We start from the raw sequence: 69,512 nt of genomic DNA, 5'->3' as shown, positions 1-69,512 counted from the left end.
CATTTAGCAAAAAGAGTTTAAAGTAAAACCAGGAGGGGGCTAACTCACTGATCCTTTTTAATTTGTATGTATATAGAAAAGCTTACTAGTGTTTATGCAAAATAGCTAGTTTTTGTAGTTATTATAAGGGGTCATGGTACCTTACTTAAACATAGCTGCTTCATTTTTTGTTGTCTCGAGACAATAGGGAGCAATGTTTACATAAAAGAAAGAAAGAATAGAATCATATGTATTTGATATGTATTTGATCTAGTGCCAATGCATTTTCTATACTGTTTAAATGCAAACCGAACATAATTTTGCTAGTTAGGTTTCTTACAGTGGAACATGTCAAGCCCTTGATTCGATATATATGTTCACATTTTTTTACATTTATCCAAAATTAATGCCTTTATGCTTTTCTAGTGGTAGACGGCATACCCGTTGATAGCGATGCATCAATGTTGACTTCGTCAATCTAAAGATCTGTCGGAATACACTTATAAGGATAGAGTTTGCGTGCGTGTATTTATAGAAGTGAGCGTGCGTGCCTATTTGTAGGCGTCTGTATTGTGATTATTAAAAAAAATATGGAATTGTTCAAACGTTACAAGATGTAGGAACCTTATTAGCGTTAAAATGTCACATATAAATAAATCTATTTGGTGGACCTGAGCCTCCACAATTATTTGGGCCATGAATTAGCCACAGGAAGTCGATGCACTAAATAAAATTAGCTAGCGTAGTTATTTCGACATAAAAGGAAACAATGTCCTTAATTTTACCTAGGATTCCGCAAAATTACCGGCTTAACCGTGGCTGAACGAAGGCTAAATTCCGGGTTAGATTCATTGGACGCACGTAGGCGTGTGCGATTCCACGGTGGGCGTAGCAGGGGCTCTTAGCCCTGTCCCCGGGCCCCACCGTTTCTGTCGCAGGGATAAATCCCATCATGTCCCCGTCCTCCATCCTCCGCTTGTCCCTCTCGCTTCCTACTCAGTTCCAAGAACCCGTGAAGTGAATTGGAGAAGGTGGGAGAGGAACTCCGGCGAGATGATCGCCCGCGGCCTCTTCAGATCCAATGCCGCCGCCTCGCAGGTGATGGTCTCTCGATCACGGTCGCGGATACCGGAACTACGCTGCTTTCTCCTCGGTCATATTTGATTTTTTTTTTGTTTTTGTTTTTCGAGGAACTTAGCAGCAGTTCATTTTATTTCTTCGAAAATTCGATTGGTGCCATAAGTGTAGGTGTAGATGAGATTTTTTAGTTCGGTTAAGGGGAGCAAAATGATTTTTTTTTCTTCGAGCAGTTCTCGAGTAGCAATACAGCAGAGTTCGGCCGCTTTAGAGGAACCATGGAAGAGCAGCCTCTTGAGCTCTGTTCCTTTGTGAACCAATAAATTTTCCCGTTTGTACTCGGTTCAGATTCATTGCCTGTTGACACAATTAATCTTCATTCTCCGTATTGTTGCGGAAACTAGAACTACAATTGCTTTGTTCAAGAAAATCACTTCCTCTCATTCTCAGACAGTTTTGACACTGCACCTCTAGTAGTTCAGGACAGAGGAAATGATTTTTTAATTTCAGTTAATGTTCTTTTTCTGTAGTTAATTTGTTTAACCCACTCTCATTTTTCTTTCACCCACTTTCCTCGTGCAGTTTAGCAGGCTGGTGAAATATGTAGCTAGTGCTGGAAGCTTGCAAGGAACACACAATTTTGCAGAGATACCTGCCAGATACTACAGCTCTGAACCTTCACTTAAGGAAACAGAGGAAAATGGGTGTGTAAAATTTCCAACTGCACAATTGTGACAGTTTACTCTGAGCTAGGTTGTGTGAAAACATGATTGTTTTAGAATTTGTTCCACCTATGCTAAAACATTTTTGTATGTCAGGTTTAAGGGGCATAGCATGCTGGCTCCATTCACAGCTGGTTGGCAGAGCACCGATTTGCACCCGCTGGTTATAGAGAGATCTGAGGTTCTTCACTCTGCCATGTGGCTACTTTTTTTTTCTTTTCCTTGCTACAATGCAGTACAAGATTTTGGAAAATGGATATTAGTATGTTGATTTCTTGTTGCATCTTAGTGATTGTCAGTTTTACCTTACAGCATTTAGTCTATATTGCAGGGTTCTTATGTTTATGACATCAATGGGAAGAAGTATATAGATGCTCTTGCAGGACTGTGGTGTACAGCTTTAGGTATGTGCAATCTGTCATCTGTGATGTCAGATTTGATGGTATAACTGCAGATTGACGCATTATCTGGAGAACTCAATGCTTCATTTCAAAAATATTTGCCATGTACTGGAGTAAAAAATAGACATCATATCTGTTGTGTTGATCATCTTTCGTTGAAAGGACTAGAACAAAGTACTCCCAAAACTGAATATAATTGTGCTCTGATGAGAATCGAAGTAAAAACCATGAAGAACTCCCCTTGCTAACTACTCACACTTGAGCAAGCTCTGTTCAAAAGATAATGAATAATTGAGAAGTCAATTGCTGACTGCTCACTCTTATTATACTGACCCGGTTGCACACAAACTGCCTTTTGGTAATTATAACACATTCACAATACTACTTGGGCATGGGTGCAAGTGTCAAACTCTACTCAATGTGGTTGTCAACTAGGAAAAAATATTAAGAACATTACCAAGAACATACCCATCTGCTACATTACATATTGCTTTAGACATAATATTGAAACTTTGTTTTTCATTAGTACACTTTTGCATTGTTTCCAGGTGGTAATGAGCCTCGATTAATCAAAGCTGCAACTGAGCAGCTAAACAAATTACCCTTCTACCATTCCTTTTGGAACCGTACGACCAAGCCGTCATTGGTAATGTACTTTAATATATCTTTCATTGTCCTTCTCCGGACAGCATTGTTTTGTTGATTATTTTCTGTTTCAAACTTTTTCCTTGTCTTATGTGACTGTTTCATTCATATCTTCATCTTCTTTGAAATAAAATAATTATGGATATTACTGTAAACCATAGCACCTCTACACATTTTTTACTATATGTTGAAAAACAGTTAAATTTCCAAGCCTTGATGATTGGAACTGTCTTTCCAATATCATTACAGGATCTCGCAAATGAAATTCTCAGCATGTTCACTGCAAGGGAAATGGGCAAAGTATTCTTCACAAATAGTGGTTCAGAAGCAAATGACTCTCAGGTAAGATCATTCATAAAAGAAAACTAAATGTTTATCACCTAACGGAGTTTATGCCAGTACTATTTTAACCATGGTCGTTTCTCTCTTCTCTAATGTGAATAGTTGAGGATCTTAAACATGCTAGTACTGTGAATTTATATTCTACTTTACTGAAACATTAACAGTATGATGGTTCCAAATCATAAGTGCACACTTTGTTTCATCCTTTTGAGGAAGTGCATCTTTGCTGCAGCATGGCCTTTTTGTGCTTTTTCAGTTACTTATTCTAGTTAACTATTGTTGTTTCCTCCATTCCTGCTTTATGGCATTGTTTTCCATAACAGGTTAAACTAGTGTGGTATTACAACAATGCACTAGGGAGGCCAAACAAGAAGAAATTTATTGCTCGGTCGAAATCGTGAGATAACATTTCCTTTCTCAATCCATTTCCTTTCAATAATTAAATTTTAATTGTTATCCATCTGTATTCATGTGTTATCTCAGCACTAATATTGCAACATTCTGGAAGATTTCAATTTTTATTTCAACAAGTATTTTGAATGGCCTTACAAACTTTCCTCTAATTTTTTCTTGTAGATACCATGGTTCAACATTAATAGCGGCTAGTCTATCAGGGTGACCTAACTGTCCCACACGTTGTGTTTTCATTTGAGTCAGATCACATGTAGTTTCCTCTAATTTCTTCTTATCTGCAGTCTGCCTGCACTTCATCAGAAGTTTGATCTACCGGCACCTTTTGTTCTGCACACAGACTGCCCTCACTATTGGCGCTTCCGTCTTTCTGGTATCCTTATGTCACTGTCTTCACGTACAGTTACACAAGGATATGATGCCAACTAAATGATTTTTCTGTAATATAGATGAGACAGAAGAAGAGTTTTCAACTAGACTTGCCAACAATTTGGAGAATCTTATCCTCAAAGAAGGACCTGACACAGTAAAATCCTCTTTTCCTCCTTTCTTTTTGATAATAATATAATATAAGAACAGTTCGTATATGTTGGCATTTGGTTCAATAATTATTTTTTCTTTCTAGATTGCTGCTTTCATTGCAGAACCTGTGATGGGTGCCGGTGGTGTGATCCTTCCTCCAAAGACCTATTTTGAGAAGGTGCCCTACCACATTACATAACAGATTTTTGTCATGACTCCTAAATAAACAAAAAGGAGGGGGTATTAGTAACCACAATAAATTATAAAAGTAATCTTTTATTTTGTTTCAAACATCACAAACGTATTTGAATTGTAAGCATTCATCGAATATACTATTGTGGGACTGTTTCTTTCATCCCCTTAAGAATTACATTAAAAAATAAATCATAAAATGCACTACATGCTTATCAAAGGTGCATCTAGGATATAGTTATGATGTTGCTGGAAATTGGTAGTGTTCCTTCTCTCCAGGGTTTCAGAAAAGAAGTTAGTTCTGGACACTTCTGATGACTGTTAAAATAATGTAAAAATTTATTGTTTGCAATTTATCAACTGTTTTTTTTCTCCCATGGTCCTCTTTTGACATTTTGAAATTTTATTCACTGGTAACAGATTCAAGCAGTTCTCAAGAAGTATGACATTTTACTAATCGCAGATGAGGTAACATATGCCTCCAGCAAATCAGACTGACAGTATTTTCTTTAAAAGTTACTAAGATCAATATCTTGTTTTAGGTCATTACTGCATTCGGAAGATTAGGGACCATGTTTGGATGTGATATGTACAACATTAAACCAGATCTTGTTTCCATTGCCAAGGTTGGTTCTGTTAGCTCATAGTTTAATTACTGTAGCACTTTCTTTATGAAGTGATAAGGGGGGGGACTTAATACTGATTTTTTTCCTAACAGGCTCTCTCTTCTGCCTATTTGCCAATTGGAGCAATCCTTGTTAGCCCAGAAATAACGGATGTAATTTACTCACAGAGCAATAAGCTTGGTAAAGCTAATCCCACAGTATGAACATTTTTCTATTGCTACTCCATTGACAAGGGCCATAATTTCCTTTGTTTTCCTCCTTTTTGCTAAAGGTTCTTTTGCTCATGGCTTTACATACTCGGGACATCCAGTTTCTTGTGCTGTTGCCATAGAAACGTTGAAGATATATAAGTAAACTACACTTTATGTAATTATAAATAAACTCCTATTATATCAATGCATATATCTGACTAACCCTTCATCTAATTGCTGTTAGAGAAAGGAACATTGTTGAACATGTTAACAAAATTGCTCCAAGGTTCCAGGAGGGAATCAAGGCCTTCTCAGGAAGCCCAATTGTTGGGGAGGTAAATGTCTATATCAGTGATACAATTTCAAAAGATTCTTTCTTGTTTATGCTTATACATTTGGTGCTCCTCAACACAGATACGTGGTCAGGGACTGATACTTGGAACTGAATTTGTCGACAACAAATCGCCAAATGATCCTTTCCCAGCTGAATGGGGTTTGTATCTTTCTTGATTCCACGTTCCATTTTCAGAGAATTTACTATGCTAAAAGAAAATTCCGGGCTACCAAAAAAGTTTTCTAAAGGCAGCCTTAGTGCTTATGAATTTATTGTAGCATATTGAAGCAAAGTTCATCATAATGCCAGGGTCAAAGGAAGCCCTGCCGAGTGATTTGCATTGCAGTAGTAAAATCGATTTCATTATGGTTGGTAATTTCAGGTGTGGGTGCAATCTTTGGCGCTGAGTGTGAGAAGCGTGGGATGCTCATCAGGGTGGCTGGAGATAGCATCATGCTGTCACCCCCTCTGATAATGACTCCTGGAGAAGTTGAAGAAGTAAGACCACATATTTTACATTGTCCAATCTTTTTGTGTTACCAATTTGATCATTTAACCAACATGAAGCTAACTAAATCCTGGCCAACCTTTTAGATCATAAGCAAATTCGGCCATGCCCTGAAGGCCACTGAGGAAAGGATCTCAGAGCTCAAATCCAAGAAGATTTAGCCAGTGCTATTGGTTGTAAAGACGGTGAGGGATGATGATGACAATGTACATAATAATTTCATACTTGATTTCAATAAAACGCTGGAACCGCGTACCTTTTTTTTTTTTTTGCGAAACTGGAACCTCGTACTTGTGCAGCATGGCAATTGTTCCTTGCTACAGGAACTAATACAGCCGTTGTTCTCATTCAGAGAGTAGTATAGCCTCAGACTTTTTTCAGTCTCCTTGTTGAATTGCTGTGCTGCTAAAATTTTAAGCTTGGTATAATGAGAGGCACGATTTTATTGAAAACAAACTATCACCCCGGTGCAGCCAAATTATCTGCTAAGAAATTAGAGACTCTTTCTTCATCAAAATTTGTATCAGGCCCTGGTGCGATGGCCAAAATCATGCGAATCACATGCTGGCACAAGAGATGTGATTTATAGTAGACTGTAGATATGCAAAGGCAGTACATGTAAATTATGTTTGGGATCTTCTGATGATTTATTCCATATAGCTATACATTAAGGTTAGAATCAATATTTGTTGACATCATCGACTTGACTACTACTGATTGTTGTGAAACATGTATTATATTATGGTTGAGAAGGACCATATATTCTCAAAGGCTATGAACCTTGCTTGTGATGGTTTTGGTTGGTCTAGTGTTGGATTTGGTTTGGAGTTTTGGACCTTTGCTGCGTTAGGTGGCTTGTTTGTTTTTGTTATTTTTCTAGGTTGGAATCGGTCCATATGGGCTACAAATACACGTCGAATTAGTGTTCAAATGCGCCAGTTTGCCACGCTCTTCTAGAATACTGAGTTGATTTCCTTTTGACATAGAATGTTCCTCTGACTGACCGTCAAATGGTTTCATCTAAAATGTTGGGTTGGGACTTGGGGTGTAGGCACCTTGTCACGTTGGTGAAAAGAATCAGGTGAACTCTGACAGGCTGATAACCTAAAACTGCAGAGATACTCAACTTGATCGTATTGCTCAGAATACTTCATCCAAATCTTGCACACAGCACAAGTCCTAAACTTTCATCAAAGGTATTCAGATTCTCTACGAAATTTATGATTGAATACAATAAAATTATAGATTCGGGAAATATCATCAGATATAGTTAAGAAAAATGGATCAACAACTACTAAAGCAAATATGGCGCGATGACTTGAAGGCCACAGAAGAAAGGACGGCAGAGCTTAAATCCAAGAAGAATTAGTGTGAGCTGCTCGTTGTAATGATGATCAATGATGGTGATTATGATGGTGATGTTCACAAGCTCAATGCACATTGTAACTTGACAGCAATAATAAAGCGCTGGGGCCTTCGTTCTTCATGCACAGAATGATAGTTGCTGTTTTTACCAAGCAAAGCCCTATATCCTTTGTGGTACCATTGAATTGTTGTGCTGCTACAATTCGTTTCTACAAATAATGTGGTACTACTCTGTTTGAAACATTTACAAGCCAATTAACAGGAAACAATATAATAGAGGAACCCCATTCCTTATGTGTACTACCTCCATTGCCAGAACAATGCTGTCATCATATTCAGAAACTGCTGTAAGTAGTTGCGGTACGTTACCATCTCATTCAGGTTATTGCAGTCAACCTGGTCACTTCTTCTGATGGCTGATAAACAAACAGGATCATGGAAGAGACGATGAGTGTTTGTCTCATTGTTTGTAGTGGGTTTGGTTTGGATCATTGGTGGGTTAGGTGCGGTGGTTTGCTCTCGTACGGTCCAGATAGGCTGCACTGCAGATATTTGTTCTTCAGGAGCATATGGGCAGGTTTGGTAGCGTGCCATGAATATTATATTCTCCTGAATTGACCACGACCAATCATTTTTAATTATTTTTTCGCAAATAGACAAAGAATAAATACGTAGGTACTCCCTCCGTATATGAAAAGAAAGTCGTTTTGGACAAGGTTTGGGTCAAACATTGGGAATATAAATCATGAATAACTTTTAAGTTGTTGAGTTTGGAAAGGTGAAAGCCATATAAATAGATTTGTCTTGAAAAATACTTTCATAAAAATATACATATATCACTTTTTGATAAATATTTTTATAAAAACAAGGAGTCAAAGTAATACTTTGGAGACCGTGTCGCTGTCCAAAACGACTTCCTTTTCCTATACGGAGGGAGTAATTATTTTTTAAAAAATAATCTTTCGCTCCTTGCGCAAATTACATTTTTTATTATCCCATTTCAAATTAGGTTGGAAAGTGTGCTAAAATCAAAGGGAATAGCCCAATCCGTGTCATGAGACGAATTATATTCAGCGCTGCCAGAGAAGAAGTAAATAATGTAAACTCGAATATGAATAACAGGCACCAACAGGAACATTTATGTATAACACATCGCCATCATAAAAGAGAAAATGGCTACGAATTCATACTCCACACGGGTACAAGTACTACGATCGAACCACACGAACGAAGACTAACTCTATCAATATGGATGAAATAATGTAACAAAAGCAGAGCAGCTGGATCGATCAGCAAGCCCCGGCCATGGCGACGGATCACCGCCCCGTCGTCCTCATCAGAAGCACATGTCGAGGACGCAGCAGCAGCAGATGGCGGCGCAGCTGCGACGGGGCAGACATTGATGAACGAAGCAAAGTCAGATGAGCTTGACAAAGATCAAGATGAGCATGGAGAGAATATAGGTAATTAGTAAAGAAGCTCACCATCCTTTCCAGAAGCCGTCGCCGCCGCGGCTGGTGGTCTGGTGCTGCTGCTGCTGGCCGTACGCGCCGGCGTCCTGGGACGGCGGGTACGCCGGCGGCGGCGCGACGTAGGCCTGCTGCTGGCCCGGCGGAGGGTACGCGGCGGTGCCCGGCGGCGGGTAGCCTGCCTGGTAGCTCATGATCGACGATGGATGGAGCAATTAAGCACGCAAGAACAGGTAGAGGAAGGTGGGTGGAAGGATGGGTGATCGTAGTTCCGGTATATATAAAGCTAGAGCCGGCGGCGCGCATCGACCATGGCCTTTGCTTAGACGCGTCGTCGTCCTCCTCCCGCTGACCAAAAGAGAAGAAGAGCTTAAAGGGTTGTTACTCGATTGGAGAAACGGCAGCTGGTGCGGCGGCTTTGTCACCTCGCCATTGGACGCGCTTTTTTTTTGTAAAAAAGAATAATTAAAAAAAATACTAGTACACGTTTTCTCTCTCGGTCTCTTGAAGCCACGTGGAGGTTGCTGGAGCGGTGGATGCTGCCATGGTGGCCGGCGGTTCAACTGCAGGCTTGACCGGGCAGGGGCCATGTAGGGAAGACAGGATGCCAGCCGGTTGCCACCTCCTAGCCTGCTTTAAGCGATGGATGACGATGGCCCCATCCTCAGATAAAATTTCTTCCAGAGATAGAGAGGGATTGGAAATAAAAAGAAATTAACTTTCGATACTCGTGTTTTGAACATTTATTAATTTTAGGGGCCAAACGAATATTGAAAAATTATCATTAAAAATGGAAATGATACAAAAATACGGAAGTGAAAACGGCTAGCTAGGTCCATCTTTGGTATGCATCACTACTCTGTTACTTGATCCTTTAAGCTACCCGACTTAGAAGAACCATAAGAAAACTTCTCCATATGAATTTTCATGGAAAGCAAGGGTAACATTCCCAATTGATCACACAACTAAGAGCAAGCCGAGAGAGTGCATTCCAGATCAGAAGAGATCAGTTCATTAATCAACAACCTGAAACATCATCGGCAAGAATGACGATTTCAACCTTCGCTAACGTACCAAGGACAGTCTCTTCGGACTGTGTATTGGGTATCGCAAGGATGATGGAGTTTGCTGGTGTGGCGGGCTTGTTTTCTCCGTCCATAATCCTTGCATAGAAATTAGACAGGCAGCTAATTAATATCCATCGGCCGGCCGAGCCCCTACCACATTTTGTTAGTCTTACTATTGATTTGGCCAAACCGCAACGTTATTTAATTTTCTCGATTTTTAATTAGACGTGTTCGCCAAATTCAGTAGATGAAGGGAGTGGCAAAAGCACACATGTTCATGAGATCTATTTTTTTAAAAAAAATAAAGAAGTTTCACCTGTAGAGAAACGACCTTCCATCCAGCTACAAAGGTCTCGATCATTTTTGGACCCCGGACTAAAGGAGCTTTACTCGTGGATCTAAATTTTGTAGTTTGTCGGAGCTCTTTTAATCCCGGTTGGTGGCTCCAACCAGGACTAAATATTTTCACGCGCCCCCCTCTCTTTCCATCTTATCTTCTCTCCTCCTCTCCCGTTCTCCCTTATCTCTTCTCCTATCTCCAGGCACAGGTAGCAACCTTTCTCTTCTTCCTTATCTTCTCTCCTCTCCCTTTCTTCCAGGCGGAGCGGCGGGGGGCACGAGCGGCCGACCTGCTAGGGGCGGCGGGAGCGATGTGCGGCTTGGCCTTCGGCGGGGGCGCGGCTCCTCGCGGCCGGCGCGGCTCGACGTGGTGCGGGCGGGCGAGCGGGCGCGACCCGACGTGGCGCCGGCTGGTGAGGGCCTGGTGTGGCGCAGCGTAGGCAGTCCGCGTGCGACGCGGGCAGGCGAGCTGGTGCGGCACGGAGCTGCCAGGCGAGCCACGGCGTGACGTGGGCGGGTGAGATGGCGAGCGGTGAATAATTTGTTTGTGATTTTTCTGGTGAATCCACCGCGTGTTGCGAATGAAATCGAACTCATGTGTTATGAATCAGATTCTTATACGAATTGATTGGTTGTGTGTTCTTACTTGTGTGATGATCATGTGATATGAACTTTCTTGCTTCATTTTGTGAAGTGTCAATTGTTTCTTTGTCTATGTGGTGGAGTTGGAGCTCGAAGAGGTGGTATGGTGGTCGAGGTGGAGCTGCAAGGGGCAGTGGCGGGAGCAGGCAGGACGGGGGTGGCCTATTTTTTTTGAACTTTTTAGTTCTGCTTGATAGTACTAACCGGGACTAAAGGAAGTCTTTAGTCTCGGGTGAGATACCGGGGATTAAAGAGGGAGACCTTTAGTCTCGAAAGATTAGTCCCTGTTGGATTTTTAAGACTTATACATCTCTCCAACCGGAACTAATGCTCACTTTTTCCACCGTATTTGTACACAGGTGGGCTATAGAGCCAAGCAGGTAGGTTGGAGACGGGAAAAATAGTACCACCTCTGTCCTAAATTATAGATTTTGTAATCTTTTTAAGGTTTATATATTTTACTATAGAATATCTAAAATTTATAAATGTAGAAAAATTAAAAACAACTTATAATTTTGGACGAAGGGAAGGGAGTAGTCATCATAAAATAAATAGAACAGCAACTACCGATGCCCGTACAACCACACGACAAGGCTATCAGCTATCATTATGGATGACTGGACGCCATGATCATTGGATAGCAACACAACATGCATCTCGTCGATGGTCATACTTTCCCGGGGAAAATCAAAGGAGAAATGCAACGAATGATGGTGACGAGAGAGCAGCTAGCTGGGTGTCGCCAATCGTCGTCCTCATGTATCAGAAACACATGTCCAGGAGGCAGCAGCAGCAGATGGCGGCGCAGCTGAGAAGACACACAGCAGCAACAGGAGCAGATTGCCAGAGAGTTAGCGAAGAGACACACACACACACACAAAGATGTCAGCCATATCCCGCTGAACCAACCAACATAGTATACACTGAGCATCAGCAAGAAGAAATAAAGCTCACCATCCTTTCCAGAAGCCGTCGCCGCCGCGGCTGGTGGTCTCCTGCTGCTGCTGCTGCTGGTACCCGCCGTCCTGCGTCGTCGGCGGGTACGTGGGCGGTGGCGCGGCGTAGGCCGGCGGCGGGGGCGCGCCGCCGTAGGCCTGCTGGCCGGCCGGCGGCGGGTAGCCTGCTTGGTAGCTCATGACAGATCAACTGCTACTACAAGGATGGATGGATGATGCGTGTATCAAGTTAGAAAGTATGATCGTATCGAGCATCTGGTCCCTGATTTGATTGATTATATAGAGCCGCGTACGCGCTATGCCGGTTGCTTAAACGCGTCGTGCCGCTGACGGGAGAAGAGCGGCAAAGAAGGGAACAACAAAAGAAAGAAACCAAAAAAGGTTGTGCGCTCGAGAACGGAGGGTCGCTGTCAGCGGCCGGGCGGCGGCTGCCTGCCCCGTCGTCGTCTCCCGATTGGAGACGCGCGCGCTTGCTTTTTCAATTCCGCTACGCTAGAATTAATTTATAGTGGTAGTGAAAATTAACGTGCGCACACATGCAATTGGCCGGCACAAAGAATGATCAGATTAGCGGGGAGCACCCGCCAGCAGAGTGCTCCCCGTATTTATGCTGGCGGGCGGTTATGTGACCTGCCAACACAGTGAAATGAAATGAGTTTGTTTTTTTAATAAACTATAGGGGATATAGCCCAAATGGTAGGACGCTTATCTAGCATGCAAGAGGTTTGAGGATCGATACCCCACATCTTCTTCATTGCACGAGAAACCCGGTGTTGTTTGCAGGATTACGACGAAATTCTTGAGGGGTAGATTTGGAAGTTCGGGCATGATCCTTTGTTTTTGTTTGCTTGCTCGTGCTGGACTCCTGGTGCAGTCAAACTTGAGACGCAGCTATGGAACTAACCAGTTAACTCCCGTGTCGCGTCAAACCGCATGCATGTATAGTTAAACAACAGATTTTTTCCCCCTAGCTTAATTAAACCGCAAGGTTATAACTGTTGAATTTAGGCTCATGTGTGACCCAATCTAAAAATTCCAAATCATACACAACTTTTAGTACCATACTGCTAAGTCATGGAGAGGTTGCCTTGCTTACATACGGAAGTCTCCTTTGTATGCAAAATAGGTGCGTATGAGAGATAAGGAAACCGTTGCTACACGCACGCGCAGCCCACACGTATTTTCACGTGAGAAATCGCGTAACTTGTGATGGTTTCTATTTTTTTTCTGCTGAACTTAATGGCATACATTACCTAAGCGTACATTACCACACAACACAGTTTACGTAAGCAAAGAACACAGTTTTGTCATCACAAACATACAAGTTTTGCATTTCATGTTAAGGATCGAAGGATCAAGTTTCAAATATGTATTTTTTGAATACAAATTTTTTCATACGATCTTAGATAAATATGAAATTTATATCAAAGTTATAGTGCTTAACGAGATATAAAATTTTATAGTTGACAAATATTTCATTTAAAATTGTTTACCTGTCCAAAACTACATTATAAGGTTATGAAAGAAACACGTTCCGCCACGTCAGCGATTCGTGTCTTAAAAATCGAGCTATCTCATTGGCCCAAATCTCCTCTCCCTGGATCCCTTCCCTCTTTTCCTTTCCATCTCTCCTTATCCCAGCCTCCCGCGCGCTAGCACTGCCTAGTCCTCCGTCACCAACGCCGTCCTCCAGCCCTGCCACCTCGTCCCCCACCGCCGACGTCGTCCTCCGGTCCCACCGTCCGACGCCATCCTCTGGTCCCGCTACCTCATCTCCTATCACCAGCGAAGTCCTCTGGTCCCGCTGCCTCGTCTCCCATCGCCTTCGCCGTCCTCCCATCCCGCTGCCATCTCCCATCGCCAGCGTCGTCCTCCCGTCCCTATGTCTCCTCCGGCGCCGTCCTCTAGCCCCGTCGCCTCATCCTCCGGCACCATCCTCTAGCTCTGTCGCATCAGTCTCCAGCCCCTCGGTCTCCTCCGACCCCGCCGCATTGGCCTCCTCCGGCCCTGTCCGATCCGCGCCTCTCTTGTCCCCCGCCGTCCCCACCTGGCTCATCCCTTGCCGCCGGCGCCATCCTTCAGCCCCGACCCGTGTCATCCCTGCGTAGCGCGGGCGACGGGCGGCCGCCGAGCAGGCTTTTTCTTTGCAAAAATAGTTGTGCTGGTAGGTGACATAACCACCCGCCCGCACAGAGATCCCACTGTGCGGCGGGTGGCCAGCACAGTGTTCTCTATGCTGTCGGGCGAGCACCCGCCAGCACAGAGAGCCATTTGTGCTGGCTCAAAGTTGCGGGCGGGTGCTCCGCCCGCCAGCACAGAGGCCATTTACCCGTCACTACAAATCGTTTTTGACGTAGTGATCGTTCTCCCGGCGATCATGTCATTGTCCTGTGTTGCTCGCCGAAAACAACGTGGGACAAGTGGGAACGGGACGGGTGGGAAGTGTCACCAAGTTCCTGGCAGGATTGCATCGAGTAGGTACGTCCATACATTTCGACTTCCCGACAGTGTACCTCTCCAGGACGATAGATTTTGAACCATAGCTACGTACCCCTTCGTACTCGTACCTCGTTTGGAACAAAAGTTCCTGGTACAGGGAATGATGGACCATACCACGAACCATGTGACTTAGGATCTACCGGAGAATCGACTGTTAGCAGTACCGGTCAGTAACCCTTCTTGAACTGAGCGTCTGACCAATATCTCGCAAGGCACAAGTCACGTAAATTTCACATGTAATATGTGAAAGCGCGGTCCTTATGATTTGAACTTACGACCTCAAGCCTCGTGCGGATCTTCCTTACCATCTCATCTACACAGTGTCAGCCATATATCTATGGGCCCACCAGAAGACTTGTACGGATCCGGCCAAGGCGAAGTACACTGAAACGTATCAAGTTATGGAGACTACGGTATAGGGTGGCGTAGTCTACATGGATTCCTGAAGACTAGTCGAAGACATGGAAACTATTATTCCGAGTTAGAGTAGAACTCTCTAATCAAATCTGACTACTACTCATGTACGACAACTACCCTATAACCCTGCTCCCACAATATATAAGGGCGGGCAAGGACCCCCTCAAAACAAGTTCAATCCAATACGAGGATACAACATACATGATGTAGGGTATTACGCGATCTAGCAGCCCGAACCTGTCTAAATCGTGTCCCTACGTCACCATCGAGCTCCTAATTTTGGCGACACCCACCAACCAAAACTCTACCTCGGGTACTCCCTTGGTAGTTTGCCAGTTTAAAACACCGACAGCTGGCGCGCCAGGTAGGGAAAGTCACTAGAATTCTCTGTGCAAGTTCGATGGCTCAAGTCATCATCAAGCCTACAATCATGCACAAAATTGGCACGACGTTTGCCTTCAGCTCCTGGGTCAGCATCGCTGACGGCGTTGGAAATTTCCACAGCAGCATTGATGAGGCTCCGGAGAAGAAGCAACTCGACATCATCCTTCGTTGACAAGCCACGGAGGATTTTGTCGAGAAATTTCACAAAATTTTCAATCTAGCAAGCAACAGGTTCGAGTACCCACAATGATTCGGACTGACATCCACGAGAAGGCAACCCAGCCATCGTGCAGACCAAATCAAACTCCAAATCCATTCCTGTTTGGACTCCAAAACGCGGCTTCGATTCATCAAGCAACTCTATCCAAGACATAGTCCGGATTGGAGACGCATGAGGACCGCAATCTCGACTACAACTCAGATTCCATCGAGGAAACTCCTTTATCAGGCCCGCAACAAGGCTTGATAATCACTTCAACTTCTCAAGGCAGATTCGTCTACTGGCTGGGCATGAGGCCATCCTTCCTCGACCAGAACAATGAGTCACAGTTCATTGCCAACCTAGAGATTCTACCATATCAAGAGGGGATGCCATTGTCTCCAATCTATGAAGAAGATGGCTCTACATAAGTCATCACTTCAAGCTCTAGCAGCTACTTACCGGAAAGAGAACTCTTCACCTGCATTATAGATGGACAAGGAGGTGATCAGCACCAACCAGAATGAACCCCTAGACAAGAGCGTCAACCAGATGAAGTCTAACAAGATGAACTATCAGTTAACGCTCCGGAGGATGAAACTAAAAGCCAAAAAAGTCGACGACGAGCACAAAATGCACAGAGAGCATATTGATGTCGAATACTGGCCGCACGGCTCCCCGTCATAAACCTCGACAGAGCATTCAAGGCAGTTCAAACACGAGAACACAGTACGCCACTCACCGCTATTGCTTCTATCAAACTCATCACGTGTACCGTGCCCCACGACAAGTACAATGATCTGATATCACAGTTGGTAGAGCACGCATACTGACTACTCAACAAAAAAACTCCAATTTCATCAGTATCTCGCACCCCGTCCATGCGTAGCGTCAGCAAAGGCCATGGAGGACCTTCAGCTCGAACACGTGATGATGCAAGGCAAAATAGGGATGCATTGGAAGCTCCTAGGCAAAACAGAGATGTACGAGAAGCTCCAAGACGAAACAGAGACGTACTTGAAGGTAGTCGAACAGCATCTGGGGGTGGCCCACACCACCGCAGAGTTGATCCTGAACCCGCGCACAATGGTAGCGATCTCAGAGACAAGATAAACAGCAACTGAGACGTGTGTGATATCATCAACAACCTACATCGCGAGCTTGAAGCAGAAGAAGACTACAGGGGTGATGACAATGACCACTTTCTCACTTTTACAAGATGACTTAGAAACACTACTTTACTAGAGAAGTTCAAACCCCTGAGTATCTCCAAATACGACGGCAAGCAAGACCCAGTTCAATGGCTCCGTAGCTACTCTTTGGCAGTCCAGGCTGTAGGTGGTGGTGATGATACGAAGGTCATCTACTTCCCCGTATGCATGGAACTCGCGTCACTGACCTGGCTCGAATCCCTAAAGCCTGACACCATCAACTCCTGGCAAGACCTGAAGAAAGCCTTCACCAGCAACTACGCAGGAGCAATGCAGTGCCCCAGCAATAGAATCGACTTGGCACAAGTTAAGCAACAAAAGGATGAATTACTGCGCAGTTACCTACGTCACTTTTTTGATAAAAAGGCCACAATCATGGACATCTCAAAACCAGATGTGATAGAGTGTTTCTAGAATGGACTCTATGATCGTTGAATGTTCCAAGACTTCAGTAGGCGCCGCCCCACGGATGTCAAAAAACTCAAGATCATGGCCATGACAACAATAACAATCACGGGAACAACTAAGACCAAGATAGAAACTGCAACGACAGTCACCAAAATAACTACCTAGGCAACTAGAATCGCAAGTGGAAGCCTGACAACACTATTGCTGCAATGACGAATTCAAGCAAGAAAGGGTCCAATAGAAACGAAGACAGGCCCTCATTCAGCGAATTATTGAAAAAGCAGTGCCCATGGCACCCACATAACAAACACGTAGCAATAGACTGCTACACCCTGCGCAAGGTAATCAAACATCAACCTGAACCTCCGAGCAGCAACAACAACAACAAAAACAAGGGAAAAGGCAAAGTAGACGAAGGCAAAAATGGTGAAGACAAGTTTCAGACTCCATCGAAAAACAATAACAACAACAACAACAACAACAATAGACGAAGGCTAGGGCTTCAGTTGTTCTTACGGTGGACGCGCCTCATCGGAGCAGTCGTGCGCTGCGTTGGCTACTTTCACCGCCATCTAGTCAACGTTGGCTTCATGTTGCGTCTGGTGCCGCGCGTGAATGATGCTACGCGCATCGCGATTCAGCCCAACCGCTCGTGCACGGGCTGATGTTGCGGCGCCAGTGTCGACGCAGGGCCAGGCTGAGGCGTGGCTGCAGCACTGTGCCTGGTGCGACAAGGCTATGGAGGCGAGCGGATTGAGCGGTCCGGTTGGTGTGCCCCTACCATCCCAGTTGGGCAGGAGACTGCATGCCGCTGTCTCAACGCGGAGCTCTCCACCTATTGTACGGTAGCAGTTTCCACCAGCGTTTGAAGGTTCCGGTGGATGGCCTGCTCCTTGGGATCAGCAGGCTCAAGTAGGTTGCGCAAAAGCATCGCAGCGGCGGCGATGTTCTGTCCGAACCGAGCGAACTGCGGGGGATCATCCCCTCCGGCCATGATGTTACGCTATACCTGACGGGCGCAGCCCTGGGCTCCGCTTCCTGGGTTGCGCGCATGAGGTGCTGAGTGGTGCGACGGTCATGCTGGTGGCGGCGACAGCGGATGTGCCACAGTGCATCATCTTGTGCCTAAGCCCGCGCCTGGGCCTCCATGCAGTGGTCTGGTGGGGTGTGAGTCTCGGCAGACTCTACCGCCTCCGGAACCTGTCATAGGGCATCCACCATAGCATACTCTCGGGATGGTGGAATTTATCTCAAGCTCTCCAGAGACATTATACATAGGCGTCTGATGGGGACGGTAGGCCAAAAGGAAAAATACCGCGTGGTAGGCATGGTGGGGGCAGCAGAGGTCCTCTGGAGAGCTGCTGGAAGGTGTTCACGAGGGCATATGTCATCGTATCCACGCCATTGACTGTGGGGCTGGCGCCCAGCACGTACTCAATGCGGAGCGCAAGGGCTTCCACGTCAAGGTTATCGAGCGGCTCGCAGAAGATGAAGTGGGCCACCTTTGCCGAGGATGCCGGGGGAGCTTCCTCCTTGCGAAGGTGAAGTACGCCGAGTTGATCAGCGACGAAATCCAGGCTTCCAAAGCGGAAGGCCTGGGATGGTGCAAAGACCGGTGGAACCCACGTCCCGCCAAGAGCGGGAGCAGGGAACTCCAGCGAGCCGAAGCGGATCGTGTCACTGGTGTTTGCCATGGTGGCAACGGCGGGAAGATGGGCCATCCGATGACCTGCCAAACGAGAACGCAATGGCGTCTTCCACACAAACGACGCCAACTGTCAGTGCAAAATCTGGTCGACAATAATTATACGTAGTTTTTTCGTGCATTAATCGGATATTGCCTAGCACTCAATGACACAGGATCTATACTGGTTCGGGCAACATGCTCTACGTCTAGTTAGGGGGCCGGTTGTCGACTTTATTCCTAAGTCCAGATGCTCAAAGTTTACAGTGGGGGTACAAACGAGAGAAAGAAGAAGTGGGGTTCCTAAGCCCTAGACTGGCCGGAGCCCTAGCATGCGCTAAGTGTTGAGGGTGGAGTGTGTTGCAAGTGTGTAACGTGTGTGTGCTCATTGTGGATCAGATTGTCTATCTTGGGGAGAGAGGGGCTATCCCGTTTTACATTCCAAGGGGGCAGGCTTACAAGTTGGGAGAAGAAAAAGAAGAGTGGGTATACGGGCGCTGCCTAATCTTGTCGAATCTTTTGCCGGTGGATACAGTATGGCCTCCGTCCTTGGTCCCTGTTATCCTCGTCAAGACACCATAGCATAGTGTCAGGCCATCATGTCATAGCGTTAGGCCATCACGCATCAGGCCATCACGCCGTAGCGGGTAGGTTTAAGGCGCTACTATGCAAACGTTCGCAGGGCGTGTGCAGTAAGGCTCCGCGTACGGACGGCTGACCCGGGGATCGCCTTATTATCCGTTCCACCTGCTTCCCGGACCCACTGCGGACGGTCGTTCCTACTTGGGGGTCGATGCAGGTGGTACGATAGAGACCTGGTCGAGAGAACAGTAGTTCACTACTCATGCCGCTTTTTGTTTTTGCAAAAGGATGCATTGTATCAAATGCAACATACTCTCACAATGTTATCTGAGATGTTCTGAAATGAAATGTTCTTATCCTTTACTAGCTCACAGCCTCATGTCTTTTGAGCCTGCGATGCGTTGATGAATTTACAACATATATCAGCTCAACTGTCCTCCAGCAATTTTAAAGTGTAAATGTGTACAGAACAGAAAATCAGGTGGAACACTCATGCTCAAATTGCATAAAACATGTGGGTAGGGGGAGCCTCAATGAAAAATAAAAAAAATCTATAAAGAATTAGACAATACTGAATGGGTATAAGCAAGCCATGGTGGATTTTATTGAGATACTCCTTGCAATGAGGAGACATGAAGCAGAATGCATAATGAGCTAATTTCCAACCGCTATCATAGAAGTGAGAAGCTAATATGGTAACCTCTAGCTTCCAAGAATCAGAAAAAGGTTCTCTCTGAAATACTATCAGCATAAGCCAAGCTACGCATATGCCTCTCCGTCTTCAAGCATAATGAGGAAGCCGAATCCCATCATAAAGAGAGCCACGAAGGAGAGCGCTACCATTTCGAAGTTGTCCTCCAACTCAGGATCGTGGTATGCATACCGCAATACAAACAAGCAGACCAAAATCCCAATGCCCACAGTAGCTGCAAAACACTACAAAAGAGCACAAGTCAAAGGTTTGAGCACTACGAACGTACGTCAACCAAAAGAAAGCTGCTGTAACTCTAAAAAGAAAAGAAAGCTAGCTAACGACGGTTTGTGATGTTGAGAATTGTGATCCGCCGCAAGCATTGATCCAGAAGAACTGAGTGCAGTTGACCTTAGGTGGATATATTGCCAGGGATGGAAAGGGATCGGAGGAGAGTACCGTGGCGAAGAGCTTGAGGAACTTCCTGGTGGCCTGGCTCGGCCTCGGGGATAGTGGCCCGTAGCCTGGTTCCATATCCACGTACGCGAGGTTCCCCCGCGGCCTGGCGGGTACTAAGAGCGGCATGTGAGGGAAGGCCATCGCGGTCGACGTACGCCGGCCGGACCGGCGGAGACCAGGATCGGAACCTAACAGCAGGCACGGCGAGGGCAGGGTCCCGGCGGCCGGCAGGATGAGGGGGCAACTCGAGGACAAAAGTGATGAGATCGATCCCAAAACGCCTTCAGTTTTATCTGTGTTCGTCGATCGGCGAGTTCGATTACAACTCTAATTTGCCGATCGACCCGATTCGAGTAAACGTGACACAAGTGTACTCGTTGGTCTCGAGCTCGGGCGCGAGATACTCGTTGGTCGCGACGCGGCGCGAGATACGCGGCGCGGCCGATGCGGAGGAGGAGTCGTGCGGGAGACGGACGGAGGTTGGGGATGACTTGCGGGACCCGCCTGTCGGCGACTGGAGCGGAGGAGGTGTGGGATGGGCCGGCGAGTTGGAATGGGCCGAGCGAGCTTGCTGGGCTGGAGCGAGAAAAAGGTGGGCCGCGTGAGCTGCAAGGGAGAAAAGGAAGGGTGCGGCCCAAAAGAGAAGAGAAAGAAGAAAGAAAGAAGAAAGAAAGGGAAAAAGTTTGAAATAAAATCAAAATTTCGAAATTTAAACTTCAATTCAAATTCTAGAACTCAAAAATCTCTGCATGAATGTGATTATCTTCCTGGGTGTATATTAAAAGGCAAAGAATACAATTGAAGCACATGGAACCTGAAACGTATATTGGATAGTGCACCTGGATGCTCAAAGCAAAGTTTGCCTAGTGTCCGATATTGGACACTCGGCAAAGTCATTTTTATTTTACCGAGTATTTTTTTGATAGCATTCGACAACAAGGTTTTTTACCGAGTGCCCGAGGTAAAACACTTCGCAAACGTAAAAACACTCGGCAAAGTACCGGTTTTCGGGTAGTGAAGGGCGATCAAGTTTTTGGGAGCTCACCTGGATTCTCAAAGGTCTCAGGGTGCTTATAAGAAAGGCACTCCTTGCCGGAAGAGCAGGCCTCGAAGCTACACCCTTGCTAGAGATTCTGCACCCGAGGAGTATAAGGGCGATCAAGTTTTTAGGGTGTGCACCTGGATGCTCAAAGGTCTCAGGGTGCCTATAAGAAAGGCGCTCCTTCTTAGTCTTTCGCGCGCTACACACACCACCGAAGCTCCTCCACTGTCGCACTGCGTTTTTGCCGGAAGAGCAAGACTCTGAAACTGCGCCCTTGCCAGAGCCTCTGCACCCGAGGAGTACTAGGGCGATCAAATTTTTGCGGAGCGCTATCTTGCGCGACTGCTCGTTCCTATCATCTACTACTACTTCCCGACGACCCATCTCCACTGCATCAACTCTACACGGCATCAACCTCTGATCGACTACATCGAACAGGCTCGACTAACGATGTCGACTAACGGCGCATTCGGTTCCTCCGGAACTGGCCTTGCCTCGAGGTATTCTCTAACAAATTTTCTAGTTCATTTTGTGTTTTCGGTTATTTCCATCACATGCTCTATGTTTGTTGCTACAAACACAAGTGTTTATGCTATCGTTTATGTCATGTTTTATTCTCTATTTTAGATTAAAATAATTAGTAAAATACAAACACTGGCTTCCTTCGATGTGCTCCATCGTGGTGTGGGCATGGCGCGCCTCCAGATTCTCAGCGTACCAAGCTTTCCAAGAACTCGGCCGTACTACTGTCATGGCCAACTCGCCTCCTCATGTAGACCGTACGGCCATGCACGGTGCCTGAAAAAAAGCACAGGATGTCATGGTGTGAACACACTAAACTTAAAACATGAAAATGTGGAAGTCAATGATGGTTTCAATCGATGGGGATCTAAGCTTATGCATTCAACCTACTGTGGATTCAGAAGAATAGATGGCGAGGGAGTTGCTACATGATCATCTGGGTTTATCAACAGAGGAGGGGAAACGAATTTAGGGCGAGTTTGGGAAGGTTTCTCCGTGCGTGCTCCGCACATGGAGCCGGAGCCGCGGAGCCCCTTTTTCTAACTCCTTCGATCCATGCAGTCCCAAAAGAGCTCCGGCTCCTCCATGAGATGCCCAAAAGCGGCTCCGGCTCCTCCACCGTTTGGTGCGGCTCTGACTTCTCCGTGCCTTGATGATCGTGCGGAGCCGGAGCCCTCCCAAACTCACCCTCGGTACCTCCATGAAGGGTTTGCAGAATTTCCAGGTGACCTCGCTTGGTCTCGGGATTACTAATCGTTGGCTGCATGCCCAGGAGGGCCATCGCGTGGAGCGCGCACGGCCCGGGTTGGCCGGACCGGAGGCCCTGGTTCGAAACCTAGACCCTGTTCGGCTGGACTTATAAGCCGGCTGAAAAGCTGAAACAACTGATTTGTTGTGAGAGAAAAACGCTGATAATCCGACTGATAAGCTGAAGCAAACAGGCAGCTAACCACGGCGAGGGTAGATTCCCAGCGGCACAGGTGACAGGACCGGGGGGGGGGGGGGGGCAAGACAAGGCCTATTGTTATGACACATCGGATCACATAAGCATGCAAATTGCCTAGCGAGCGCGTGTCTGCGTACCGCTCTGCTACTTTGATTTTGAGCGCCTGGGGTCGGAATGGATCGAGCAGGCGATCCCACTGCACACCCGGCGCGCATCGCGTGCACGCAGACCTGCTGATCGCACACGCGCTCCGGCTAGCGTGACCTGGAACAGAATGGCTCGGAGGGCACCCGACGACACGTTGCGGCCTGGAGCCCTGGACTCCGGCTGCTTGGCACGGCCGCACGGTGCAGGCACGTACGCCAATGAGGCCCCAACCGGAGCCCCCTGGCTCAGGCTAATATAAGCTGCCTGACCCGACCGGACCAGCGCTCCCCCTCCCTCTCTCGCCCTCTCCTCTTCCCCGCTGGGCCGCCCGCGCTCTCGCTCTCGGCTCTCCACCTCCTTCCTCGCTCGCCTCCCAAATCCCCCACCGAATCAACAAACCCCAGACGCTACAGGAGGCGGTGCGGAGGAGATGGACGCCGCCACGGCGACCGCCGCGGTGGCCGATTGCGCGGAGTCAACCCTACTGAGCAAGGCCGAGAACCTCTTGCGGCGGGCGGAGGACGCGGTCGTCGAGCTGCGCGGAGCCGCCGAAGAGCTGCGGGGGGCGGCGACCACTCTGAAGGACGCGTGCGATGTGATCCGCCTGGCGACCGCGGTCAGGGCGGTGCGGGCGGGCGCGGAGGAGGAGGCGGCGCGGGCGGGCTCGGAGGAGGACGCGCAGCGGGCGGGCGCGGAGGAGGACGCGCAGCGGGCGGGCGCGGAGGAGGAGGCGGCGCGGCCGAGGGGATGCTGTGGGCGCATTAAGGCGTGGTGGAAGGAGTGGAGGCAGAGCGGCAGGGTACCGGACCTGGAGGCCCCACTCGTCGGCAATGAGGCGACGGTCGCCGACCTTCCTGCTGCCGGTCAGGTATGCTGTCAGAGAGGACCCGTTCTTGCCTTCTTGATGTGTCGCGTCTTGGCTCGACTGGCGACGGCTGCCGCGCTCGGGCTTTGCTTGCGGCCGGTTTCGTGGGGGTGCGCACGCCAGGTGTTCGACCGCGCGCCTGGGGTGCGCACGCCAGGTGTTCGACCGCGCGCCTGGGGTGCGCCTTCGCACGCGCCGGGTTGTTTGTCTGCCAGTTATGCCGTATTGCCGTGGTACCGGCCGTGCGGAAGTGCACGTAGAGTGTTCGATCGAGCACCCGGTGTGCACGGCGCGCCGAGTTGAACACGTAGAGTGTCCCGGTCCTTGCGTGTGCCAATTAGCTTGATGAACTGACGACCGTGGCAACTCCAGCCTTCGGGATTCACGGGCGGGTTAATGCAGCCACCGGTGGCAATCTGGCACAGGTTGACGCCTAGTCTTTGGGGGGCTTGGGGTGGGTCTGCGAGCTTCTGTTTTGGGGGGCTCGAGGGGCAACTGATGGTTCCTAATTGTCAACAGGAAAGCGACAGGCGTAGCGAGAAGACCGCACGCTGTTCAGCTATGCAGAGCTGTGCCCTGTTCGCCTCTCTGACTATGCTTCCTTACATGGGGCCGGGTGGCGTGCTCAAGGAGGACGCCTACTCTTCTTCGTACCGTAAGTCGGCAGGCCTCGCGTTCTCCTGGATTTGGTTTTTGGTCGGTCTTGGTGTGCCCTGCCTATCCGTACGATCCCGGATTCTATATTTTTGTACCCGGCTCGTCAGCCGCATTGGCATGCTAGGTATGAAAATATCTCTTGTTATACAAGTTGCCAGATGGCGTCACTTGTAGGTTGGTAGTTTATTAGTTCTGATGAATAAATTTAATTGAATGCTCCTCCTTGCAGCCGCCACACTTCTTGTGATCTTTTACTGCCACTGGTCGCTCTTCCCACACTCAGCAGTAGCTTTTCGAGCATTGGTCTTTGTTTCAGCCACTCTACACATTTCCATTTTCATATGGGTAAGTGTAGGCCATAGTTATCTTATTTTATTTGTTCCCAACTTTCTATATAAAATTGTCAGCCTTTGACCTTTGTTATGTAGGCTTGCTTAGCCTTTGACCTTTGTTATGTAGGCTTGCTTTGACGGTGATATGTGATTGTGCAATGCGGCGGTACTGAGATGAGTGTGGCATTCCAGAAGTGTAGCTTTGATTAGTTCTTTGACAAAATTGTGCTCAACTGTACATTGGCTTCTCTTGGATTAGTTCTTTTGATCAAGCTGTGAGTAGTCTGTCAACATTATTCTTAGCCCCGGATTGTGTAACAGCGTATGCTGTTCGCTGTTGATGGAATTGTCTGACCAGTAGTTCACTACTCATGCCGTTTTTTGTTTTTGCAAAAGGATGCATTGTATCAAATGCAACATACTCTCACAATGTTATCTGAGATGTTCTGAAATGAAATGTTCTTATCCTTTACTAGCTCACAGCCTCATGTCTTTTGAGCCTGCGATGCGTTGATGAATTTACAACATATATCAGCTCAACTGTCCTCCAGCAATTTCAAAGTGTAAATGTGTACGGAACAGAAAATCAGGTGGAACACTCATGCTCAAATTGCATAAAACATGTGGGTAGGGGGAGCCTCAATGAAAAATAAAAAAAATCTATATAGAATTAGACAATACTGAATGGGTATAAGCAAGCCATGGTGGATTTTATTGAGATACTCCTTGCAATGAGGAGACATGAAGCAGAATGCATAATGAGCTAATTTCCAACCGCTACCATAGAAGTGAGAAGCTAATATGGTAACCTCTAGCTTCCAAGAATCAGAAAAAGGTTCTCTCTGAAATACTACCAGCATAAGCCAAGCTACGCATATGCCTCTCCGTCTTCAAGCGTAATGAGGAAGCCGGATCCCATCAGAAGGAGAGCCACGAAGGAGAGCGCTACCATTCCGAAGTTGTTCTCCAACTCAGGATCGTGGTATGCATACCGCAATACAAACAACCAGACCAACATCCCAATGCCAAGAGTTGCTGCAAAACACTACAAAAGAGCACAAGTCAAAGGTTTGAGCACCACAAACGTACGTCAACCAAAAGAAAGCTGCTGTAACTCTAAAAAGAAAAGAAAGCTAGCTAACGACGGTTTGTGATGTTGAGAATTGTGATCCGCCGCAAGCATTGATCCAGAAGAACTGAGTGCAGTTGACCTTAGGTGGATATATTGCCAGGGATGGAAAGGGATCGGAGGAGAGTACCGTGGCGAAGAGCCTGAGGAACTTCCTGGTGGCCTGGCTCGGCCTCGGTTCCAGATCCACGTACGCGAGGTTCCCCCGCGGCCTGGCGGGTACTAAGAACGGCATGTGAGGGAAGGCCATCGCGGTCGACGTACGCCGGCCGGACCGGCGGAGACCAGGATCGGAACCTAACAGCAGGCACGGCGAGGGCAGGGTCCCGGCGGCCGGCAGGATGAGGGGGCAACTCGAGGACAAAAGTGATGAGATCGATCCCAAAACGCCTTCAGTTTTATCTGTGTTCGTTGATCGGCGAGTTCGATTACAACTCTAATTTGCCGACCCGATTCGAGTAAACGTGACACAAGTGTACTCGTTGGTCTCGAGCTCGGGCGCGAGATACTCGTTGGTCGCGACGCGGCGCGAGATACGCGGCGCGGCCGATGCGGAGGAGGAGTCGTGCGGGAGACGGACGGAGGTTGGGGATGACTTGCGGGACCCGCCTGTCGGCGACTGGAGCGGAGGAGGTGTGGGATGGGCCGGCGAGTTGGAATGGGCCGAGCGAGCTTGCTGGGCTGGAGCGAGAAAAAGGTGGGCCGCCTGAGCTGCAAGGGAGAAAAGGAAGGGTGCGGCCCAAAAGAGAAGAGAAAGAAGAAAGAAATTGAAAAGTTTGAAATAAAATCAAAATTTCGAAATTTAAACTTCAATTCAAATTCAAGAACTCAAAAATCTCTGCATGAATGTGCTTATCTTCCTGGATGTATATTAAAAGGCAAAGAATACAATTGAAGCACATCAGAACCTGAAACGTATGTAACAACAAGATGCCCTACATCCGAAAAAAATAGATAATGGCATTACTTGCATTCTACCATTTACACTCTTAGCAACAAACAGAAAGAAAGCATGTTTGAGTGCTTGAATAATATCAAGGTCCCATCACGCTACTCCTCGAATATAAAGGCATTAATAAATTTGAAATAGAAGAAATGCATAAATCTGAAGGCCCATGACTATCATATCCTCATGACACAACTGCTGCCTGTTGCATTGAGGGTTATTCTTCTAGAGAATGTAAGAATGGCAATCATGAAGCTATGTGCATTTCTCAACATGATTTCAATAAAGGCAATCCATCCAGACAATCTACTAAAGCTACAGAAGGACGTGGTGCAATACCTTGTCAGCTTTGAGATGGTCCTCCCACCTTCCTTCTTTAATGTCATGACTCGCCTTATAGTCCACCTTGTTGAAGAGATTTTATTCTTGGTTTTGTACTTCTACATAATATGTTCCCTTTCGATAGGTTTATGAAAATTCTGAAGAAGTATGTTCGTAACCGTGCCCGTGCGGAAGGAAGCATCGCAAAGGGATATAGAACAGAGGAGGTAATTGAGTTTTGTGTTGACTTTATGGACAACCTAAGTTCGATTGGAGTCCCTGTATCATGCTATGAGGGGATACTGAAGGGAAAGAGCTCACTAGGGAGGAACGCTCGGATGGACATTGATGAGGAAACATTTCGTAGAGCACACTTCACGGTCCTCCAGCAACCATCCCTTGTCGCTCCAAACATTGAGGAGCACATGGTTAATGTACGGTCCTCAAACTAAGGGAAGACTCAGACCTGGATCATCCGGCTCGGGCACGAGATATGCGGCGCGGCCAATGCGGAGGAGTCGTGCGGGAGATGGACGGAGGTTGGGGATGACTTGCGGGACCCGCCTGTCGGCGACGGGAGCGGAGGAGGAGTGGGATGAGCGGAGGAGTGAAAGACCTTGCTGTGTCAGATGCCTTTTCTTTCTCTCTTTTTGTCGTCCCATTACAATTATTCTTGGCTATCCAAATTTAGACTTTTCGGAACTCCTAAGCAGCAATTAATCTCCTGTATCTCACACGAGATGTAGTCATTGTTGGTAACTTGGGGATGTTCTATCAGACCTTGCGGCCGTTACACCACCCCGTTCACCTCCAGTACATGCCCTAACGTACATATCTCCACCGGGCTACCGTATCTTCCTCCACGTTGTGTGACCTCCTAACCACTGTTTTATTTTTTTCATAGTCCCTTAGCTCACCACACATCACTCAACAGGGACATGTTCCATCCACAACACCCATCATCGATCGGTGGTCTAGTCTCTTATAAAGATAGATGATGACTCCGACCCAAAAGTTGCTAGGAGAATTGCCAAAGGGATTGCAGTGCTGATAGGTTTGCCTCTAGTGCCTTGGTTCTCCTTGTTATTATCTTGTCATGCAATTACCAGCTTATTATCTTGTTATTATCTTGTCGGTTTTTAAAGGTCATGCAAGCTTAAATGACGTTTCATGTTATTATCTTGTCTTCCATTCTACTAGCTCCGTCAAATTCAAATGATATTTCTAGCTAACAGCTAGTTTTGTTATTTTGCTGGAGGAATGTCATACTAAAATGAGACGATTTTGTAATTAAGAAAAATATATGTCCATTGAAGTAGCACACGCATGTAATCAAGAGGCAATTGATCTTTTACATGTAGTTTTGGTGCACAGTCCAAGACATAAAATTCAGCTTTTATTACAAAATCAATCAAATTACAGCACTTCAGGAACAGGCAATATGTTTATACTAGGGCATCAAAAATTAAGGAGCAATAATGAAATGCAGTCAAGACATGCCCGAAACGACAAGTCACCGCAGTTTACGCATGACTCCTGTCTGCCGTACGTTCCTGCACTAGATCGATCGTAGCCCTTAGCTGCAGGATGGGCTCACGGCAAAGGTGCTAGTTGGAAATGTTTGCGTGAACTGCTGCACCTGGAGCGTCAGCTGGTCACCAGCACGATCGACTTGTCTTAACCCAAGCCACCCAAACTTGATCTGCACCCTCACGCCATACACCTCATGGATGGATCCAGCTTGGATGACGCCGCCGACTGTGCTTGCAAAACGAAACTTGAAATCTTGGCCACCGAAAGTGACGGGGAAGTCGCACTCGCCAGGAAGGGTTACCTCAAATTTACCATCTGGGCTGAGATTGTATGACTGCACGCCCTTTGGGAGAAGGCCACGTGGTAAGTTGTTCTTCTCTAGAATGTCGTACGCCGTCGCGGCCGCATCTGCTGTCAAGTTCGCCGAAGTTGTTGCTGCTGTAGCATATGCCACATGAAGGATGGAAGCCACGAGGACAATAAGGAGAAAGTGGCTGGACATTGTTACTGCCTGTGAATGGGTTTGTTTCTTGCACAAGTATATGATCAAGCTCAGCCTGATGGGATAATCGAGTGTTAATCTGGTTCCTGTAGCTTTGTGTGCGTCTGTGTTATATAGACCAATTACCAGGCATCCATGCAAGTCACAATTAATCAGAATTCAATTGCATTTATTTTTGTGGCAATGGCATTCCATCAAAACGTCCATGATGTAAAGGAATTATGCTACATTTTAATTCCTTTTATTTCTAGTCAATAAAGTTCCTATTGCAACGTCCATAATGCTGCCTGATTTTCTGTTTGTTTTGCAATGTTACTCTATTTTAACTTGAATTATTGAGTCCCGATTTTGTGGATATGACATAATGGATTTTTCATGTACAAGTCTATTTGACATTTTCAACATTAGTAATCATGAAATTCTCAAGATATGGTTCTGGAATTTGCGATTTCAAATTAAATATTAATTTTCAAGTACAGCTACACATTCTTGGCTTCTTGGAAGTAATATTATGTTTAATTAGTTACATTTTGTATTATACAAGCTTGGATTCCATTGCATGAATGTAAGCATATACTTGCAAAAATACGTTGTTTATAAAGAAAAATTTGCGGCACAAGTTTCTGATGTCCCCTTGGTGTGCTGCAAAAATTGGAATATCTTTGCTCGATTTTTGTGGCAAGGCGATAAACAAAGAAAAGTCGGAGAATTCAGGAAATAGTGCTTGATTCTGCACGTGTACAGGAAACTGTATCAGTAACTTGCGTATTCTTGAAACATCTAAAGCACCCATACATATGTCCTTATTATTTCTCCATTTTAATATATCTTCCACCAGGGATGAAAGTTGTATGGATATTATCCATTCGTTCGTTTGACCGAAGGCTTCAGACACTTGAATGGATACAGTGGTAGAGAACTCACTTTTAGTCCTGGTTGGTAGGGAGCAAATCTCCCAAAAAAAGCATCCGGGATAGAGCAATTAAGACAAAAGGGGAGGGGTCTTCAGTCCCGGGTCACTCAACCGGGACTAAAGACCCCTTTTATTCCGGTTGGGAAATACCAACTGGGATAGAAGAGTTTTCTAAAAAAATAAAAAAGCACCAGCAGGTAGAGGCCCGCCTCGTCTCCCGCGCCGCCGGCCTCCGTGCGCCACCGCTGAGCTCCTGTCCCGCCATCGCTGAGCCACCACATCCCGCTGTCGCCGAGCCATTGCATCCCACCGTCGCCGAGCCACTGTATCCCACCGCTGCCTGCACCTGCTCCAGCCTCGCTTTCCCGCGCCGGTGCGCCTGCTCCGGCCCCGTTGCCTCCTGCTCGTCGCTTTTTCGGCAACGGGGCCATATGCTCGTCAGCATCATCTCCCTCTGAAGGCCGTTTTGAGGTGTCAGAAGACTACTTGCCTCTCTTAGAAGCCTGCAGCTGCATCAAAAAGTCATTTTCAGTATTAGAATCAGAGTTGCTGAAAGCCTCAATTTCATCATCATCATCATCCTCCTCCTCGACTTAAGGATCCCTAGGCAATCGCAATTACGAGTCCTTGAAGCGTAGCAAGTGTTAACGACTTACTTCATTTCAGCTCGTTTGGTTTGTTGAACTTGAACTCCTTGACCACTACGGGCATATCATCAACCTCTCTGAACATTTGGCTCAGACAAACCTCCACCTCTTCATCAGAAATATCCTCAGATGACATCCGGGAAGGATCGTCGAATCCAGAGTACTCATACCCAGGAGTTGACCAAAGCTTCAACGGCTGCACATGTTTCTTCAGGAAACTGCGAGCCACGACTACTCCTATCACATCTTGCTTCTTCCGTTCAGCGATCTTCTTTAGCAGATCGGGTATTTGAATACTCCCAATAATGGTGGGTTCATCAAGCCACCGACTACTATACGTTGGACGATGACCAGTTATCTTGGGCACAGATGGCTCGTGGTCTTCAATATAAAATCACTTCTCCTTCTAACTGCCATGGGATGACACCAGCTCGTATTTTAAGTACAGATCCGAGTACTTTTCGCGAATCTGGAAGTCAGCACCACCAATAACTTGCATATCATCTTCACTTGGTTGTGGCTTCAGATGAAAAATCTTGTGAAAAAGATTGAAGTGCGGATCCACCCCCAGGAAAGCTTCGCACAAGTGAACAAATATGGAAATGTGCAAAATGCTGTTGGGATTCAGATGAACCAATTGCAAAGAATAGTAGTCTAGCAGGCCCCGAAAGAAATCAGAGGTGGGAAGAGCGAGTCCACATTCCACAAATCGGGCAAAGATTACCATTTCCTGGGGATGCTCTTCGAACATCCATGGATTGTTGACGGCACATCTCCACCCCACAACTACTCGCTCTTGCAGCAGTTTGGCATCAACTAACGCTTGGATCTCTGCTTCTTTCATAGTCGATCATGTCCAAGATATTACCTGGTTGGGCGGAGCAGTCTGGTTCGTTTTCTCACGCTTCGATGGCGGTAGTTGGGGCTCTTTGCCCTTCCGAGAGGCTCCGTTCTTGGCATCTCCCTTGGATCCCTTCTTGGTTCCTTCAAACTTCTTCCCCATCTCAGTTTTGGTTTGGAGGACGAGCGGAGGTGGCCATGATAGAGCAGAACGGTGGTGGCGCTGGCAACCTAAGGCGCGATGGCGACAACGCTGGGGGCTAGGGTTTGTTGGCTAGAGCAAATAGTAGATGCGAATGAAAGCTTAAGAGTCGGGGGGTAACTTTCCCCCAACTTTTATAACAGAGACAAAATTACCGGAACAACAACACGGTATTCCCGAACAAACAGCAAAATTTTCGAGCCTATCCACGGGAAGTCAGTTTCTTTCCAACTTGATAAAGACTCAACGGCCATGGTTGATAAGATCCTTATACCTCCTGGAACTAGTCGTGTACCGGCTCGGAGGCTACGTATACCGTGTCTGTTGGATAAATTTTTCTTTTTCTTCCAGATAAAGATGAAGATGGAACAATTGCAGATTGATCCTCAACCTGATTCTTCAATTCAACCTAAGGCTCAGGGGCTACTCCATATGAAGTGTGATTTTCATCGCACTTCCGTATAAAGATTTCGAGACAAGACTACTCCAAAAACAAATGTCAGCTAGAGTACCTTCTAGCCGCATGGCAGTACACAAGTACTCGAAGACTTAGCTACCACTGAAGTACTCAAAGAGCACTAGAAACTAGTCAAGCACGTCTGCAAAGTACTCGCGGCTGCTACATTTGACTACGAAGTACTCAAAGGTTTGTCGGCCATACACCTATGGGACCACTAGAAAACCTATACGGATCCAGCCAAGGAGAAGTACACCGAAACGTATCAAGATATGGAGACTACGATACAGGGTGGCGTAGTCTACATGGATCCCTGAAGACTAGTCGAAGATATGGAAACTACTCTTCCGAGTTAGAGTAGAACTCTCTAATCGAATTCGACTAGTACTCCTATACGACAACTACCCTGTAATCTTGCTTCCCCAATATATAAGGGCGGGTAGGGAGCCCCTCAAAACAAGTTCAATCCAATACGAGTATACAACACATATGACGTAGGGTATTACGCGATCTAGCGACCCGAACCTGTCTAAATCGTATACCTACATCACCATCGAGCTCTTAATTTCGGCGACACCCACCAACCAAAACTCTACCTCAAGTACTCCCTTGGTAGGTTGCCGGGTTAAAACACCGACACACAGCACATGTGATTAAGTTAGATATGCTTTTCTTTTGAAAGTACCGGGCAATAACACTGCCCGCTACTAAAATGGTGTTATTGATTGGTACTAAATGGTACTCCATGGAGTACTGGTGTTACTGCACGATACTGAATGGTTTAGGCCTTTTATTACCGGGCAATAATATTACACGATACTAAAAGGCCTTCGAGGATTGAAAATTTCTACCCAGCACTAATTTCGCGTGTGTTAATACCGGATGAAAAGTCGTCCGTACTAACGTTAAGAATGAATGTCATGTTTCTAGTAGGGTGTGATCTCACCTACGCGTCAGAAGGAAAGTGGTTGGTTGCTCAACGATTGCAAGGGAGGAGCACATCGTCACTGTGCCTAATTGCAGGGCTCGTTTGGTAGGGTTCCGTCTATAGCTGAAACGACTCCAGCTATGGTTTCTCTGGTGGAGCAGTTTTTTTTCTTAATCCGTTTGAAAAAAATATTTGGTAAAATGGCTCCTCTTATTTTTCATGAATGGATGAAATAGGCCAAATGTCCAATTTACCCTTGCCCTATTTGATTTGGTTATACATATGAGTTTTAATTATTTTCCATTCAATTTGCAATGTGATTTCATATAGGAATGAAAAAATTAATGAAATACAAATTATAGATTAACCTCTTTTTCTATTTTCCATTTATACCTCCTTTCTTCTTATTTTTTTCTTTTTTTTCCAACTTTTCTTTTGAAAAGATACGCACTTTCCTACCTTTTTACTGCCGGTCGTCAACGGTGCCGCTCGTCTCTCCTTATCCACTTGCCTGGCGGGTTCTCCATATGACGGCTCCGCTCTTGGCCCGCTGTATCGCCTCGCCTCCTTCGTCGCCGCGCTGCGTCTCTCCGCGCTGGTCTCGTCGCGGCGTTTCCCCATGCCGTGCTGTGGCAGCTCCCACAGGCCGCAGCTGCTCCCCTATCGCTCCAAGCCAGGTCGATCGATGGCGGCGCTCTCGCTCTAGCCATGGAAAGGGACGGCGAGTCCCAGCTGCCGGCAAGCCTCCAACCTTCAGGTACGACGCGACTCACGACTTTGGGTGGCAATTTTTGGTGTGATTTTCACCAAATTGATGGGCAGTTCGGTAATAGCAAGTTGGGGGAGGAGCCGGGAGAGCCACTACTATCTCGGGCTCCGGCTGTGTCGGTTGGCCTATCTCAGGATGTTTTCCGGTACTTCCGTGATTCCGTCAGTATGAGGGGAGGGAGCCTTTGGTAAGGGTTTCACCGGAAGCCGGTCGGTTGGCCACGACAGGGATTGGTACACCAGATCAAGACCAGTGCTGATCGACAGGCATCCGGAGCTCCCTAGTTCACGTGCGTTGTTCCATGCAGGTCCACTCGTGCGGATCCAGTGAGGGCAGGTACGGTAGCTCCCTGCTACGATCTCCTCATCGGGCGTTTTTTCATTGGTGAGATCCCTAAACTGCTCATTCTCTTACCCTGTTCCTCTCTGTCGCAGCTAGGTCTTACATGGACCAAGATTGTCCAATTAGCTGCCCGTATCCTCTACAAATCACAACCCCATGCTCCAAATTGCTCAGTTCCTCCTATTTCCCCCTCCGTCCTCGAATTCCCGCAGCACATACTTGCAAAAACATGAGATAATTCCTGATTAATATGATCTGTAATTAACTTTTGTTATTTGAAATACATTGTAGTATTGTACTCTGTTTTGTATAAATCCCTTGTCCTTGACAGCTCTGGCAATGGCAACTGTGAGCACGGAATTGTGATCTTGACGTACTCAAAACACTGTGGATGCTCTACTCATGCTCATGTACTTTGAACTGATTATATTCTATCGATTTTCCCTTAACTATCAATTTTAGTTGACAGTTTAATAAAAGAGGTCAAGTACGATACCCCCCCTGATTGAGTTCAGATCTTCCTAGTAGGAACAAAAATTGTTCTTGTATTTTTATGACTCCTTGCCCCTTCCGACTTCTGAACCATATTGTTTTATAGATTTTGTTTGTGACTACTACCTCTAATTAAATTCACCTTTGACAGTGGGAATGCTGGTAGGATATAGTTAATTGTTAACCAATAAAAAATCTGGTATGATATAACTATTTGTTAATGGCAAGGCTGTTTTTTCTGGTTATGCTATACGGAGAAGCTGGATTAATTCCCTCAGCAGTTGAGATTATATGGTGCACGGTGCTGATGATAATTCCTTTATCCCATGAGTTCAGGGGAGGTGATATCCATGCACCTGTTCATGTGTCTTTAGGATTGCCAATCATTTTTCGCAAATTCCAAATTTGATGTACTAATCAGAAAGAAGGCTAAAGGAGGCTGAGAAAAGCTTGATTCCTAACTGAAGGCGCTTATCATTTCTTCCCATTAGTCATTGTATGAATTTCAGGGTCCTCTCATATGAATCCAACCAAATCCTTCATTTCTTAGCTTGAATCAGCTTCATAAATATAGATTGCTCCCTTGATAACGTGCACCGTGGGTGGGTGCGCCAAAGCTTGTATTGTTACCCAGATGATGGGATTCTTGTTTCTATGACCTGCAAGTGTCAATTGAGCTGGACCAGGTATTTTGTTTGAAACCTTTATTTCTCTGGCTTCGGCTGATTGATAAAAATTTGATGTTCTATGATACTGCAATTGATACAACCTAGATGTGCTGCCTAGTCTGTTTTTCACACCTGTGTACATCCTAGCTAAGTAGCTACTTCAATTGTAATGCTCTGATGAAATCTCCCTGTAATATACAAATTACATGTATACATCTATTTCAGTAGTGGAGGCTTCCTAGCTTTTGCATCTAAATGGACTGGATTGGTAGTATGTGCATGGTCAGATTATGAGTGGAATCGAGATGTGGTTGATTTTGATTTGCGTTTAGTGCCAACTGAAACTAATTAGGATTTATCAATTTTTTTACACATGTTAAATCAAAGATATACATCTCATTGAGCTCAATTCCAGGGTTCAGTGCTATAGAGAAGCATTGATCAATCCCATCCTTAATGTTTATGTACATCCAGCAGTTGTTGCCATGAGTTTTTCCCCCTGTCATGACCAGAAGAATCTGGTTGGGTTGATTGCCTAAGCTTGTATGAGTTAATATATTTGGATTGATATACTTTGCAAATAATTTCAAATATTCAGAAGCTTTTATCTTCTAACCATTGTGGTTCATGATACTTGTTTGCCTGATCAATATGCCTTGTTTATCTTACAGGTTGCCTGATCATAGTGGTTGATTGATTCTAACGTGTGTCGGTGGATGAAAAATCCACAATTTGAGACTAATCCAGTAAACTAGTAATTAGTATATCTTCAAATTATATCAATGTCCTATTTTTTAGTATGTGATCCATCTTGCATAACCATGGTACTAAATTTTTATTGGACGTGCCATGGCCTGAGGTTGTGGAACCTGTGAATCCATTGTTTTTGGGGATTAATAGTTTTTATTGATTACTAGTTCAGAGTGTTGATACTTTGCTTCACTGGCAGCTACATTGCTGTTTGAGGGATTTTGCAGGTAGATTGCCTTTCATATGTATTTCTCTAGTCGAGGCTTTTTAGCTTCGCATCTAAATGGACTGAACCAGTTGTATGTGCATGGTCAGATTACGATCGGAAATCCAGACATGGTTGATTTTTATTTGTGATTAGTTCAACTGAAACTGATTAGGTATCACTTTTGATGTACAAGTTGTATCAAAGATATACACCTAATTCTTCCTCAAAAGAAAAAATATATATACACCTAATTGTTTTCTATCGTCATCACTATATGATACCCTGGATGTTTGCAGGATAAGCTTTTTGCATATAATTGAATTTTTATTCTTAGAGTCAGACATGACACCACTTGTGGCGAGTTTATTTCAGTTGCAACGATTCACTCACTTCAATTGGAATGTAGCAAGGTTTCTGCACCTATATTTCATTATTTACAATTACACAATCATAGAAACTTTTCTATCCACATGTGACATCGTTATATGCAACCTTGGTGTAATGCACATCCACGCTCCTGTCATTTTTAGAGACGATCGATCATTTTGCTCTAATTTTTAATTTGAGGTGCTAATCAGAAAATATGCTATTAGAAGCACACAAAGCTTTATTTTGAACTAGAAGCACTAATGTTTGCTTTCCAGGAAGAACATTATGGATTTTTTGATCTGGTGTTCTTGATGCTCTGTTTTGTGTTTCCGACCAGTTGAAGTGCAAAATGGACAATGGATAATATAAAGTAGGATTGATTTTTTACTTACTCCATTTTCAGCTGTAAGATTCGTATGTGGAAATGCATGTCTGCTCCATTTTTAGTTTAGGTTAGCAAGTTGTCACTATATGTCACAATGATTCATAAACCTTTCTGATATCCGAAACTTTTCTAATTTCGTTATGTCAAATGGACCATCTTATATGCAGTCGTACATATATCTTTCTGCTAAGCATTATGCTTTAAAATAATCTACTTGTTCAGTATCACAAGTCTGACTAATCCTCAATGGAGTTTTTGATTATTTTATATGCTTTTCTTTTTCAGATTTATTTGGGTGCACATGTGCTGCTGCATCTTAGATGTAAGTACTCGTGCCTGATGGAGGATATGAGCAAGCATGCCAGCAAGTCAAGAAAAGCTCGTCCTTATCTTTATCTACATCCATCTTGGGTAATATGTCGACCTGCCGAGGCTTCGCTACCAGGTCCTATGCCATCCTCCTCTTCGACGTGTGGACTGTGGAGCACCCTCCTGGAGTCCTTCCCAGTACAATGCAATCTTGTTCTGTCATGCTCGTGGGCACTTTGATTTTGCAACCTTCAACTGTTGAATACTCAAATTTTCCCAGTGGAGGTTCTTATATGTTGGACATGTCATGTCACAATAATTTCAATATGAGCTGGCAATCACAAAATCATTGTATTCAAATAGCAATAGGTTTGTATTTAATAACATGTCTGTCACGAAATATTTGTATTCAAATTATAAAGTGCTTGTTTTTAAGACTAGTGCCAAGATGTGTTAGCTAAGGTGTGCCAAGACGTGGAAAAAACAAATAAGAGTTATATTTTATTTCACTTGGTGTTAGCTAAAGCGAGTTAGCTAAAACAAATATGGCCCTGCACTTCTTCCATCTTGGCGAGCTGTCCTCCAGGTCGGAGTCTCGAAACCAGCTCTTGTTGTCTCTGCTAATTCGGTGGCGCCGGCTCTAGGCACGTCGAGGAATAGGAGCAAGCGCCGCTCCTCATCGACGTAGAGCTCGCCGACAGCCACCGTGGCGGTGCGGCCGTCCGCATCGACGTGGATCTCGTAGCGGCCGGACTTGATCGCGCGGAGGCGCACGCCGGGGTGCAGGCACTCGACGGAGACGCGCGCCCTCTGTACGGTGATGGAGAGGAGCCCACTGACACACTGCGCGAACACGTCTTGGATCGCCGTGTGGTTCTCGATGAGGGAGAATGTGCCACCCGTGACCTCCGAAATGCCGTGCATGGCCGCCGCGTCGTGGTCGTGACACTTGCACCGGCGCGCATGAAGGACGGCGGCACGAGGACGTCGTGGCTGGTTGCGCGGAAGCTACGAGGGCCGTGGAAGAAGCCGCCGCTGCCGCTGTTGTTGTCCTGGCCGTCCGAGAGGAGGATGACACAGGCGACGGCGTTACTAAGCCGGCCGCCACGAATGTTGGTGCATCCGTTCGCGACGAGGGTCTCCATGGCGCGCTTGGCCGCGGCCTTCCCGTCCGCCAATTTCGCGACCGCCGATCTGCGGGGTTCCCTCTCCCGTCAAAAAAAAAAAAAAAACGGACGGCTGGTCTGCGCTCGTGTGTGTACCGGGAGGGGAACGAGCCTCGGGCACGGAATAAGCTATTCTATACTTTGGGTACTGAATAGCGGAGACCTATATATATAGGTGGCGTACGAGAGTGTTTTACCAGGATAATCCTGTCAGTGCATACAAGTCATGGCATGGAGATTCCACTTGACTACTTCAGTGTTGACCTAGAGCAGATTTGTGATAGTCAATATGAAGACCTAGAGCTTGACCTCCCGGGAGGTTACAGGGAAAGGATACTAGGCAATGCATTTCACGGGATCATTTTATGGCGCAAACGCAACACCATCATCGCTGCTAAGGAGGCATCATTGCTCCCCGTAGATTACCCGCAGCGACCATCTCCTCAAAACCCAAGACCATCATCTCCAGCACATCCACCTTCAGGACTGTCGTCACCACCGGGACTGTCGCATCCTGCTTGATCACCATCTCCATATCCATCGAATCCTGTTGGTACGAGCGACGATAACCACAACACCCCTTCTCTATCACCATCGTCGGGACTAAGACCCGCAACGACCACTGCCTTCCAAGTCAAGGTAGCTAAAGGCGAAACAACTGTTAAGAAAACAAATAACTCTGAACCCATTCACAAGCTACCGGTATGATTACTGAGGAATTGCAGGAGTTATCGCAAGTAACGGTGAATGAATTCTTCAAATCATGCGCTGAACAAATGGCCTGTTTGCTTCAGCTTATAAGCTGGCTGAAAAGCTGAAACGGCTGATTTGTTGTGAGAGAAAAACACTGTTTGGTGGCTGATAAGCCGGCTGAATAAGCTGAAGCGAACAGGCCGAAAGTAAAGCAAAGGAGATTGAGCCAATCCAACAAAATTAAATTTTTTAATTTTCATGTCAAAAGAAGTAAAGAGGATTGTATTATTGAACTATGAGTGTTCGTTAGTTAAGTATAATCAGAAGAAAAAATATCGAGAAGCGTTGTCTTCCAGTCGCACTGTCTGCCAGCTCAGGGACCAAGTAGATAAAGACGCTCAAACTATAGTAGCAATGACCTTAGAACAACAAATCCAAGTCATTGGATGTATGTCGCTTGCTGAAGTTCTAGGGTAAGCTGAACCACTAGCTCCAGTACCAATTGTACCTAAATGACCCTTTGAGGTAGGCAAGGTCTGAATTAGTACGGAAGCTCTCCACGAATATGTACGAATTCCATCAATAGTACATGGAGTAGTCTGCCAACGATAGGCTCATGTTCGCTATTCGGGTTAAACCTATTGATTTTTTCGGCAAAGATGAGAAACTCATGTGGATGGAATTCAAGGATAATATATGAAGTGTACCATTAGTGTACTAATACTGGTTTGTGCAGCAACACAAATAATGGATACTAATTTGCCTAACCAACTTAATTGGCTGGAGACTGCACTATGCTGCTGATCATGTACAGTGCAGTACAAGGCCTGTCCACAGGAACCTGAAGAACAAATGGCACAAGGTCTTCAGCTTTGGCTTCAGATATTGTCATGTGGATAATAAGGAGACATACCGTGTGTCCAGCTCCGAGGATCCAATAGAAATGCAGGTTCTTGTATGATCGGACAAAGCCGTTAGTGAGATAGTAAGGGTGGCAGTAATGCAGAGGCTTCCTCGGCAGGCTCAAGAAGTTATGCAGCCCATCCCACCTGAAATGCAGGTCAAGTGAGAATTATGTGGCTGAATTATGCATGAAAGAAGCATAAATGTGAAGATGAAGCCTCACTTGAGCCTCTTCACCCATGCTTCTGCGCCGAGTGTTGAGCAGATCACATCGTACTTCAAAAGAAAGAAAAATGTGAGTAGTTAGCAGTGTGAGTATATACGCTATATAAGAGTTGAAGAGATGGAATTTGTCAGGTATCTATAAACCATAACATTCTCTAAAAAATGTCCAAGTAAAAAATCTTGAGGAATCGTTGGATAATGTCTTTGCCCCTCACCTGTCCGTTGTACACCGTCACGTTCACTCCATAGGACAGCAGCTCATCAACCTGCAGCAGATTCATCCCCATTATGAAACTCAAAATTCAGCAAATCAAGTAGAGTCAATAATTTGTTTTCTTGCCTCATTGATCGCTGGCTTCATGAAGTCGTTGGCCAGAGCGTCAAACACCTGCAGAGACACTTGTTGCCAGCTGCACAGAGACAGAGTTGATCAGAGGACGATTTGAACAGGGAGACAAAGAGATTGATCAATGTACAATGTTTTCATCTAAGATTGTGGCCAGGGATGTAAGAGGAGAACCACTCACATGAAATCTTTGGGGATTATCTTAAACTTTTGCTTGAGGAACCCGTTTACAGTGTCGCTGACCTTGTTGGAACCATTGTTAGCCGCCTGGCTGTTGCCTGGTAACAACAATGGTCGTGCGGCTGAGTCTGATAACACCGAGCTCACGGTGGTATCAAGCATGAAGTTCTCCATATTCTGCCAAAGTAATTAAGGGAGCCTTCATTAGTGTGTGCCAAGCCACCCTGCTCTTTTCTGCAGTTGTAATAGGAACGTGTTGCTAAGACTTAGTGGCCACTGATTGTGATCGACACTTACAACGCTGCCGCTCCTGGAGTCGATCATATCGAGCAAATTAACCCACGTGGTATAAGCTGCCACGAACTGTCCCGCCGCCATCTGCTGCTTCACCTTCACAGCCATCCTGAGATAAGCCCAGTTTCAGTTAACATCATCAGTAGATCGATCGATTAGGCTGCCGGCAATAGCTAGCTTACATGATGCCCTTGCCCACGGCGTTGTCATCCAGCCTGGAGACGCCCTCCAGAAGCCAGGGATACGACAGCTGCAGGCATCAAGAAAACGATTTCGTCAGAATTATCAAAATTCATGTGATGGATCGAAAGAAGTTATTTCCTCACCGCATAATCGTCCGGCGATATCCAGCTATCACCGAGCACAACACCTGTGGAAAAACGCCAGCCGGGGAAGAAAATAGATTAATTCAGATCGAATCGTAATGTCCAGGTAGAGGAATGATCCATGAGCAATGAGAATCAGTGTTTACTAACCTCCAAGCGTGAGCTCGAGAGTGCCAGCGCGGATGGCCCTTGCAACCAAGACGCCGGTCTTAGCAGCGAGCTTGCCGCCATAGGACTCGCCGACTAGGAACAGAGGGCTACTCTGTAGTGTGGGTATCTCCTTGGCGAGCTCCTTTAGGAGCTCAGCCAAGTCCTTGGCCGCCTGCAAGTCGGTCTTCGCCAGCGCGCTTAGGTCGTCCACGTAGCTGAATCCAACACCGACCGGGTTCTCCTGCCGCGCGCCATCATCGTCACACATACATGAGCTCAGGAATAGCAACCATAGGAGGAGGAAGAAATGGCGAGGTCTCCATGACGTACCACAAAAATGAGATCGGCCTTCTGCAACCACGTCGAATTGCGTGGGTTGAGGTCGACGTCAAGAGGCCCAATCTCTGCGAAGTTACCCAGCCCTATACCTGATTGTCCCTGATTCAGAAGAACACACAAACCATACTATTAAGGGGGTGTTTGGCAACACTCTACTAAAAACACACCTCCACTCCATCAACTCTATCCTTTTGCAGCTCTACTCCACCAACTCCGTAAAAATATGGAGTTATTGTAAGTGTTTGGCTGGTTGCAGTGTTCCAGCTTCAGAAACCTGAGGACTTATTGTGAATTGTCTATTTTACCCTTTGTAAATGATCCCACGTATCAGTCTCTCCTCTCTTCCCTGTTTGCGCTTGCCTTGCGGACTCTAGCTTCACCTCCTTGTCTAGCCCACGCAGCATCGGCTGCGGCACATACAGCACCATCCCCTCCTTGATGGCGGCCGTGTGGGGCACCGCCCTGCTTGCCACGACCGCCTCCATCACCAGTCGCCGCCCCTTGTCGCCAGCGGGCACGTCCGGCACTCTGGCTCCGCCAGCGCCTGCGCCCAGAGAGTGCATGCTCACCGTGGCCTGACCCTGGTAGTGGCGGCTGTCCGGATGCATGACACCGACATGGCTCGGCGCACACACAACACGAATAGGCGGCGCTAGTGACGGAAGCATCAGCTCCTCATAGAACTCATCTACCTCAGCGTCGGAGTTAACCTCACACCACTCCCTCTCTCTCCATCCACCTCACGCCACTCCATCCCCCACACCTCTACCTCAGATCCAGCGTAGGGGCAACATCTCAGCGACCCGAGCGTGTTTGCTCAAAGGTGCCGGGGCGAGCTCTAGCTCTCACGTGCGCGGGCTGTGGCGAGCTCCTGCCCCTCACCGAGAGCGGCGGTGCACGGCACCCTAGGGCGAGCTGCGTCCCCGGCCGAAATTGGTGGCGTGTGCCCCCCCCCGGCCGAGCTCTCCTATGCGGGAGCGGCGGGGCGCGGCCTCCCCAGCAGGAGTTCCCCCGCTGGGCGAGCGCGAGCCCCGGCAGCGAGGTCCGCCACCTCATCCCCCTCCATGACAAGGAGGTGGAGCGGCTGCAGCCATTTTCACTGGAGATTGGGGCCTGCCACCTGCGAGGCCCCGCAGCCTGCAGCCCTGGAGTGGCATGGGGTGCGGAGGTGGCACCCACATCCATTTTCGCTGGAGATTGGGGCCGACGGTGCCCAATCCACAGGCGGCGGCGCTAGTTTGAGGAGGGGGTGTTGGGAGGATGGGAGGGGGCAACGGGAGAACAGCCGTGTCTTGTTTTGTTTTGTGAAGCGGTATATGTGTAATAAGTGGTATGGTGGGTACCCAACAACTCCACGAGGAGGTCCGAAACTGTAGTTTTTAGAGCACCTTTTGAGATACTCCACAAAATATGTAGATCTAACCCCTAGTTTCACCTTTTTTTTCTGGAGCTAGAGTTGGTAAAGTTAGACGTATTTGACTGCGAAATTTTTGGAGTTGGTGGAGTGAAGCTAATTTGTCTGAAGTGAAATTCTGCCAAACATCTCTAAAATTTTGTCCCGGAGAAGAAAAGGTCAGCCGAGTTTCAGGCTTTGCATTTGCAGTGAGAGGTCGAATACAGGAATACATACTGGGCCGCCTTGAAGCCAGAGGATAGTTGGCCATGGTTTCATGGGCGATGGCACCCGCTGCAGGCTCTGGATGTACCACCAGAATATGTGCGCTTCTGGAAAACGGCGAACGAGAGGCCAGTTATAGAAATGACATCAAAAGTAAGTCAATTGTGTCACTGTGTGCAGTGGGTTACTTGGCCGGACTTCCACGTAGCCCCAGCGTTCCATGCCGTCTGCTGTTCCAGAGGAAAGGGAAGCCCCGCCATGAACTTGGGTGAGGACGAGGAGCCAGAAAACAGCAGTGATGCCTCCGAACGCCATCTAACATGCAGCTGCAGGACAAATCTTTGTAATATTAGATTCTTCTTTAGGTAAAGCCATGTTTGATAATTTTCTAGATCGTGCATTGTTGACATGCATGGATGGTTACTTCTTCCATGGGTTGTGAACATCACAGTGAACACGAAAGTCCTTGTTCACTCAGGTCTTTGTTTCCATTACTAGCTAGTTTATTAGTCAAATTCATGTGCTAGTTAAAAATCAAATTAAAACTTAATATATCTTTAATACAGAGCAACTGTAATTCAAATAAAATTAACTGTGCAATTAGGAACAAAAAACCATGTGTTAGATATCTTGAAGACACATGAGTTTTTGTCTCCCTCTTAATTAGATGCTTGCAAGACACAGGTAAAACAGGCCAAAGGCAAGGAAGAATAACAAGAGGAAAAAAGTTCAAGTACAAGGTACCTAAAACATGCATGGGGAACGGGATAGAATTTCTGTAAGTATATAATTAATGCAACCCCACTACCACGACGGTGCCACCAAGCACTAGCAGTAGTAGCTCTTAGCGATGAAGGCATGAACTCATCAAAAGCTTGTTCTCATATCGGCAGAACAAAACCACGGGCAGGCAAACTAGCTTTGTTTCTTCATAGCCTAACTCATGAACTTCAAGTGTCCAGTAAGATTCTGCTAACCATAAGACGTACACTGCTGCACATCCAAGACCCACGCTAGTTCAGCAATGAACAAGAAGGCCTAGAAGTCAAGAGTAAAAAAATTGGCCTAGAAGAACTCCGATCTACCCTAGTTCAGCATCAACATCAACTCCTAGATGTATATCTTCTACGCACGCATTCGAGTCAGTAATGCATCAATCAACAAGAAGGCACTCACCAGATGGTGGCAGGGCGTGGCAAGGATTGGTGGAGCGCCCCAGCACAGATAAGAAGCCGAGACGGACAGCAGTGGAGTGGAGCAGTGCTGATCGATCGTTGCCCTACTTTGAAGGTTTGCTCATGAGTAGGCTTGGGGAGCATGCAGCACAGCAGCAGTGCAGGCACGGGGTGCCTTTTATTAGCGTCGTTGGTGGCCAAAATACCCCTGCTGCTTCCTGATATTTACGTCGCGTTCTTGAGTTTCAAGTCCAGCTTTTCTCTTTTCTTTTGCCTGATGTATCTCTCATCTTTTTGGGATTCCGAGTAGCACACTACCCTGACAGAACAGAAGATAACACATACCCTACATGCTAGGCTATCTATCGATATTTCTTTTCATCCGATTCCTTATTTCCTTTCTTTGAGTGATGGCATGGCAAAAAATCTTAAGTCCCTTAATTAAAAATTAATAAGCACATTGATCAAAAGACATGGTGTGGAATATGATGACCATATGCCAATATACACGGGGGTATTAGAACAAATGATATGAATACCACATGAATTCAAATTTAAGTCAAGGCTCTAGAAATCCAAGAAAAGCAGGTGAACTCCGAATCACTAATGCATTTGTATGCTTAATTTTATAATTGCAGAAAATACTTTACTAAAATGCTCCTTCCTTCCGGATTGTAAGTCATCCTTTTCTTTTCTAAGTACATAACTTTTTATTATGCATTTAAATATACATTATATTTAGATATATAGTAAAATTATTTATCTAGAAATATTAAAATAACTTAAAATTTGGAGCGGAGAGAGTACCTAAATAATACCTAGGCTTTTTAATCCAATTAGGCTTCAAAACATGTTCCGCATAATTCAAACAAAAATGTATGAATGTTAGATTTTGCTCGTTATCACATTCCATATTATAATAATATTGGATGTTACAATAACTGCAATCTTGTTTTGCATAAAAGTTAGAGAAAACGCTTCACAAAAAAATTAATTAATAAAAAGTTCTTGCAATTAAATTACGTAGAAAATGCTTTTAACTAATGAAACTGACCTAAAAATTATGTGAATGTGAAAGCTGCTTCAAAACTTGCCCTTCAAACTTTGAAGCTCACCTAGAGCGTGATTGAAACTATATTATCTGTTAATATCTTCATGTTTACAACATATTTTTAAAATCTTATTTCTTGTTTTGAAAATTGTTCCAGCCCTTTTTTTATTTCAGCAGTATGTTTTATTTCTCGAAGTACCGGCGTAGGCTAATTAATTTTCTGAGGTTTGTGTTTTGAAACATAGGGATGGAGGCATGGAGCTCCCTAACGAGAGATTCCCCTGGCAGCCTCCATTATTCATGGGGCCTGTGTTTCTCATGTCGTACGCCAAACAAAGCCCTTCTGAAAACCAAATAATCGAGATACATGATCCAGCATGTACCTCAGGCCATTTCGTGGATGCAAGCTGGTTCATGTATATGTGCCGTCGTGCCGCGATGGAGCTCAACATTTCCTTGTTCTGAGGTCTGAGCACAAGGTTCTTTCGTGACAAGGACACACGGGTAGCTCTGATGATAAGCACGGATCTCTCCTTCCACTCACCAGTAGCTACTATACCCTAAAAAGGAAGGGCATGGCTTCCAACTACAGCTGGTGGCGTGCATGGATTTCTCCTTCAAAGCTACCGTACGTTGATAGAGAAAGACCTTGCTGTGTCACATGCCTTTTGCTCCTTTTCTTTCTCTCCTTTTGTTGTCCCATTACAATTATTCTTGGCCTGTCCAAATTTAGTCTTTTCGGAACTCCTAAGCAGCAATTAATCTCCTGTATCTCACACGAGATGTAGTCATTGTTGGTAACTTAGGGATGTTCACTACGGGAGCCAAGGGCTTTGCCGAGTGCCAGGCCAAAAAACACTTGGCAACGTGTTTGCTGCTCGGCAACGAAACTCAGGGAAATATTTAACGGCAAATAGATTTGCCGAGTGTTTTTTGTTGGACACTCGGCAAAGACTTTTGCCGAGTGCCCAAAAAGCACTTAGCAAACATTTTTTTCAAAAAAAAAATAAAAAAAACAATCCAGCACCGGCCGGTCTCCGTCGGCCGCCGTCCTTCCCCTGCGTCGTGGCCACCAGCCTCCGCTCCCCGGCATCATGCCCTCCATCTCGCCTCCACTCCCCGGCTTCACGGCCGCCGCCACCAGTCACCACCACCACCGGCCACCACTAGCCACCACCACACCACCACCACCGGCCACCACCATGCCACAGCCGCCTACCACCACACCACCGGCCACCACCACACCACCACTACCGGCCACCACTAGCCACCACTACACCACCACCACCGGCCACCACCACGCCACGCCACCACCGGCCACGCCCGAGCTGCCTCCCACCGCTGGATCTGGGGAGGCGGCGCTAGATTCGGCGAGGGGGCGTCGGATCCAGGGAAAAGAGGGAGAGGAGGGGACGGTTGCCACCGGCGAAGAGAGAGGGAGAAGAGGGGGAGGGGTGCCGACCGGCAAGGGGAGGGGGCGCTGGGCGTGCGGAGGAAGAGGATGGGGCGCTGGGGGCGGGTGCGTGCAGAGGAAGGGGAGAGGACGCTAGAGGAGGGGGCGTGCCGGGGAGGGGCCTGGGGCCGGGTGTGGAGGAAGGGATAAGGGGTGGGGCGCTCGGTCTAAGCAGATATTTTTTTGTTTGTCGAGTGTCCCGGATCGAGGCACTTGGCAAAATATTTTTTCAATTTTTTTCTTCTCGTTCTTTTTCAGAAATTTTTTTTGTTGTCCAGTGAAAAAAAAACACTTGGCAAAGCCTTTATTTGCTGAGTGCAAAAAAAAAACAATCGGTACAACTTTTGTTTGCTTAGTGTAATTATTTTGCTGAGTGTTTTTCGTGAAGCACTCGGCAAAAAGTTCTTTGCCGAGTGCCCGAGGGCCGAGGGAATACACTCAGCGGAAAAAAAAACACTCTAATTGTTTCCGGTAGTGGTTCTATCAGACCTTGCGGACGTTACACCACCCCGGTCACCTCCAGTACCTGCCCTAACATATCTCCACCGCGCTACCACTGTTTTATTTTTTCACGTTTTGTGACCTCCTGACCACTGTTTTATTTTTTCATAGTCCCTTAGCTCACCACACATCACTGACGGAACGACGTGAAGTGCACTACGCCATTACCACCTCCACAACAGGGACATGCTCCATCCACAACACCCACCATCGACCACCATCGGTGGTCTAGTCTCTTATAAAGGTAGATGATGACTCCGACCCAAAAGCTGCTAGGAGAATTGCCAAAGGGATTGCAGTGCTGGATAGGTGCATGTGCATCCTTTGATTGCCCGGTTTGCCTGTAGTGCATTGGTTATCCTTTTTTAAAGATCATGCAGGCTCAAATGACATTTCAAGTTATTATCTTGTCTTCCATTCTACTAGCTCCGTCAAATACAAATGATATTTCTAGCTAACAGCTAGTTTTGTTCTTTTGCTGGAGGAAATATCATCCTAAAATGAGACGATGTTGTAATTAAGAAAAATATATATCCATTGAAGTAGCACACGCATGTAATCAAGATGCAATTGATCTTTTACATGTAGTTTTGGTGCACAGTCCAAGACATAAAATTCAGCTTTTATTACAAAATCAATCAAATTACAGCACTTCAGGAACATGCAATATGTTTATACTAGGGCATCAAAAATTAAGGAGCAATAATGAAATGCAGTCAAGACATGCCCGAAACGACAAGTCACCGTAGTTTACGCATGACTCCTGTCTGCCGTACGTTCCTGCACTAGATCGATCGTAGCCCTTAGCTGCAGGATGGGCTCACGGCAAAGGTGCTAGTTGGAAATGTTTGCGTGAACTGCTCCACCTGGAGCGTCAGCTGGTCACCAGCACGATCGACTTGTCTTAACCCAAGCCACCCAAACTTGATCTGCACCCTCACGCCATACACCTCATGGATGGATCCAGCTTGGATGACGCCGCCGACTGTGCTTGCAAAACGAAACTTGAAATCTTGGCCACCGAAGGTGACGGGGAAGTCGCACTCGCCAGGAAGGGTTACCTCAAATTTACCGTCTGGGCTGAGATTGTATGACTGCACACCCTTTGGGAGAAGGCCACGCGGTAAGTTGTTCTTCTCTAGAATGTCGTACGCCGTCGCAGCCGCATCTGCTGTCAAGTTCGCCGAAGTTGCTGCTGCTGTAGCATATGCCACATGAAGGATGGAAGCCACGAGGACAATAAGGAGAAAGTGACTGGACATTGTTACTGCCTGTGAATGGGTTTGTTTCTTGCACAAGTATATGATCAAGCTCAGCCTGATGGGATAATCGAGTGTTAATCTGGTTCCTGTGGCTTTGTGTGCGTCAGTGTTATATAGACCAATTACCAGGCATCCATGCAAGTCACAATTAATCAGAATTCAATTGCATTTATTTTTGTGGCAATGGCATTCCATCAAAACGTCCAGAATGTAAAGGAATTATGCTACATTTTAATTCCTTCTATTTGTAGTCAATAAAGTTCCTATTGCAACGTCCATAATGCTGCCTGATTTTCCGTTTGTTTTGCAATGCTACTCTATTTTAACTTGAATTATTGAGTCCCGATTTTGTGGATATGACATAATGGATTTTTCATGTACAAGTCTATTCGACATTTTCAACATTAGTAACCATGAAATTCTCAAGATATGGTTCTGGAATTTGCGATTTCAAATTAAATATTAATTTTCAAGTTACAGCTACACGTTCTTGGCTTCTTGGAAATAATATTATGTTTAATTAGTTACATTTTGTATTATACAAGCTTGGATTCCATTGCATGAAAGTAAGCATATACTTGCAAAAATACATTTTTTATAAAAAAAATTTGCGGCACAAGTTTCTGATGCCCCCTTGGTGTGCTGCAAAAATTGGAATATCTGTGCTCGATTTTTGTGGCAAGGCCATAAACAAAGAAAAATTGGAGACTTCAGGAAATAGTGCTTGATTCTGGCAGTGTTCGGGAAACAGCATCAGTAACTTGCGTATTCTTGAAACATCTAAAGCACCCATACATATGTCCTTATTATTCCCCCATTTTAATATATCTTTCCACTAGGGATGAAAGTAGTATGGATATTATCCATTCGTTCGTTCGATTGAAGATTTCAGACACTCGAATGGATAGTTTGTATTTCAATTCAGATGTTCAATATCCGAACCATTGTTGACACTGGATTTTTTGTATTTCAATTCAGATGTTCAATATCCGAACCATTGTTGACACTGGATTTTGACAAATAAAATTTCATGAGATTTGGAGTAACCGGTTGGCTGCTAGTGTGCATCTGCAGGAGTCACATGCAACGATGATAAGCTGTTTCCATCAGTTACGAAAATTTTATCTTCGCACCGTGACGTGAACAAGTTACAAGAACTTATATATGCTCAGACTTGAAGAGAAAGAAAGAATTATTTCGCCGGGTATGCATGCAATTATTTTAATTGATTAGTGCGGCTGAGTGTTCTCGATATATATTGTGTTATTATGTTGTCTTCCATTCTACTAGCTCCGTCAAATTCAAATGATATTTCTAGCTAACAGCTGGTTTTGTTCTTTTGCTGGAGGAATGTCATATACTAAAATGAGACGATATTGTAATTAAGAAAAATATATGTCCATTGAAGTAGCACACGCATGTAATCAAGAGGCAATTGATCTTTTACATGTAGTTTTGGTGCACAGTCCAAGACATAAAATTCAGCTTTTATTACAAAATCAATCAAATTACAGCACTTCAGGAACAGGCAATATGTTTATACTAGGGCATCAAAAATTAAGGATCAATAATGAAATGCAGTCAAGACATGCCCGAAACGACAAGTCACCGCAGTTTACGCATGACTCCTGTCTGCCGTACGTTCCTGCACTAGATCGATCGTAGCCCTTAGCTGCAGGATGGGCTCACGGCAAAGGTGCTAGTTGGAAATGTTTGCGTGAACTGCTCCACCTGGAGCGTCAGCTGGTCACCAGCACGATCGACTTGTCTTAACCCAAGCCACCCAAACTTGATCTGCACCCTCACGCCATACACCTCATGGATGGATCCAGCTTGGATGACGCCGCCGACTGTGCTTGCAAAACAAAACTTGAAATCTTGGCCACCGAAGGTGACGGGGAAGTCGCACTCGCCAGGAAGGGTTACCTCAAATTTACCGTCTGGGCTGAGATTGTATGACTGCACACCCTTTGGGAGAAGGCCACGCGGTAAGTTGTTCTTCTCTAGAATGTCGTACGCCGTCGCGGCCGCATCTGCTGTCAAGTTCGCCGAAGTTGCTGCTGCTGTAGCATATGCCACATGAAGGATGGAAGCCACGAGGACAATAAGGAGAAAGTGACTGGACATTGTTACTGCCTGTGAATGGGTTTGTTTCTTGCACAAGTATATGATCAAGCTCAGCCTGATGGGATAATCGAGTGTTAATCTGGTTCCTGTGGCTTTGTGTGGGTCAGTGTTATATAGACCAATTACCTGCAGGCATCCATGCAAGTCACAATTAATCAGAAATCAATTGCATTTATTTTTGTGGCAATGGCATTCCATCAAAACGTCCAGAATGTAAAGGAATTATGCTACATTTTAATTCCTTCTATTTGTAGTCAATAAAGTTCCTATTGCAACGTCCATAATGCTGCCTGATTTTCCGTTTGTTTTGCAATGCTACTCTATTTTAACTTGAATTATTGAGTCCCGATTTTGTGGATATGACATAATGGATTTTTCATGTACAAGTCTATTTGACATTTTCAACATTAGTAACCATGAAATTCTCAAGATATGGTTCTGGAATTTGCGATTTCAAATTAAATATTAATTTTCAAGTTACAGCTACACGTTCTTGGCTTCTTGGAAATAATATTATGTTTAATTAGTTACATTTTGTATTATACAAGCTTGGATTCCATTGCATGAAAGTAAGCATATACTTGCAAAACTACGTTTTGTATAAAAAAAAATTTTGCGGCACAAGTTTCTGATGCCCCCTTGGTGTGCTGCAAAAATTGGAATATCTGTTCTCGATTTTTGTGGCAAGGCGATAAACAAAGAAAAATTGGAGAATTCAGGAAATAGTGCTTGATTCTGGCAGTGTTCGGGAAACAGCATCAGTAACTTGCGTATTCTTGAAACATCTAAAGCACCCATACATATGTCCGTATTATTCCCCCATTTTAATATATCTTTCCACTAGGGATGAAAGTAGTATGGATATTATCCATTCGTTCGTTCGATTGAAGATTTCAGACACTCGAATGGATAGTTTGTATTTCAATTCAGATGTTCAATATCCGAACCATTGTTGACACTGGATTTTGACAAATAAAATTTCATGAGATTTGGAGTAACCGGTTGGCTGCTAGTGTGCATCTGCAGGAGTCACATGCAACGATGATAAGCTGTTTCCATCAGTTACGAAAATTTTATCTTCGCACCGTGACGTGAACAAGTTACAAGAACTTATATATGCTCAGACTTGAAGAGAAAGAAAGAATTATTTCGCCGGGTATGCATGCAATTATTTTAATTGATTAGTGCGGCTGAGTGTTCTCGATATATATTGTGTTATTATGTTGTCTTCCATTGTACTAGCTCCGTCAAATTCAAATGATATTTCTAGCTAACAGCCGGTTTTGTTCTTTTGCTGGAGGAATGTCATATACTAAAATGAGACGATATTGTAATTAAGAAAAATATATGTCCATTGAAGTAGCACACGCATGTAATCAAGAGGCAATTGATCTTTTACATGTAGTTTTGGTGCACAGTCCAAGACATAAAATTCAGCTTTTATTACAAAATCAATCAAATTACAGCACTTCAGGAACAGGCAATATGTTTATACTAGGGCATCAAAAATTAAGGAGCAATAATGAAATGCAGTCAAGACATGCCCGAAACGACAAGTCACCGCAGTTTACGCATGACTCCTGTCTGCCGTACGTTCCTGCACTAGATCGATCGTAGCCCTTAACTGCAGGATGGGCTCACGGCAAAGGTGCTAGTTGGAAATGTTTGTGTGAACTGCTCCACCTGGAGCGTCAGCTGGTCACCAGCACGATCGACTTGTCTTAACCCAAGCCACCCAAACTTGATCTGCACCCTCACGCCATACACCTCATGGATGGATCCAGCTTGGATGACGCCGCCGACTGTGCTTGCAAAACGAAACTTGAAATCTTGGCCACCGAAGGTGACGGGGAAGTCGCACTCGCCAGGAAGGGTTACCTCAAATTTACCGTCTGGGCTGAGATTGTATGACTGCACACCCTTTGGGAGAAGGCCACGCGGTAAGTTGTTCTTCTCTAGAATGTCGTACGCCGTCGCAGCCGCATCTGCTGTCAAGTTCGCCGAAGTTGCTGCTGCTGTAGCATATGCCACATGAAGGATGGAAGCCACGAGGACAATAAGGAGAAAGTGACTGGACATTGTTACTGCCTGTGAATGGGTTTGTTTCTTGCACAAGTATATGATCAAGCTCAGCCTGATGGGATAATCGAGTGTTAATCTGGTTCCTGTGGCTTTGTGTGGGTCAGTGTTATATAGACCAATTACCTGCAGGCATCCATGCAAGTCACAATTAATCAGAATTCAATTGCATTTATTTTTGTGGCAATGGCATTCCATCAAAACGTCCTTTATGCTACATTTTAATTCCTTCTATTTGTAGTCAATAAAGTTCCTATTGCAACGTCCATAATGCTGCCTGATTTTCCGTTTGTTTTGCAATGCTACTCTATTTTAATTTGAATTATTGAGTCCCGATTTTGTGGATATGACATAATGGATTTTTCATGTACAAGTCTATTTGACATTTTCAACATTAGTAACCATGAAATTCTCAAGATATGGTTCTGGAATTTGCGATTTCAAATTAAATATTAATTTTCAAGTTACAGCTACACGTTCTTGGCTTCTTGGAAATAATATTATGTTTAATTAGTTACATTTTGTATTATACAAGCTTGGATTCCATTGCATGAAAGTAAGCATATACTTGCAAAAATACGTTTTTTATAAAGAAAAATTTGCGGCACAAGTTTCTGATGCCCCCTTGGTGTGCTGCAAAAATTGGAATATCTGTGCTCGATTTTTGTGGCAAGGCGATAAACAAAGAAAAATTGGAGACTTCAGGAAATAGTGCTTGATTCTGGCAGTGTTCGGGAAACAGCATCAGTAACTTGCGTATTCTTGAAACATCTAAAGCACCCATACATATGTCCTTATTATTCCCCCATTTTAATATATCTTTCCACTAGGGATGAAAGTAGTATGGATATTATCCATTCGTTCGTTCGATTGAAGATTTCAGACACTTGAATGGATAGTTTGTATTTCAATTCAGATGTTCAATATCCGATTTCAGACACTCGAATGGATAGTTTGTATTTCAATTCAGATGTTCAATATCCGAACCATTGTTGACACTGGATTTTGACAAATAAAATTTCATGAGATTTGGAGTAACCGGTTGGCTGCTAGTGTGCATCTGCAGGAGTCACATGCAACGATGATAAGCTGTTTCCATCAGTTACGAAAATTTTATCTTCGCACCGTGACGTGAACAAGTTACAAGAACTTATATATGCTCAGACTTGAAGAGAAAGAAAGAATTATTTCGCCGGGTATGCATGCAATTATTTTAATTGATTAGTGCGGCTGAGTGTTCTCGATATATATTGTGTTATTATGTTGTCTTCCATTCTACTAGCTCCGTCAAATTCAAATGATATTTCTAGCTAACAGCTGGTTTTGTTCTTTTGCTGGAGGAATGTCATATACTAAAATGAGACGATATTGTAATTAAGAAAAATATATGTCCATTGAAGTAGCACACGCATGTAATCAAGAGGCAATTGATCTTTTACATGTAGTTTTGGTGCACAGTCCAAGACATAAAATTCAGCTTTTATTACAAAATCAATCAAATTACAGCACTTCAGGAACAGGCAATATGTTTATACTAGGGCATCAAAAATTAAGGAGCAATAATGAAATGCAGTCAAGACATGCCCGAAACGACAAGTCACCGCAGTTTACGCATGACTCCTGTCCGCCGTACGTTCCTGCACTAGATCGATCGTAGCCCTTAGCTGCAGGATGGGCTCACGGCAAAGGTGCTAGTTGGAAATGTTTGCGTGAACTGCTCCACCTGGAGCGTCAGCTGGTCACCAGCACGATCGACTTGTCTTAACCCAAGCCACCCAAACTTGATCTGCACCCTCACGCCATACACCTCATGGATGGATCCAGCTTGGATGACGCCGCCGACTGTGCTTGCAAAACGAAACTTGAAATCTTGGCCACCGAAGGTGACGGGGAAGTCGCACTCGCCAGGAAGGGTTACCTCAAATTTACCATCTGGGCTGAGATTGTATGACTGCACACCCTTTGGGAGAAGGCCACGCGGTAAGTTGTTCTTCTCTAGAATGTCGTACGCCGTCGCGGCCGCATCTGCTGTCAAGTTCGCCGAAGTTGATGCTGCTGTAGCATATGCCACATGAAGGATGGAAGCCACGAGGACAATAAGGAGAAAGTGACTGGACATTGTTACTGCCTGTGAATGGGTTTGTTTCTTGCACAAGTATATGATCAAGCTCAGCCTGATGGGATAATCGAGTGTTAATCTGGTTCCTGTGGCTTTGTGTGCGTCAGTGTTATATAGACCAATTACCAGGCATCCATGCAAGTCACAATTAATCAGAATTCAATTGCATTTATTTTTGTGGCAATGGCATTCCATCAAAACGTCCAGAATGTAAAGGAATTATGCTACATTTTAATTCCTTCTATTTGTAGTCAATAAAGTTCCTATTGCAACGTCCACAATGCTGCCTGATTTCAATTCAGATGTTCAATATCCAAACCATTGTTGACTCTTAATGAAATTTCATGAGATTTGGAGTAACCGGTTGGCTACTAGTGTGCATCTGCAGGAGTCACATGCAACGATGATAAGCTGTTTGCATCAGTTACGAAAATTTTATCTTCGCACCTTGACGTGAACAAGTTACAAGAAGAACTTATGCTCAGACTTGAAGAGAAAGAAAGAATTATTTGGCCGGGTGTGCATGCATTTATTTTAATTGATTATTAGTGCGGCTGATTGTTCTCGATACATGCGCATGTGTGGGGAGTAATTGTGCCATATGAGGACTGTGTACGGTTTTTGGAAGATGGAGTCGATGGTGTTGCAGTGCGTATCGGATAAGGAAGTTGGCATCAGCCGGGAATTTTCATGGAACGTGACTCGTTAAGAAAAGAATTTAAGAGAGGAAATTAGAGTCTATGTATCCGTTTAATTTGTTTAGATATTTATTATTAAGTAAGTTTCTGTACGGTTCAACTAGAAGCCATTAGTCCATGATGTAAATATGTACCGTGGCAATTGTACAAATCTATCTCTCTCGATCATATCAATACAATTTATCTTTTCAGCTTCACGACAACCTCAGGAGTAGGAGTAATGTAATTTCTTGATGAAGTTTCTTCTAAGGCACAGTGCTACATCTGCTTCAATTTCAAGCCAGCTTGTAAGTACCGTCACCCAGTCGTTACGTCGTTTGTATTAGAACTTTCTAGATTTTGTCCAATATTCTAATATCTTAGCATAAGGCTAGTCATCGAGTTGCTTAGATCCAAATAGAAATTTTTTTAGCTTTATCCAGTATTCTGTTTGTCTTGGAGGTGTTCAAAGTTATCAAGTTGCTTAGATTCGATTAGATTGTTTTTTCAGTTTCCTTGTCCATTTTAAGTGTTCACCAGTTATCTGATCGTATCGGCTAGTTCGACCTTGCATGCATTTATCGCTTTATTAATACTAGGTCTGATAGATCTTTACCTTTGCCCCTCGTATTGCTAGCCCTCCGATCTTTAATGTCAAAAGGCTACTGCTGAGAGCCGATGCCTCGATTGGATTTTATCCATATCTCTCAGGAATATGATGATGTCATCGAGCCGATGGCAGCGTATTCGAGGCCTTGCTGCCGGATACTAGTTATGTAAGTTACTAGGTCGAAGTTAATACCCTCTCAGTTGTACTGTCTTGGTCAAGTACAATCTACGTCTCATGACATTAATCTGATCCGTTAGCTTAATCGGCTTGTAGGTGGTAGGTAAGTTGTCTTTGCTGCCATGTTCTAAGCTTCTAGATTAATAGATTAAAGTTAATGCCCTCTACCCCTGTCAGCCGTAATCTACATCTCATGACATTAATTAGATCTGTTAGTTAATCTGACATATACATGGTGAGTAAGGAATCCTTTTAATGGCTGCTATTTTATCTTGCATCTATCCTAGCCCACCGGCTTGTGTTTGCGCTAAAAGTCAGCCAATGACCTTTAGCGTCGGACACACAACCCGGAAGAATCTGCTTAACTCTTGTTCGGGTGATCACCCTAGTGCAGTTCGTGCGGCGTACCAGTCAATCTGACCTGTTGATTGACAAGGAAAGAAACGTATTAAATTCCAGGAGTTTCGATCGGCTAAAATTCCGATCTATCTCGAAAGGCGTATCAGCGAACCAGCCGATTTGCTATAGAGATGGCCGGCTATGGAACAGCTGATAATCACATAGCGATTATGAAGAAACTACCAAAGTAGGCTAAACAACACTACAAATGCAACACATGAAATAGATCTAATCAGCTGTATAATGATAAATAAGAATAATAGTAATAAAGCTGACAGTTCAAATCTCAAGCTGGATAACTGGTGATAAAACTAGAACAATAGATAAAGCCTATAATTCTAGTAGATATCGATAACTTGTGAATAAATTTAAACGAAACGACAGCGACGCGCCCAAAGTTAAATCTTAGATATTACTCGATAAACGGAACTTACAGAATCGGCCGGAGATCGTGTCGATGCAGCCCCGCCAACCCGTACGAACTCGTGAAAGAAAAAATTTATTGGCGAAGTCGCCGACTTGAAAGTAAAGTACGATGCAAAAGTAAGTTATTTGTATTGATTGATGTGTTGTTTTACAAATCTCCAAAGATGGCTATTTATAGCCTGTTACAACTGATTTCCTAACCGACTAGGATCTATCTCTAATTTTAAACGAAAATGAATATTTACAAACACAACTCGTATTGGAGTTGGTTATCATACTCCCACGGGCCAATCTTTCTCTATCTGCTTTTTCTGGCCCACCTTAAGCCCATATTGGCCCAAACGCTCCAGCCTTCCAATCGGCCGACCTCCACCAACTCCGTCTGCCAATCGCTCGAAACACTGTAGCGTCAATCGGCTGATTCCCAACTGTAGCACCAATCGGCCGATTCCCAATCGTAACCTTTTAACCCACCGCATCGGCCAATCCTTTCCTCTCTTGACGCCGATCCAAAACGTGTCAAAATCTAGCGTCAACACATGCCCCCAGTTTCGGAGTAAAACATGACTTTTACTTTGAAATTATTTTTTAACCTCTTCTCCGAAACAAACGCAGCAAAAATCTCCTTCTATTTCGCAGTCTTCTACCTGATGATTGCAATGTTTTCGAACTGGGTGCCTGAGACAACCGCTCCCCCGAAATTTGTGTATACGGCGCGATAAAAATCTCGCCTTTACCCCTTCTCTCGGACCGTCTTTAAATACTGGCGTTCCCTGCCACTTCTTCTCCACGAGCTCAGTAACTTCCTCCCTGGCGAATCACTTTCCATCTTCTCCCAGCGCCCTTTTGGCTTCCAATCGCATTCTCCGGTGATCCTTCTTTCGTCTGCATCCCGCTTCATCCCCTCAATGGCGACACCATCGGCAACTCCACCAGCAATGGAGGCTCCGCCGGCAGCTCCATCAGCAACAGCAGTTCCATCGGCGACCCCATCAGCAACGATGAGCTTCATTCCAGAGGTAAACATCCAAAACTTTTCCCTTTTACTTTTTACCACCCATGCATCTTTTAGATCTATTCTTAGTTCTTCCCTTTTTACCTTCTTTAGGCGGTCAAACAACAAATCACCATCTGCCTTTCCGAAGCTCCTGGTCTCATCTACCTAGGCCCTATGGGGAACCCAGACCCGACTGATCTGATTAATTTAGAAACCCATAAAATCCCTTTTAAGCAATCACCTATGGATTTGAGCCAGTGGTCAGGCACTTTTAGATCTTGGCTGAATGAAACTCCCGGCTGGAAAGAGTGGTACCAAATAATGGCCAACTCCAAGAGAGTTCAATGGGATGAATTAAAAATTGGCCAGTGCATCAATCTATCTTTGTCCCAGATGGAGAAGAATGAACCCTTGGTGATAGCAGCCTCCTACTTCTGGTCTGACGCGCTTAATGCGTTTTTCTTTGGGCACGGACCCATGACCCCAACTCTAGCTGATGTTCTGATGCTGACCGGCATCGATATTTCCTCCCCCGATACACCCTTTAATTATCTGATCAAGCCGATCCATCGGCTGGAAACGAAAGGAATCGGCGGGTGGAAAGGTTATATCAACAAATACATGAGGACCGGGACGATTTTAGAAAGAGAATACGCAGCCTTCTTGATGATGTGGCTAGAGAAGCACCTTTTCTGCGGTAGACCAGTCGGCCCTTCTTCCAACACATAAGCTCTGGATGAAGCCTTGTCAAGAGGAGCCGCCATCCCACTCAGGAAGCATCTGCTGGGATCGGCCTACCACATGATGCACCAGATTGGTGTCAAACTGTCAAAGGGAGAGCCGATTGGTAATCCTAGTGGTTCATCACCGTCTAGCTCAACTTGTACATGAGCAAGGTCTTCTAGCAGAAGATAGAGACCAAGACATTCCCCAACATTGAGTCAGAGGAAAACCCCACAGTACGATGACGGTGCACCTCTTTCGGCGAAGCGGCATCAGCTTTCCCTGGTTGCCAGTTCACCGCCACCCAGACAGCCGAGTATTTCAGATGCTTCTATAACGGCTTTAGTGAAGAGACCACAAGTTGGTATCCATACCAGAGAACAGAGCCACTCTTTGAGCTTCCCTTCTGTTATGAATCGATGTCCAACTCTTTTGACAACGATCTTACGGATGCCTTGATCAAACCAGGGATCTTAACAGCAAACTACTTCTCTGGGAAGGATTCCCCAACTTATGAGTTTTACAACCCATCAGTTGCAGCACGGCAGTTCGGCCTTGGTCAGTTGCCGATTCAGGTTTACTTTGCCGGCCGTGCAAAATTCCGGGATGAGCTCACCAAGGGCCTTGATTACAATCGGTTGTGCAATCTAGTGCCAAACTCCAGTACCATTGACCTGAACAACTGGGTGGTAGCTCCTTTTGCTGTCGAGCAATTTAAATTATGCTGGGGAGAATGAAAGCATCATCTCTTCTGTGTATCTCCCGCGGCATACTGTAATGACCTGGACCCTAACAACATCGACCCGACCCCAGCGGTACTACTCTCTTCTCAGCCGATTTCAATGTCATTCCTATTATATTATGAACTTATTGCTACCCATATACATCATTTCCGCTTATCGTCTATCATGCCCCAACGTCGAAGACATCACCACCGGCCGATTGAAGCAGAAGCCAAATACAACCTCTTTGAAGAAGACAAACCGTCGGGTGCACGCCCATGTAGAATCGGTCGATCCACCGGCGGCGGCCTCAGCTGAATCCTTGGCTGCACCGACCCTGCCGATTATCGAGGAAGTCAATCTTTAGGCTGCTACAGAAGCTGGAGCAGCTGCTGCATCATTGTTGGTAGAAGCTATTCAGATAACTTCATATACCCCACATCCTTCTAAATAGCCTATAGATATTAATTTCTCCCTCCTGTTAGGCCGCGCAAATCGCTCCAGCACAATCTCCATAGCAATCGGCCACATTCCAAGCAGAGACCGAGGCGCCAACGATTCCTTCCTCTGAGGTAGAGAATATCTGTTTAACCCCAATTTCTTAATGCTTAACTAAATCTAACCGATTTTTGATGCAGACACCTCTGGACACATCAATTGTACCCTTCTATCGGGCATCGGCTGGACGACCCACGGAGGTATAGCAGTCATTACTTGTCATCAGGCTTAATTACTTGCCTCATACTCATAGAGATCTGTCTCTTAATCCTTTCTAGGAAGCTGGCCCAATCACAACGCCAATAATTGTCGAATCCTCTTCCTCTGATGAACCAGTCGTGCCAGTTTTCGAGATGAGGGTAGCACTCCCACCGGCGCAAGCAGAAGAAATCCGCTTTAAGGAGGTAAGATACTTGACACCCAAATCGGCCGATTTCCAATTACCGTCGGCTAATCCGTATTTACTTATTTATTCTTTCTCAGGAGCAAGATACCCCCAACAACAGTCTTTTCTCTTTCGCGGTTGTACTTTCTGATGATGAAGAGGTTGCTTCACGTCAAATCGCACTGAGCTCAATCCCTGATGATGTTCGTGCCAAGCTTGAGAGAATACGGACCCTCCTCCAAGATGATATCGGCCGACTAGTGGAAGACAACTCACCGATTCGGCAGCTTTTCAGCGACATCATAGGCCAAGTTCCCAAAGAGGCAGAAGAGGCTCTAGCACCCACCGCATACATCGAGTCAATGCGGGTCCTGGTGTTCAGGGCTCTACGCCACATGGCCGATCGTGCCAAGTTAGCAAAAGCTCGCGAAGAGGAGGACTCCTATAAGCATCGAGCTCAAGAAGTGCACCAAAGAATCAGCTTCCTTGAAAGCTCTCGCCCAGATATCGTCAGTGCCATAGACCGTCTTAAATGGCAAAGGGCAGAGCTCGCCAAAGAGATGGAGCAGGTGACCAAGGCCATAGCCGCCGAACAAAAGAAACTTCAAGACCTCCCATCCGTCATCGCCGATTTGAAGCAAGAGAGGCAGAACTTGGCCCACGAAGCAATCAAACTTCATCATCACATGTCAGAAGTCCCGGGATCAGCTGATGATGACCAGAAGACTTTAGATTCGGCCGATCAAGTTAGGCAGTGTGCGATTGCAGCTATTAATGCCCTCCTTGGGTGAATTGTAAAAGCACTGAATGCTCTGTAAAAAAATTAATGTCCTTTTGCCGTTGATGTGCAGATTCAAACTTAGACCGTCCTCTGTGGCAGCCTTTTCATTTAATGACCCCTTATTCCGATGGGACGCGTCTTACCAACCCCTCGTCCTTGAGGTGTGGCGGTCGGTTGGGGCCAATACTGAAGGTTCCTTCTGTTGTTGATCCTGTACTTGGTGCTTCTCATCCTGCTGTTGAGGAAGCGATGATGAAGGAGTACCTGGTGTTCTTGTCAGGGTGAGGGGCCGGGGTACAACTACCTATTGTACAGCTTTCTTGCGTGCGAGTCCCTCCTTTTGACCCTACTTCCACCGTGGTAGTAAAGTAGTCAGCAGGCTCATGTGTATCCCTTGTGATGGACTTGAAGCCTGGCACTTCTGTTGTAACTGCCATTAGGTGGCTGCTTACAGTCGTTGTTGAGTTTTATTGTACTTTGTATGCCCCAATTGTGTTGGGTGAGTAAATGTAATCCTGTAAACTTTTGTCAATGTAAAAGATTGTATGGACTTGAGTTTGAACATGAGTACTCTCATATTGAATGAAGTCTTGTGGCTATTTGAAGCCATTGTCAAATTGCGGATAAGCTTGTAGCATCCTTGGTGACTTGTTAGGAGAGTAGAGCTCTAGGGCTCGGTGTTCAAATACGCGTGGGCTTTCAAATTATGATAACTCGTTGGAGAAAACGGAGCGCTAGGGCTCAGAGCTCAATAACGCAAGTGGCCGTGGGCTGGCTAGTTGCGATAACTCATTGGAGAACTGAGCGCTAGGGCTCAGAGCTGAAGAGCACAAGTGGCCATGGGCCGGCGAGTTGCGAGAACTTGTTGGAGAAACGGAGCGCTAGGGCTCAGAGCTGAAGAGCTCAAGTGGCTGTGGGCCGGCGAGTTACGAGAACTAGTTGGAGAAACGGAGCGCTAAGGCTCAGAGCTGAAGAGCTCAAGTGGCCGTGGGCCGGCGAGTTGTGATAACTCGTTGGAGAAAACAGAGCGCTAGGGCTCGAAGCTGAAGAGCTCAAGTGGCCGTGGGCTGGCGAGTTGCGATAACTCATTGGAGAACAGAGCGCTAGGGCTTAGAGATGAAGAGCTCAAGTGGCTGTGGGCCAGTGAGTTGGGAGAACTCGTTGGAGAAATGGAGCGCTAGGGCTCAGAGCTGAAGAGCTCAAGTGGCCGTGGGCTGACAAGTTGCGATAACTCGTTGGAGAAACGAAGCGCTAGGGCTCAGAGCTGAAGATCTCAAGTGGTCGTGGGCCGGCGAGTTGCGATAACTCGTTGGAGAAATGGAGCGCTAGGGCTCACAGCTGAAGAGCTCAAGTGGCTGTGGGCCGACGAGTTGCGATAACTCGTTGGAGAAATGGAGCGCTAGGGCTCAGAGCTGAAGAGCTCAAGTGGAGGCGAAGATCTTCTTATTGCTTTGATCTGGGCAAAAATTTGGGTACATGTCTTGTTTGCTTCGGGTAGTAGCGACATAAATGCTCTATATTCCAAGAGTTTGATATTTCTTTGTCTGAGGGTTTTTGTAGTCTGTAAGATCCTGGTCCTGTGACCTTGGATATTATGTAAGGGCCTTCCCATAGCGAGTTGAGTTTGTGCAGTCCTGATGTATCCTAGATGCGCTTAAGGACCAAGTCACCTATGTTGAAGGAGCGTTCCTTAATATTGCGATCGTGGTAACATCGTGGTCCATCTAGATATCTGGCTAATTGGACTAATGCTGCACATCTTGTTTCTTCAAGACTGTCTAGGTCTTATTGTCTTGTTTCTTCTGCTATTCCTTCTTCATATTGCTCAACTGCGGGGGATTGCCACATGACATCTGGAGGGAGGATGGCTTCTGATCTGTACACAAGGAAATAGGGAGTTTGTCCTGTGGATTTGCATGGTTGAGTGCGTAGTCTCCAGAGGACATTTGGTAGTTCTTTGAACCATTTGCCTCCTTTGGTATTACCAATGTCATGTAGTCTTTTCTTTAGTGCGTCAAGTATCATGCCGTTGGCGCGTTCGACTTGGCCGTTGGCCCTTAGGTGAGCAACAAAGACGTATCGTACGTCGATTCCGCTGTTCTCACAGTACTCCCAAAAGTTGTGGTTATTGAAGTTGGATCCCAAATCAGTGATGATTCTATTGGGGAAACCGAAGCAATGCACAATCTCATCCAGAAAGTCGAGGACTCAATCAGCCTTAGGACAAGTGATGGGTTTAACTTCAATCCATTTTGTGAACTTGTTGATGGTGATGAGTACTCGGTTGAACCCTCCTGGCGCCGTTGGGAGTGGACCAATTATATCAAGCCCCCAGCATGCAAAAGGCAATGTTGGAGGTATTATGATGAGTTTGCAGGCAGGAACATGTTGTTGTTTGGTGAAGTATTGGCAGCCTTGGCATCTTTTGACTAGTTGTTTTGCATCTGCCAATGCCATGGGCTAGTAAAAACCTGCTCTGAAAACTTTACCAACAACTGTTCACGAAGAGGCATGATTCCCGCAGATTCATTTGTGTACTTCTTCTAGGATATCTTATCCTTCTTCATGAGTAACACATTTCATGAGTACTCTTGAGAATGCGCTTCGTCTGTATAGTTTGTCTCCGACTAGAACGTAGCTTTTGCCTCGTCTGGAGATTTATTCAGCCTGGTTTTTGTCAGAGGATAACTTTTGTTCTTTGATGTAGTCAATGAATGGTGCCCTCTAGTCGACTTCGATCATTATGATCTCCCGACTTGGTTCTGGAGCTTGAGTATTTGCTAGTGTAGATGTAGCTTGTTCTAGTATTGAGGGTTTGCGTAACTCGTGTACGAAAATTCCTGCTGGAATCTCTGCATGAATTAGTCCCATTTTCGATAGCACATCAGCTGCCACATTGTTGTCGCGGACAACATGGTGAAATTCAAGTCCGGAGAATTTGTTTTCCAACTTGCGAACTTCTTTGCAGTATGCGTCCATGTTTTCTTTGTTGCAGTCCCACTCGTCATTGACTTGATTGATAACGACTAAGGAGTCACCATATACTAATAATCATTTGATGAAGAGTGAGATCGTGAGGCGGAGGCCGTGTAGAAGTGCTTTATACTCGGCTTCATTGTTTGAGACTTCCCAAAAGATTTGGAGAACGTACTTGAGTTGCTTGCCTTTTAGGGAAATTAAAAGTACTCCTGCGCCGACACCTTCGAGTTTGAGAGAGCCATCGAAGTACATGACCCTGTGTTCAGGTCGTTCAACTGGTGTTGGAACTTGATTTTCTCGCCACTCTGCCATAAAGTCGACTAGAGCTTGAGATTTGATGGTTGTTCGGGGCTTGAAGTCAAGAGATAAGGCTCCAAGTTCAACTGCCCATTTGGAGATTCGTCCTGTGGCGTCCTTGTTGTGAAGGATGTCGCCAAGCGGGAAGTCGGTGATGACCAAAATGTTGTGGTCTTGAAAGTAATGTCGTAACTTTCGTGAAGTGAGTAATATTGCATCAAGCAATTTTTGAATTGGCGGGTATCGAGCTTTGGAGTCTGAGAGTACTTCGCTGATGAAGTATATGGGTCTCTGAACTTTGTAGACATGTCCTGGTCAAGATCTCTCGACTACTATTGCTGTGATGACTACATGAGTAGTGGCAGCAATGTATAAGAGTAGGTCTTCATTTGGTGATGGTGCTGTTAGGATTGGTGGTTTGGATAGAAAATCCTTGAGTTGAGCTAGAGCTTTGTCTGCTTCTTCTATCCATTAAAATTTGTCTTGTCGTTTGAGAAGTTTGAAGAAAGGTAATCCTCGTTCTCCTAGCCTGAAGATGAATCTGTTCAGGGCTGCCATGTAGCCTGTAAGCTTTTGAACGTCTTTTATACCAGATGGAGCTTGCACATTAATGATTGCCGAGATTTTTTCTGGGTTAGCCTCGATGCCACAATGGCTGATGATGAAGCCGAGTAGTTTTCCTGAAGGTACGCCAAAAACACATTTGGTTGGGTTTAATTTCCATCTGAAGGCTCGCAGGCTTGTGAAGGTTTCTTCCAAGTCTGTGATTGGATTTTTGGTTTTGACGACTACGTTGTCGACGTAGGCTTCGACGTTACGGTGTAACTATTTTTCAAAACACATTTGGATGGCACGTTGGTAAGTGGCACCTGCATTTTTGAGACCAAAAGACATTGTCTTGAAGCAGAATACACCGAAAGGAGTGATGAATGTTGTCTTAGCTTGATCTTCTTTTTTGAGGGCTATTTGGTGGTAGCCTGAGTAGCAATCGAGGAAACAGAGTAGTGCGCAGCCAGCAGTGGAGTCTACGACTTGATCTATCCTTGGTAGTCCGAAAGGGTCTTTTGGACAATGTTTGTTGAGATCGGTGTAATCAATGCACATTCTCCATTCATTGTTGTTTTTCTTGCGGACAAGCACCAGGTTAGCTAGCCAGTCAGGGTGAAAAACTTCTTTGATAAATCCTGTTGCGAGTAGCTTGGCTAATTCTTTTTTGATTGCTTCTCATCTGTCTTGAGCAAACCTTCATAGTCATTGTCTTTTTGGGGTAGCTTTTGGATCAACATTAAGTGAATGCTCAATCGGTTCCTTGGGCACACCTGGCATGTCTGCTGGTTTCCAAGCGAAGATATCATGGTTGGCCCGAAGGAAACTGACGAGCGCGTTTTCCTATTTGGAGTCTAACCCAGTTCCGATTAGGGCTGTCTTGGATGAGTCACCGGTATGGAGATCAATAGTCTTGAAGTCTTGTTTGCTTGTTGGCTTGACTTTGTTTGTGCCTGTTTTATTTTCTGGGATCTCGAGTTTTGTAGGTTTAGTTTCTTGGATGCTGTGAAGACTTGTTTCATTGGACTTGGTTCATGAGATGTTGCTGCAATCTGGACAGCTTCTGTGTCACATTCATATGATCTTCTTAAGTCTCCTCGCAAAGATAGCTCGCCTTTTGGACCTAGCATCTTGGGTACCAAATAAACATAATGTGGAATGACCATGAATTTAGCCAGGGCTGGTCATCCGAGTATAGCATGATAGGAAGTTTCGAAGTCGGCGATCTAAAATCTAATATACTCGGTTCGGTAATGTTCCTTGGTACCAAAAGTGACAGGTAGAACGACTTGTCCTAGTGGGATGGCGGCATTGCCTGGGACAATTTCATAGAAGGGCAAGTCTGTTGGAGTGAGCATGTATGTGACATCAAGACACATTTTCCTTAATGTTTGGGCAAAGATGACATTGAGTCCGCTTCCACCATCAATGAGTACTTTAGTGAGCCTTGAGCCTGCTACGACGGGGTCGAGTACTAGAGGAAATCAGCCGGGTTCTGAGAAACTTGTCCATTGATCTTTTCTGCTGAAAGTTATGGGTATCTCAGACCATTTGAGTGGTGCGGGAGCTGCTAGCTCAATGGCCATGATTTCTCTGAGTACTAGTGTGTTGGAACGCTAGGATATGGTACCCAGGATTCCACCGAAAATTACGTTGACTGTTTTGGAGGCCATTTGAAATTTTTCTTCATTTTTATTGCTTTCATCAACTTTGGCTTTGCCTTTGTCTTTTCTTTGATTGATTTCTTCAGGTGGTGGAGGTGCGGGTAATTCTTGCATTACTCGACGCATGCTGTAACAATCGATAGCCGTGTGTCTGCTGAATGGATGCTATGGGCATTGTTTCTTGAGTAACTCAGTGAAGGAGGGCCCATCAGTGCGCTTGTTGAGTCCTTTTTGCTCGAGTTGGTCATAGTTGCAACAGTATTGTCAGGTTTGCATTTGCGATTTTGGTTACCTTGGTAGTTATTTTGAGTATCGATGTTGCGAGGTCTGTCTTGGTCGTGGTGGTTGTTGTCGCGTCCTCGATTGCGATGTAAACCAAACCTTTCTCATTTTTTGTCTTCTTCGTCTGCCCATTGTTGCACCATGGTTTTGAGTTCTTTGGAAGTTTTTGGTTGTCATCTTCCAAAGTCTTCGTATGTTCGGTGATCATGGAGTCCATTTTGAAAACATTCAATTACGTCATCCTCTGAAATATCTACTATGGTAGCCTTCTTCTCAAAGAAACGACGTAAGTAGTCACGAAGTGTTTTGCTGTCTTTTTGCTTAACTTGGCTTAGATCAATTTTGTTTCCTGGTCAAGACATGGAACCCGCATAATTCTTTGTGAAAGCTTTGGTTAAGTCATCCCAAGAATCAATGGACTTGGGTTTGAGTGACTCGAGCCATGTCAATGGGGCGGGTTCCATGCATATGGGAAAATGAATGACTTTTGTGTCATCATTGCCCCCGGCTGCTTGAACTACTAGAGAGTAGCACCATAGCCATTGTACTGGATCTTGTTTGCCATCATACTTGGTGATTCCTGTTGGTTTGAACTTCTTGGGTAGTCGGGTTCTCATTATCCGTGAAGTAAAAGTAGGGGAAGTGTCGTAGTCGTTGGTCTCACGTTTGTGTTCGCGATCTCGCTACCGGCGGCGATTGTTGTTGAGTACGTTGCGTAAGTCACTAATGAGTGATTGTTCCCAATCAGTGTTGTGACATCGAGAACTCTTTGCAGAGTTTGTGCAGTTTGCTTCGCCTACATCTTTGTGTTGTCTTGGAGCTTCGCGTTCTTCTTTACTTGGTCTTGGTGGTTCATGATGACCACTGTGTTGTTTTAGTTGGTTAACTTCATTGGTTGTTGGTGGGGGATCGTTGTTACCATTGAGGATGACAACATCTCTGCTCCCATCTTGTCTTCCTGATGGACTGGGGACTTCTTTGTGTAGTAATCTGTAGGCTTGTTCGGCTAGTTCTGCAATCAATACATTGCCCCTTTCTGCGAGTTGAGCGGTTAACTCGTTATCTTTATTATTAGGTATGAGAGTTGAAATAAGATTGATGGAGGCGATTGCTACAAGCGGAGTAGTGTATTCTTGAGCTTCGACTGCATCAAATGCGCGCTCAAGATTGAGTATAGGGATGTTTGTGTCTAGTAGTCGTCGACGATCTGCTCGTCCGGCATTGCGTGTGCGTCATAGATTTCTTTGTTCAGGCATTTCATCCTGTGGGGCATTTTCTGACAATTCGTCTTGGGAGACTTTGTTGTTTTATGTATGCTGTCATGGAGTGTTGTTATTGTTACTAGTAGTCGCAAGGATGTTTGGTGTGATGACAAATATTTCACTATCGGCCTAATAGCTGCTGGAACTTGATGATGTGATTTCTGTAATACTTGCTTCTTCGCGGGTTGGAGTGAGTGGAACGCCATCTTGGTATGGGAGAGTATCTAGGTGAGCAACAAGGTGTGACTCTGGGTTTTTAGCGAGGAATGATGGCTTTATCCCTGGCCAATAGACAAATCTTCCTTGTGGGATTGTTGAAATTACCAAGCCTTGGGCGGGTCCTGATAAAGGTACTTATTGAATGGAATCCGAGTCGTGGTCACAGTCGTTTATTGACTTGGGTTCGGATTTGAGTTGTGATCAGACTGAAACCGCGTGATGGAGTTCGACTGAGGAACGAGTTCGTGTTGGAGTCGATCTTGATGACTTGTGCTGAGACTTGTGGAGAGTAGTCCGAATCGGATCAGAATCCGAAGT

General features: G+C 45.4%; 6 protein-coding genes and 2 long non-coding RNA genes across 9 annotated transcripts; 3 read left to right on the top strand and 5 right to left on the bottom strand.

Annotated features, from left to right (window-relative positions):
• Positions 1–925: 925 nt before the first annotated feature.
• LOC101758155 (probable gamma-aminobutyrate transaminase 3, mitochondrial) lies at positions 926–6,295 on the top strand. Its single transcript, XM_004972552.3, has 19 exons — positions 926–1,077; positions 1,639–1,760; positions 1,875–1,959; positions 2,110–2,182; positions 2,728–2,825; positions 3,074–3,166; positions 3,490–3,563; positions 3,743–3,781; positions 3,862–3,950; positions 4,027–4,103; positions 4,203–4,277; positions 4,712–4,759; positions 4,834–4,917; positions 5,010–5,097; positions 5,189–5,267; positions 5,353–5,443; positions 5,523–5,601; positions 5,825–5,940; positions 6,037–6,295. Exons 1-19 carry the CDS (start codon positions 1,033–1,035, stop codon positions 6,109–6,111), a joined length of 1,530 nt encoding a protein of 509 aa, XP_004972609.1. The 5' UTR covers positions 926–1,032; the 3' UTR covers positions 6,112–6,295.
• A 2,111-nt stretch (positions 6,296–8,406) lies between these two features.
• On the bottom strand, positions 8,407–9,197 carry LOC101757343 (cysteine-rich and transmembrane domain-containing protein WIH1). Its single transcript, XM_004972550.3, has 2 exons — positions 8,800–9,197; positions 8,407–8,697 (listed from the first exon to the last, which is right to left on the bottom strand). Exons 1-2 carry the CDS (start codon positions 8,976–8,978, stop codon positions 8,652–8,654), a joined length of 225 nt encoding a protein of 74 aa, XP_004972607.1. The 5' UTR covers positions 8,979–9,197; the 3' UTR covers positions 8,407–8,651.
• Positions 9,198–11,345: 2,148 nt separating this feature from the next.
• Positions 11,346–12,109, bottom strand: LOC101757744 (cysteine-rich and transmembrane domain-containing protein WIH2). Its single transcript, XM_004972551.2, has 2 exons — positions 11,787–12,109; positions 11,346–11,640 (listed from the first exon to the last, which is right to left on the bottom strand). Exons 1-2 carry the CDS (start codon positions 11,966–11,968, stop codon positions 11,595–11,597), a joined length of 228 nt encoding a protein of 75 aa, XP_004972608.1. The 5' UTR covers positions 11,969–12,109; the 3' UTR covers positions 11,346–11,594.
• An 11,160-nt stretch (positions 12,110–23,269) lies between these two features.
• LOC101756944 lies at positions 23,270–25,308 on the top strand. 2 transcript variants are annotated; one of them, XM_022827445.1, is made up of 4 exons: positions 23,270–23,847; positions 24,364–24,499; positions 24,731–24,846; positions 24,961–25,308. In XM_022827445.1, the coding sequence occupies exons 1-4, from the start codon at positions 23,410–23,412 to the stop codon at positions 24,982–24,984; spliced, it is 714 nt and encodes a 237-aa protein (XP_022683180.1). In that variant the 5' UTR covers positions 23,270–23,409; the 3' UTR covers positions 24,985–25,308. The 2 variants fall into 2 exon arrangements, with proteins under 2 accessions (XP_022683180.1, XP_004972606.2); XM_004972549.3 differs by having other exon boundaries at positions 24,364–24,625.
• A 210-nt stretch (positions 25,309–25,518) lies between these two features.
• Positions 25,519–26,475, bottom strand: LOC111257544. Its single transcript, XR_002678018.1, has 2 exons — positions 26,093–26,475; positions 25,519–25,878 (listed from the first exon to the last, which is right to left on the bottom strand). It is a non-coding gene; the product is annotated as an uncharacterized LOC111257544 (long non-coding RNA).
• A 7,268-nt stretch (positions 26,476–33,743) lies between these two features.
• LOC101756666 lies at positions 33,744–37,981 on the top strand. The gene is made up of 2 exons (XR_002678181.1): positions 33,744–34,008; positions 34,074–37,981. It is a non-coding gene; the product is annotated as an uncharacterized LOC101756666 (long non-coding RNA).
• A 1,806-nt stretch (positions 37,982–39,787) lies between these two features.
• On the bottom strand, positions 39,788–45,099 carry LOC101756269 (serine carboxypeptidase-like 51). The gene is made up of 14 exons (XM_004972548.3): positions 44,960–45,099; positions 43,972–44,109; positions 43,796–43,890; positions 42,157–42,264; positions 41,827–42,067; positions 41,677–41,720; positions 41,533–41,600; positions 41,354–41,459; positions 41,058–41,233; positions 40,871–40,940; positions 40,746–40,796; positions 40,529–40,581; positions 40,316–40,451; positions 39,788–40,243 (listed from the first exon to the last, which is right to left on the bottom strand). The coding sequence occupies exons 2-14, from the start codon at positions 44,096–44,098 to the stop codon at positions 40,175–40,177; spliced, it is 1,344 nt and encodes a 447-aa protein (XP_004972605.1). The 5' UTR covers positions 44,099–44,109; positions 44,960–45,099; the 3' UTR covers positions 39,788–40,174.
• A 3,667-nt stretch (positions 45,100–48,766) lies between these two features.
• LOC101772751 (hypothetical protein) lies at positions 48,767–49,225 on the bottom strand. The gene has a single exon (XM_004974290.1). The coding sequence runs from the start codon at positions 49,223–49,225 to the stop codon at positions 48,767–48,769; it is 459 nt and encodes a 152-aa protein (XP_004974347.1).
• Positions 49,226–69,512: the final 20,287 nt, after the last annotated feature.

The sequence above is a fragment of the Setaria italica genome, chromosome VI (assembly GCF_000263155.2).
Source record: "Setaria italica strain Yugu1 chromosome VI, Setaria_italica_v2.0, whole genome shotgun sequence".
Lineage (NCBI taxonomy): Eukaryota > Viridiplantae > Streptophyta > Magnoliopsida > Poales > Poaceae > Setaria > Setaria italica.
The sequence above is the reverse complement of the archived record's forward strand: the minus strand, read 5'-3'. Positions and strand labels throughout refer to the sequence as shown.

Bases quoted from the DNA above. Each gene is read 5' to 3' on its own strand.
- LOC101758155 (XM_004972552.3), top strand. From the start codon at position 1,033: ATGATCGCCCGCGGCCTCTTCAGATCCAATGCCGCCGCCTCGCAG. The intron at 3,167-3,489 runs GTAAGATCATTC...TTTCCATAACAG, and splicing joins CAGAAGCAAATGACTCTCAG to GTTAAACTAGTGTGGTATTA. The intron at 4,918-5,009 runs GTTGGTTCTGTT...TTTTCCTAACAG, and splicing joins ATCTTGTTTCCATTGCCAAG to GCTCTCTCTTCTGCCTATTT.
- LOC101757343 (XM_004972550.3), bottom strand. From the start codon at position 8,978: ATGAGCTACCAGGCAGGCTACCCGCCGCCGGGCACCGCCGCGTACCCT. The intron at 8,698-8,799 runs GTGAGCTTCTTT...GCCCCGTCGCAG, and splicing joins GACGGCTTCTGGAAAGGATG to CTGCGCCGCCATCTGCTGCT.
- LOC101757744 (XM_004972551.2), bottom strand. From the start codon at position 11,968: ATGAGCTACCAAGCAGGCTACCCGCCGCCGGCCGGCCAGCAGGCCTAC. The intron at 11,641-11,786 runs GTGAGCTTTATT...GTGTCTTCTCAG, and splicing joins GACGGCTTCTGGAAAGGATG to CTGCGCCGCCATCTGCTGCT.
- LOC101756944 (XM_004972549.3), top strand. From the start codon at position 23,410: ATGGACGCCGCCACGGCGACCGCCGCGGTGGCCGATTGCGCGGAGTCA. The intron at 23,848-24,363 runs GTATGCTGTCAG...AATTGTCAACAG, and splicing joins ACCTTCCTGCTGCCGGTCAG to GAAAGCGACAGGCGTAGCGA. The intron at 24,626-24,730 runs GTATGAAAATAT...TCCTCCTTGCAG, and splicing joins CAGCCGCATTGGCATGCTAG to CCGCCACACTTCTTGTGATC.
- LOC101756269 (XM_004972548.3), bottom strand. From the start codon at position 44,098: ATGGCGTTCGGAGGCATCACTGCTGTTTTCTGGCTCCTCGTCCTCACC. The intron at 40,941-41,057 runs GTGAGTGGTTCT...GTCTCTGTGCAG, and splicing joins ATAATCCCCAAAGATTTCAT to CTGGCAACAAGTGTCTCTGC. The intron at 40,452-40,528 runs GTGAGGCTTCAT...CCTGCATTTCAG, and splicing joins GCATGGGTGAAGAGGCTCAA to GTGGGATGGGCTGCATAACT.
- LOC101772751 (XM_004974290.1), bottom strand. From the start codon at position 49,225: ATGTCCAGTCACTTTCTCCTTATTGTCCTCGTGGCTTCCATCCTTCAT.